General features: G+C 42.7%; 1 protein-coding gene across 2 annotated transcripts; it reads left to right on the plus strand.

The window, feature by feature from the left end:
• Positions 1 to 849: 849 nt before the first annotated feature.
• stk17a (serine/threonine kinase 17a) lies at positions 850 to 47,309 on the plus strand. 2 transcript variants are annotated; one of them, XR_007448268.1, is made up of 8 exons: positions 850 to 1,298; positions 22,581 to 22,793; positions 38,191 to 38,338; positions 39,665 to 39,791; positions 39,885 to 39,933; positions 40,035 to 40,214; positions 42,502 to 42,937; positions 43,263 to 47,309. XR_007448268.1 is itself a non-coding variant. In XM_049565594.1 (7 exons), the coding sequence occupies exons 1-7, from the start codon at positions 1,117 to 1,119 to the stop codon at positions 42,884 to 42,886; spliced, it is 1,284 nt and encodes a 427-aa protein (XP_049421551.1). In that variant the 5' UTR covers positions 850 to 1,116; the 3' UTR covers positions 42,887 to 47,309. The 2 variants fall into 2 exon arrangements, 1 of the variants encoding a protein (XP_049421551.1); XM_049565594.1 differs by having other exon boundaries at positions 42,502 to 47,309.
• The last annotated feature ends 10,454 nt before the right edge of the window (positions 47,310 to 57,763 follow it).

Consider the following 57,763-nt stretch of genomic DNA (forward strand, 5'->3'; position numbering starts at 1 on the left):
ACCGTTATCTCCGCCCACAACTTGCGCCTCGACGTGAGCGCTAATTAATACGTGTCGCTGTAGTCAGGAGCAAGATAGCTAGCGAGGGAATGTTAGCTAGCAAGCTAACGTTAGCGCTTGCAAATCATTACAGACCCATCACACATTGCTGACAGCTTCTTTTCGACAACAGTGTTGGTGCTTAGTGCAAAAAAATTTTGTTCAACAAAAGGTTGACAGCACACTGAATTGCCATTCTTTTAGCCTCTCTCTTTAAACCATGAGCGCCATCTAGTGGGCTCAGAAAATGAAGACAATGCTTCATGAGGCTTCATTTGGCCATCACTAGTTGAAAGCACACTGAATTGCCATTCTTTGAGCCTCTCTCTTTAAAAAAATGAAGACAATGCTTCATGAGGCTTCATTTGGCCATCATGAAAGGTCAAGTAAACTCAAAGTGTGCTAATGAGGGCACAGGGTCTCAGGAGGATCAATGCAAAAGGACCCCCCCAACACTTGTACAAAGGAGCAGGACAGACTTTGTGGAGGTTTATCCTTTTTCTGTGTTGTTGTGATGCACCTGTTTGCAACTACAAATCATGTCAGAAATAATTGAATGAATTATTTGTCGTTAAAACAATTAACCCCTGTTTTCATAATTATTATTTTAAATTAATTATTAGTATATTTTAATTAAATTTAATTATTTCATAATTACTTGCTCAGTGTTTAATATTGTGTGGTTGCATCAGTCTGAACAACGCTTCATCCTATTTTCCATATGAATGCAGCAGCTCCATCATCTCGCCTTCTGATTGGTCAGCTCACCTGTCAATCAGCAGCAGCTCAGCGCGCTCGGCTCCGCTTCACTTTGTTCGTCAGTGAGGAGTTGAGGTCCGCTGACAGACGGAGAGCCGGGTCCAGACTCCACAGCACCAAAATGAGCCTCTTTAAAACCATATTAAACTATGCGGATGATTTTAAGTGTTTCACTTCCGGTCAGTGATCTGTGTCTGTCGCGCGGATGTTCGTTTGAAGTTGCGGCTCAGCTGCGGTGTTTGATATCAGTGTGTTTCAGTGTGTGACACTTCTCCTCCGGACGTTTGGTCACTAACAGCTCCGTTAAAAAGCGACGTCATGATACCTGAATGTCCTCGCGCCGGGACCTCGAGGAGCCGGACCCGCTTCCAGCACAGCCCGGCGGCAGAACCGAGCCAGGCGCGCGGCGGCAGCGGCTTGTTGTCCGACATCAAAACCACCATCAGCACCGAGCCGTTCACCGACCACTACACCATCATCCCCGGGAAGGAGCTGGGAAGGTAAGACGGACTGGCTGGCTGCACGGAACTGTGGTTAATATTTAAATTAATCAATAAATGAATTAAAAAATGGAAGAAAGAAAATTAGTTAGTTACAAAAAACAAATGAAAACAAAAAAGAAAATTAGATTTCCGCCGAAGCTGATACAAATTGGTGACTGTAATGTTTATTTATTGTTTTTCATTGTTATAGTTTATATTATTATTTATATATTTTATAAAGTTTAACTGCAAACAGAATGATTTAGGGACTGTTCATTACTTTTGAGGGTGTGGTGCTAAAAAAGAAAAGAGAAATAAAATGTGAATTTCGACTAAATTGATTTGTTAGTTACAAAAATCAAAACAGAATAAATTAATTTTTTTTTTATTATTTATATTTGTTTCTATCTTCTATGTTCTTTATTGAGAGAAAAAGGAACTGCCAGTTATCAAATGCTGCACATTTGTGCCTCACTTTTTGGGGTAAATAATTTTCCTCTCAGCAGGGTTGGTGAATTTATGATCCAAATATTTGTTGTTGTTGTTGATTTAGGGACTGTTTGTTACTTGTGAGGGGGTGGTGCAAAATAAAAATTAAAAAAAAGAAGAAGACAGAAAATGTGAATTTCAACTGAGTTAATATGTTAGTTAAAAAATGAAACCAATAAATAAATAAAATTAATTGGTAATTGGCATTTATATTATTGTATTATTTATTTATAATATTAGTTACGTGTATTTTCATTTTTTATGTTCTTTATGGACCTGCCAGTTAGAAAATGCTGCACATTTGTGCTTTGCTTTTTGGAGTAACTGACCTTTCAGCAACGTTGGTGAATTTATGGTTCAAATATTTGGTTTTGTTGTTGTTGTTGTTGTTGTGTACTTGTCAGGGCTGGCAGTGGAACAATTGGGCTGTCTCCCAGGCCATAGCCAGGCCCGATGAGTGTGATGGAGTCAAGCTGCAGACAGAATGATTTAGGGACTGTTCGTTACTTATGAGGGGTGCAAAACAGGGAGGCATGTCAAATACCTTCTCGAGCGCTGATTAGGGACTGATGATTTAAATTTTTTGTTTTGGCTCAGGGGAGGGGCATACAAATTTAAATGGTTGTATTTTGTGTTTATTTTACCGCAGATTTTTCGCAAGCGGGTTTGGAGGACATGTTTTCTTCAAAAATCACCAAAACGACACTGATGATCACAGCTAGAAACTAAAGACAGTTTTCAAATTCCTGACGGTCCTTGGACACATCATGTGCAACGAATGCTCCTGTCAGAAAGAAAACAAACCATATCACTTAAAAATCAGTCACCAAAATCAATATCTGTGTTGTATTTAAAATATTGGCCAGAAAAAAACCCAGCATGCATCACAAGAGAGAAAATCCGAGGCTTCTTTCAACTCCAGGATTTTGTCTTTGTCTTTTAACTTAAAACTTTAGAATATCAAAGGGAGCTTATAACTAAATTTACAGTGGAGGGACGGTCGTGCATTTTCCGCCAGTCACTGAGGGAGACTCAAGAAAAAATATTTGTAGCTTTGGGGAGGATCAAAAAAAAAAAATCACACCCCATCTACCACCCTCCTCTGATAAATAAAGAACAGTCCCTTAGGCCAGTGGTTCCCAACTGGTGGGTCACGGTCCAAATGTGGGCCGCAGGTCCTCTCTTGATGGATCAAGTGACTGTGTGTGTGTATCAACTCTGTAAAAAAACACACTTTATTTTTAAGGACAGATCATTTCCAGCACAGAGCTTTTATTTTGAAGTGCTGTTTCCTGCTTCAGAGCCTTATGCATCAGAAGCTGTTGTCATCAAATCAAAAAACATATTCGATGGTTTATCTTTGACACTTGGAAAGTCAGATCCAGTCCATTTCAGATCTGGTTCCCCTTTTGACCAGCTAGTGTTTCACAGGATTTCTTCAGGGTTAATTAGTAGAGGAAATGCCCTCCATCCTGTCGGCTACACTGATCTGGGGTCTGTCCCCGACCAGAGTCACAAGGCCAATCCCTTTTTGATTGGAATATGCTTTTACCATGACTAATGACCCACAGAGGGACTGGAGTCACATTGAACTGCTTCACTGTCAGCTCTGTGACAAAGATAACAGTGTTGTGGCTATGTGTGTGTGTGTGTGTGTGTGTGTGTGTGTTGACCTAGGTACAGCTCCAGAGATAAGAGTTGACGTTAGACTGAATTAGAGTCATTTCAGCAGCTACAGCTCCTGTTGTACAGATATGTATGTTTGAGTCTTAGAGGGCCACAACAAAGGAAAGGGTGTGTGTGTGTGTGTGTGTGTGTGTGTGTGTGTGTGTGTGTGTGTGGCTTTACAATGCATGACCTGACATTGTGACTGAGATTAGCTGCCACAGAACAACATGAAAGGTTATATTAATCTGCAGTGCCACTCTGATCTGCAGCATTATAGTCAGCAGATCAGCTGACATCAGTTCATGTGTTCAAGTTCATGAACACCACAAGTTACGTGAGATCAAACGGGTGTTCTCATTGTATTTAGAGCTGAGGACATTCATAGTGGACCAACAGTCCTCATCAGGGTCCATCAGTGGACCAACAGTCCTCATCAGGGTCCATCAGTGGACCAACAGTCCTCATCAGGGTCCATCAGTGGACTAGTCTCCTGCATGTTTCTGATATGAATGTAATGATTAAATGATATATTTTGGTGGTTTGAGTTGAAGGTGTGAGAAAGAATAGTATCAGTAACATTGTTAACACTGTGCTACATTACAGAGAAATACAAACCGTACTAATGAACCTTCATTAATATAGGCCTATATTTTATCTCCAAGTGCACGTCACACACTGAGCGAGCCGCCTGTTAATGATGCTGTGGGCTAATGGGCATGTAGCTACTTCCATGTTTCACATGATACGTCATGTTTGTAGTCGACCAATGAAGATGAGTTTACATATCACCTTGGGTTCGTCCTTCACCTTCTCAAAATGATCCCACACTTTGGATTTCCTGCCCGACATGTTATTAACTAGCCTGTGGAATAACCGCAGGTACCAGCCCTGGAGATTAACCTGACTCCTGTCTGACTGCTGAGCGTGGACACTTCCTGTGTCTGTCCTTTCAAAGTAAAGTCACACATGGTCCAGTCATATAGGTTTGGATTTATGTTGACAAGGAGCAGCTCCTGATAGAGTTTCACGTTTGTTTGTTGTTGTTTTTCCTGCAATGAAGCGACTGATGAAATCTTGCCGACTAATGACCTTTCTGGTCGACCGTCAGAGGGAAGCTCTAGTTGTACCTGTGGAGATAAGATCTGTTTCTTTCTCCCTCCTTTATATAACATTTTTATACAGGCTAATATGAATCAAGTCTGTCCTCTGTCGGATAATGTCCCGCTGTAGTTTGGAGAACGTGAGACAGCGGTCTCCAGGTTCACATGTTTTTAGTGTGTAAGAAAAGCCTTGGTTTTCAACAGTGCTGTATGGACGCAGATCTTTGCACAGGAAGTAGGTGATGGACTGTGTTATTATCTTCACTCTCACAGTTGATGGTAGCTGTGTCGAGCTAAGTGTTTCCAGTGTTGGTTATTTTTGCAGCGGAGCAGGTTTAACGTTAGCTTGGCCGTCAGCGGCTAACCCTATCTCTGGAGAGAGTGAGGTGAGCCCTCATGTCTGTAGCATTCACACAGTACTTTATTTTCGTGTGTCATATCCAAGTCCTTCTTTCCTTCTGTGGTAAAGAATCCAAAATAAGTCGAGACGTTTGATTTAAACGCCGACAGCACATTTCTGATTTCTTCCTCCGGTGCCTCCATCTTTGTTTCTTTCGTTCACTGATCGCATGGTCAGCGGTTTGATCCTCGGCTCCTCCAGTGTCCTCCCTCCAGCTTTCTCAGAAACAAAGCTGAAATAATTAAAAGCTGTTGCAATAATAAAAACCTATTGGGACATACTTAGGAGATAATTAAAAGGAAAAATTGAAATGGGAATACAGACATGAAAGCTGCAGCATCATCATGGTCTTGTAGGAGCAGTAACAGAATAGACTGGAATCACATCAGTTTAGGATCTTGTCCAGCTCTGATGGTTGTTCTCTTTGGTCGGCGTGTTGCTGAGGCTGTTGTTTTCAGCGGGGACATTCCTCTGGCTGTTAATCGGTGTAATAACAGATGAAGGGGCTGCCGTACAACTTGTGTTTATTCCCTGGCTGACTCTTGGCCAGCTCCCTGGTTGAGCCCTCTGAACTCGGCGGTGGAATTCCATTCATGAGGCCTTTCCAGATTAAACCCTCGGACATAAACGGGGGTTTGTCTGGCCCTGTGCTGGTTTGTTGTTTTTTACCTGGAGTATAAACATCTCATCAAGTGGAGTGTCTGCTGGAATGTAGACTTCTCTTATTCATTATTAAATGAATTCAGTATTTATTGACAGAAAACTCTGCTGTATTTCTTTATTGAGCTGAAACTGAATCTGCTCCGTCTGTATAGAAGCTTCTGTCACATTACACACATACAGCAGCGCCTGACACTGAAGCAGGATCATCAAACGATCACGCAGAACATTCGGCCTGTAGCGCAGCCTTCCAGCAGCGTGTGTGTTTATAAAGTGTGAAGTGTGATGTGTGTAGCGAGCAGTTCCTCGACTGAGATATGGATAGATGCCGCCCCGCTCACACCTCTCCTCGCAGTTGATCGGTCGTGTGTTGGCTGATTCCACCGAGTGTCTCTCTGGGTCTACACAGAGCCATGTTCAAGCTCCAGACAAGACGTCACGTCCTCTGATCGGCAAAGATCAGAGGACGTGACGTCTTGAAAGCAAAGATCATCAGTCACGACAGCATCATGATGGCCGGTATTGTTTTCACCCTGTAAATCTGTGTGTGTGTGTGTGTGTCATCATATGATCCTGGTGACTAGGGCTGTAGTCAACCAAAGAAAATCTCAGTCGACTGAAGTCGCACATAATCTTCAACTAATCGATTAGTTGTGGGGAAAAAAAAAATCTGTACGTTATTTTTACTTCTTCGTTGGTGTGTCTGTGTCACTCTGCAGTTACGCTAGTCGGCAGCGGAGGACTGTGTGAAGTGCTGTAAAGTTTAGTTGATTCAAAACGCACATTAAACACACGTTAAACACACGTTAAACAAACACACGTTAAACACACGATAAACACACATTAAACACATTAAACACACATTAAACATGGCTTAATAGAGACACTTTCAAACACAAGTACACAAATCAGCTTCACTATAACTCGCAGCATTCACAGACAAACACTTGTCTTTATCTGGACACATTATCCCCACAAATACAACATGCTAACGTTATTAGCACAAGCCTATGGCATTTTACATTGTATATATTAGCCTAGTGGCTAGCAGAGATTTCCTCTACTTGTGTGTAGCCAGGAACAACAGCAACATTTACCAAAGATGATGTGACAGAAGTCGGCTCCATTACAGCTCACAAGGTTCACTGACAAAACAACTGTCTTATACTAAACACGTTTTCCAAACAAATACAACATGCTAACGTTATTAGCACAAGTCTATGGCATTTTACACTGTATAAATTAGCCTAGCAGCTGGCGATCTTCCTCTTGTCTCATATAAAACCAGGGAGAACAGCACCATTCAACAAAGGTAATGTTACAAAATTTGGCTCCATTACAACTCACAACATTCACTGACAAAACAACTGTCTTATACTAAACACGTTTTCTAAACAACAAATACAACATGTTAATGTTATTAGCACAAGCCTATGGCATTTTACATTGTATAAATTAGCCTAGCAACGAGCAGAGATTTCCTCTTCTCATATGAAGCCAGGATAAATCCTGAAGTATAAATCCCTGAAGGATAAATCACACACACGACTTAAAATACTATTTTAGTGAAGGCTTTATTGTCTTCACAATTTATTGTTTCTTATCTGTGAAATACAAGTAAATACAAGCTTCGTTTCCACTGAGGGAAATGGTTTCAGCTTACAGAGACAGACAGGAGGTCTGCGTCACCGCGACACTGAGCGTGAGGGTGGGCGAGTTCAACTTTCTGTCAACAACGGGGCGTTTTAAAAACACCCCCATTTTCACAGGTAACTTAGCCTGTCCCCGCGCTGCAGGAAATAATGGATTAATACTGGAAAGCTATTGATGGAGCACTTTTCTCCTTATGAAAACAACACGGCGATTATTCGACCAATGAGAATTTGGTCGGACGAGAGCAGAGCGACCAAATAATCAACTAGTCGACCAGGAGACTACAGCCCTACTGGTGACACCTACTGCAGCTGGGGCCACTACAGAAGCTGTTTTAAGCACTTTGCCTGGTGTTTATCAGTCTGTCTGATTTCATCAGTGTAATAGTGTCACAACCACGCAAGATGCAGTTACAAGACTTTTAGGGCTATCACATTCTGGATGGTTGGTCAATGTCCTCTTGTCCGACCAAATTCTCATTGGTCAGACAATCAGTGGTGTTACTCTCAGAAGGCTGTGTGTCCATCAAGGTGTGTGGTGGTTGTTCAGCACTTGTAGATGTCCTATGCGACAGGTTGGTCTTTGTGGTATTTGTCCCGCCACTTCTCCACTGTGATTGGACGGCAGGTGACAGTGACAAGCATGGTGTCTCACCCAAAGTTAAACATTGTTCAACTCTAAACTCTTGGAAAATGGATAAATAATCACAGACATGCAGTGTTGGATTTATTTTACTATGTGAAAGATGCTCAAGCCTGGATCACAAAGCTTCTGAAATGGATACGATCACAACAGAGCCCTTGTTGGAGTGGCGAGATGGCTAACGTTAGCTACTGGGCTAAAAACAGTAAGTCAGTTTCGTATGTGCTGTGCTGATTGTATAGATCTTCTGTGTGTGAAGCATCCATGTTTTCACTGACATGGATGGAGACTGTCAGAGACACTGGACTGGTGCGTTGAGGCAAGCAACCGCGGGGCGGTAATTCCAGTTCCAAGTATTCCACTTACCTGAACACAGAGTTAACTCACCCTGGGCAAGTGTTACTGTCGAGCTCTGTGACAGGAACAAAAACACTTTGGTGGACACACAACCCTACCAGACTCAGTGCACTGTGGTCCATTTAGTTAATCTAGAGATAACGTGCAGAATATTTTTTCCCCATCGACCAAGAGGAGTAGGTAGAATTTCAGTCGACCAAGATTTTCTGTAGTGTAGTCGAGAACAAAATGAAGGCCAAATTCGACGATGGGTTTGGTTCGAGCAAAGGGGCCGGAAGTAGAGAAGCGGCCATCTGGTTTAAGTCAGGGAACACCGCATGACGCATTGGGGTGATCTAATCTACCATCTTTCTGACATGTTGTGGCAAATATTGGTGACCTCACCTTCACAGTCTCACAGGAGGACTCTGATCTGGGGCAGGAAACGTCCTGCAAAGGCTCAAGAAGGACAGTAACGGACAACTGACCAACCCCCCTCTTTTCTACCCTCTCAAGAGAGCAGACACATCACAGACCACTGACTTGTATTGACTGGCGTAATTTGCTGTACATATTAATATTCACATGCATATATAAACACAGTATTGTGAACAGGATGAACTGGTGTATTAGAATGGTTGCTGTTTGACCACCACCAGGAGTGAGGGTGGGCTGAGGATCGGGGAGTTTAAGGTAATACCCTCCAATACCCCTCTGCAGTGGGAGTCCCAGATGGCCCACAGCCAAGCTCCTTTAGTGACTACGACAATGGTGAAGCAGTCAGTGAATTCCATATGGTTAAGATCCAAAGCTTTTTCCATGATGGGTCTTAGTGACAGAAAAGGCCACTCTCTTATTAGCCCATATGGTCCCAGGCAGAGCCCTTTAGTGATTGCACAGAGCCACCCTGGTCAGGATTTCACTCCAGGAGTCCGGCTGAGGATACAGTTACTTTCTAGGGGGGTAAATTTGTGAAACACCTACATTTTCATTCTGTGAAATTTTGATTCTATTTCAGTCTTATATGTTTTGTAGGGAGGTAAACCTTAAACCAACCCTTGACTCTGACACCAGAGTCTCTTCAATCAAAGATGATACTGATAAGTTTTAAAATACATGGCAAATGTCTTGTAGGGTTGCAGCGATATACCAGTTTCAAGGTACTATACCGTGATATAAAAGTTGACGGTTATCATACTGAGTACATCTGCTTATCTACCATATCAAAAATGCTTTGGCACCTACGCTGTATAATGGCAGGGAAACCCCCGGCTTCATGGTTATTAACTGTAAAGTCTTTGTATACTGTAGAAATGTAGCCTAACTTTAAAACCTACAGTTTCAGAGCTGCGTCCCAGTTAGCTTCGTCCTGCCTGTGTTTGTGGCTCTGACACCAGTGACTAATACAATGACAGGAGGATGCACAGCATCAGCCAGCTCTGGTGTGCACATAGGGAAATCTGTTGATGCCAGTGGCGGTGTTTGGCTCCGAGCCAGTGAAAATCTTTATTTCATTAAATGCATCCAGGGCCGCCTGGCAGCCTGACACAGAGCCCAGCTATGAGACTGCAAACAGCCTCCACACAGAGCCAGGATTCACTGACGTGGTTTAAAGTGGCATTTATACTTCTGTGCTGAACTGATGTCGTACCTACAGCAAAGCCTACGCTGAAGCCTGATGTGTACCTGTCCAGAAATGTAACTACACGTCACAGGACGCAGACCTCCTGTCTGTCTCTGTGAGCTGAAACCATTTCCCTCAGTGGAAACAAAACTTTTATTTAATTTAATTTCACAGATAAGAAACAATAAATTGTGAAGACAATAAAGCCTCCACTAAAACAGCATTTTAAATCTTGTGTGTGATTTATCCTGGCTTCATATGAGCAGAGGAAATCTCTGCTAGCTGCTAGGCTAAGTTATACAATGTAAAATGCCATAGGCTTGTGCTAATAACGTTAGCATGTTGTATGGAAAATGTGTTTAGTATAAGACAGTTGTTTTGTCAGTGAACCTTGTGAGCTGTAATGGAGCCGAAGTTTGTAACATTACCTTTGTTAAATGTTGCTGTTGTCCCTGGCTTCATATGAGTAGAGGAAAAGTCAGCTAGCTGCTAGGCTAATTTATACAATGTAAAATGCCATAGGCTTGTGCTAATAACATTAGCATGTTGTATTTGTGGGGAAAATGTGTCCAGATAAAGACAAGTGTTTGTCTGTGAATGCTGCGAGTTATAGTGAAGCTGATTTGTGTACTTGTGTTTGAAGTTGTCTCTATTAAGCCATGTTTAATGTGTGTTTAATGTGTGTTTTGAATCAATTCACAGAAACCTCACCGCCAACTAGTGTTTTGGAGGTGTAACTGCAGAGTGTAGGCTAGGGGAAGGCAACCTGTAGCCTCACGTGGCTCTTTTTGTTTTTGTTTCTTTACAAAAAAGTATAGAAAAAAACGAATAATAAAAAAAAGAGTAATTTTTTGACATTTTATTTTTTTATTTATCGTTGTTGTACGTCTAAAGTGATTCTTCCATTCTCCAGTTGTAAAAACATGTAGCCTATACAAATATTTAAAGAAAAAAGTTTTAATATTTTGTCACCTAAAGTGTGCGTCATATGTCTACAGCCTGGCGCCTTTTCTTCTACATTTAGCTGAACCTCAGTAGAATTTAAAAGTACATGGACACATCTATTGGCTTCCATTGCCAACGCTGCAGAGTTAAAGTACCAAATAATCATTAACAGCCCACTGCAGAGTAAAACTAATATAATGTGTGCTCATGTAGATGTATTAGTTATGTTAATAGGCAATTTAGACTTAAAAAGCTGTGTTACCTTTGTTGTAAGTAGATTTAGATTGTCCATCAAAGATGAAGATCAGGAAGTGCTTCCTTTAGCTACAGTATGATATCAAATGAAACCGACTACATCGTAATCATCAGTCAGTGACTGCAGCATAAATCCAGCTTTGTTAAAAGCTGTAACTGAATAAAAGACACAGAGGACACAGCAAATCATGTGACTCTCAGCAAAGAGGCATCATAAAAACCTTCAGTGTCATGGAGCTTGTAAGGAGTCATTGTAGTGTCTGAAAAGCTTCAGGACACTTTATCAGGGTAGATTAAAAACCCTGAAAGTTATTAAAGATATCTAAGCATGATGAATCGCTCCAGCAAAATGAACTGGACGATAACTATTTAACTGCAGTTTGAATATTAACGGTTAGAGTTCAGCTCTGTATAAACTAGTTTGTGTGGTGCAACACGTTTTAAATCAGTGATGCATAAACCTTCAGCAGTTAAACACTGACACTATAAATAGACCAACAGCTGGTGAAACCTGCTGCAGCTCTCTGTGAGATATGAGTGTATTAATGCACACAGAGCACTGGAGGCTCTCTGCAGCCACGGCGTCCATTAGACTGGTTCTTTATGGCAGCTGTAACTGTGCCATCACCTCTGGCTTGGTCTGTATACACACACACACACACACACACACACACACACAAAAGCCATCTTTTTCAGGGTGTAGTCTGTGAATGAGGCTGCTGGCTTTGGAAATGTGCTGACGCTGCTTTAGAAAAGGCTGTGGTGGCCCAGTATGGTTTCTAAAGAGCGGGCCCAGACTCCCAAACCAAACGGCCTCTATCTGATGTTCCCAGACGCAACGCCACACCCACGCCAATACACTCTGCTGTCAGGGGTCTTTGAACCACGGTCACTTGGAGAGAGGATGCTAAGATATGACAAGTGAAAAATAAAAATCAGAGCTTGATTGTGTCTTGAGCTGTGGTGCCAGCCTCAAACACATTAAAGGGACAGTTTGGAGTTTATGAAGTGGGGTTGTATAGGGTACTTATGTTAAGTCAGTGTATAACACACAGTAGATGTCTGTCAGCACGCCCCCAGTTTGGAGGAGCAGGCTGGATTCTGACATGGGAACTTAGCAATGTGGATGGGGACCAGCAGTGAAATGTATTTTAGCCACCTAACAAACGTCCCACCTAAAACAATCAATGACAAAAACTAAGTCTATTCTAAGTTCCCCATTCATGCTCTTATCAAAGCCAGACTCCACTGAGAACAACAGTAATTTTATCTCGCTGAACACAGGAGCTGCTGGTCGACCGCTGCTTTGGTATTTTAATTAGTTTGTGTTATTGTGTGACTTTGAATCTGAACTAACATTTATAAACTACAAACTTGCACAATAACACAAACAGACTAACTGATCGAGGCAGCGGTAGATCAGCAGCTGCTAAATTCAGCAATGTCAAATCACGAGTGTGCCGACTGACATCTACTGTATGTTAGATACTGTCTGTGGATAAGAATCCTATACAACCCCACTTAAAAAATCTGAACTGTCCCTTTAAGCCAACTCAAAACAAAGGAAACCTTAAAAAAGACCACTTAATCTGCCACTGCACAGTGAGTCAACCGAGCCTCAACCACAGAACTACATGCTCTGTATGCTGTCCCGGGACACTGGAGACAAATTGATTTGCAGGAAAATGTTAATGGAAAAATCAATTTTTAATTTATGAATGCATCAACAGTATTGCATGTATCTTACAGTACAGACATCGCTCTGTATGCATGGATCAGATACACGCCTGCAGCGATATGTCTCTCTCTCTGTCCATCCCTCTTTGTCCTTCTCTTTTCTCACTATGATCATCAGCCTGTCTGTGTTCTGTGAAAGGTCCTCTCCACTTCTGTCACGTCACATCTCATATCATGAAATTTAAAAAGATATATTTAAGGAAAGACGAAGTCAAGGACTTTGATCTGTTGTCTGACACAGTCTCATCTTTGTTTAATCAAGCTGCAGAGAAACTAAAGTGTTCCCAACTTTTAACCTAAAGAATTCTGTTGCTAAGACATCAACATAAACCTTCTCTGCACCTGGTTGGACTGACATGGCAGTTTCTGGGCTGTAAGCGATGTTTACTTCTAGTTTTTATACCCCAAAAACATGGACACTTTTCTATAAAACATTCCCAAAGTATTGACTATATTTACTTTTTGAATACCTTTGAATATATTTACTTAATGTGTATTTGCAACATTCACAAGCATGTTAGTCCGAGTGAAATCATACTAAATCAAATTTCTCAAAGTCATACTAACACACCCAGATAATGCAATTGGGAGTCGCATGCATAAAGTCAATCAGACCCAAACTGGCTGAGGCGCTCTGAGCATGCTCTGCAGTTTCTGCCCCGGGCTTTGACCCGCAAGTCCAATAGCATTAAATGCGTAACAGAAGAAGAAGCTGGAACAACATGGAGAAATCTACATCCAGAGCTGTGACTTTTTGGACGGATGAAATGTACAGAGCTGTAAAGTTGTCCATCATGGTACCAGTTAGCTGCTAGCTAACCGTAGCTAACGTGTTTGTTGATTGTTTGGTCTGTGACGTAATAGGTCAACAGGGAAAAGGTCCAATACTAACAAGGTAAAAAGGGGCATATCGCTAACACGCGTTATGAAGAGGTGTAGCCCTACAATGGATCCCTGGGGGACACCATATTTGATGATTTTACTTTGAGAGTTACTGATGCTAGCATTCTGGGACTTCTTGTTAAACATCAGTAATTAAAAAAGTCTCTGTCATTGGTGCTAACAGCCCGGTTTGATATCTTAATATCAGTATGAACACGTGATGTTATATCAAGATAATAGGCATAAAGTATTTACATTTCCACTTTCATCTTACATGTTATCAGCCTCATTTTGTACAATATTTTCCAGTGAGTGTGAACTAGAAGCAAAGTAAATGAAACTTTCCACTGAAACTCCCCATGTGCTTCATATTGATAACACAAATGCAGCAATATTTGCTCCGTAAGTCAGTTAACGTCGACATATTGCTGTGTGCACAATAGCTTTTAGGCTGCACACGGTTATACATATCTACATGTTAAATTGTGCACACACACACACACACATACACACACACTGAGCTGTATACCTGCTGGTTTTGGAGTGTCCATATGTGTGTAAAAGGTGACGTGAGAGGTAATTACACAGCTAATGGGATTGGAGGGAATGGGTGGAGGTCACATGTGTCGGTGCTGTCTGGAGTGTCACTGTCACAGAGTGGGATGTTGTGAGTCTCTTGATTCTTTTAGCAGATGTTAAATGTGGGGAGCTTGGGAACGTGGGCTGCATTCAAATCAGTTTGAATGAATTCCATGTTACGAGTCGTTTGTACTTAATGTTTTTGGAGAAGTGGCATCCCTATTCAGGACATAGGTATTTGTACCTTAGCCAGCACCTGGGCATCTACTACTAAGGATGTGTGTCCTTTTGAATTTTTTTCTACTTGTTGGTCACAGTGACCTTTGACCACCAAATTCTAATCAGTTCATTCTTGACTTAAAGTAGACATTTGTGCCAAATTTTAAAAAATGTCCTCAAGGCGTTCTTGAGATACTGCGTTCCTAAGAATGCAATAGATGCAAGGTCACAGTGACCTTGACCTTTGCCCACCAAATTATAATCAGTTTATTCTTGAGTCCAAGTTGATGTTTGTACCAAATTTGAGGAAACTCCCACAAGGCCTTCTTGAGATATTGCGTTCATGAGCATGAGACAGATGTAAGGTCACAGTGACATTGATCTTTGACCACTGAATTCTCATCAGTTCATTCTTGACTCAGAGTGAACATTTTGCCAAATATGGCACCCTCACAGTTAGAAGGTTTCTGGTTCGAACCCAGGGTGGAGGAGCCCTTCTGTGTGGAGTTTGCATGTTCTCCCTGTGTCAGCGTGGGTTTCCTCCAGGTGCTCCAGCTTCCTCCCACAGTCCAAAGACATGCAGGTTAATCGGTGACTCTAAATTGTCCGTAGGTGTGAATGTGAGTGTGAATGGTTGTCTGTCTCTATGTGTCAGCCCTGTGATAGTCTGGTGACCTGTCCAGGGTGAACCCTGCCTCTCACCCAGTGTCAGCTGGGATAGGCTCCAGCGCCCTGCGACCCTGAACAGGATAAGTGGTTATGGAAAATGAATGAAATGAATGTACTGTAATACAGTTGTTCAAATTAATTTTGAAGATGAAGAAACCAGTGGCACCATCTCTGCTGGGATCTGACTATCAGAAAACCTGTGTAACTGTTGGAGCCTGTAGCTCCCAGCTTCATCAGCCCCATGACTCTCACATGAGGCCAGCTGAGGATGAAGTAGCCCAGTCTGGTGCTTCAGGCCCAGAGCTGTTTGTCATGCTCTGTACCCTGATACGAGTCCTTAATAGCTAGCACACAGTCTGACTCATTGTGTTTTAATCTCACGCCTTCTGTTCTTGCTCCTAGCTGTGGTTTAATAAAGATGGATGTGAGATGATTCTCATCTTAGATATGTCTTTTGCTCTTGGTATGCTGACCAGCTGGTCCTAACTATAACTGATGCTTTATCTGTCCCTGTAGCACAGAGTGTTCGTCAGTCTTCTTTGTGATGGTCCTGAAAACCTTCAGGTGTTTGTTGGTTTATTTAAAAAGCCCATTTATAATGAAGTCCTGCCAGATATTAAGCACTGTGTTCCCTCAGTAACAGAAAACAAACTGAGGACATATTCTAAATTTACTTCTGTTCATCTGTGTTCACATCTCTTCATCCATTTTGTGTTTATACTGCGTCTGGATACTGCTCTGATGTTATTTTACTGGTTAACTTTTGACTGAGTTGCCGTCACGTCACATTCATACCACACGGCACAAAGTGTCTTGTACTTCAGCTGCATTTAAAATCCAACATGGTTGTTGAAGATTGTGATTAAAGGCTTCAAAGGGCTCTTAATGCACACAATATTTTTGGGGACAATGTATCAAATACTTTACAATAAATTGGGCTAAATTTTGACGGTTTTCTGAGTGTTTTCACTTTTTTAGACTCGTCCACCGGTCTGTCATTAAGTCACCAGGAACATCCCTAGTCTTGACATAAAATCTGGAGACAAAGCTACAGACAAAGCGAAACAGTTGAATATTTACTTGGATGCGGAATTGATGACACTAATCTTGGGTGTCCACCTTGGTCAGATGTTTTGTGCTGCTGGGTTGAAGATGTGTGTGAAACATCCATGTTTTAGATTTGTAGCTTCTTTGAAGCCACATCCATATTTGAAGTATCGTCTCCTGTCATGGCTACATATGGGTCTGGACAGACATGGATCTAAACTGGAATTTGACTGATTGGCTGAGGCGGGAACATTTACCTTTACCATGGACATGAAGAAATAAAAAAGCATTTTTCTATTGAGCTGTTTGAGGATTTTGTCCTTTGCCACGCTGACAGAACCGTGTTGCTGCCCCCTACTGTGCATCTGATCGTTCTCAATCCCACCAGATTAGCTGAATCAGGTTTGTTCAGCCAATCAATAGTGATGGCCAAATGAAGCCTCATGAAGCACTTACTTAATTTTCTGAGCACACTAGATGGCGCTTTTTGTTCAACAAAAGGTTGAAAGCACACTGAATCGCCATTCTTTGAGCCTCTCTCTTTAAACCATGAGCGCCATCTAGTGGGCTCAGAAAATTAAGAAAATGCTTCATGAGGCTTCATTTGGCCATCACTACCAATCAAGAGCTGGTGAAAATTAGGTGTAGGTGCGGAGCTTGAGGTTCACCTACAACATCCAGTTTGTGGTGTATGAAAAAGTGTTGCAGATCTTTAGATATCTCCTTAAAGTTCAAGCTACTACTTTTAATAACGCCTCCTGTTCCTGTTTTAGGCCTCTGTATGGTGTCGCTTTGGCACTTAAACCAAAGGATAAGTAAAACCTCACAATCACTGTGCGTCTCTGCTGACAGCTGATCCACAGAAAGTACACAGCATGTGCTGAGTCACAATGTCAGTCTGCTGCCATTCCCGTCCCCATAGCATGGAATACTATCTCACTGTGCTAAATTACCAAAGGCTGATGGAAGTTGATACGTCAGCCATTTAGGAAATGTAGATTTCAGTTATCAGTTTCCCTTGTTCTGCAAGGATGATGTCTCTTCTTTGTCTGATCTGCGTCCTCCCACTTGTTTTTTGGCTGATTTTCACAGCATCACTACAGTTTTAACTACTTGTATCACCTAAAGTCTCCATGTGGGAAAAGATACCAGATTATACTGAATGTAAAAGGGTCTGAAAATGACCACAGGGAACTCAAAATCAAATGTAAACACATCCATAAGGTTGCTCTGCTGCTTTGTATTGCCTCTGGTACAATGATCATTTCAATCATTTTGAAACAGATTGTTAGTGATGGCCAAATGAAGCCTCATGAAGCATTTTCTTTATTTTCTGAGCCCACTAGATGGCGCTTTTTGTTCAACAAAAGGTTGAAAGCACACTGAATTGCCATTCTTTGAGCCTCTCTCTTTAAACCATGAGCGCCATCTAGTGGGCTCAGAAAATAAAGAAAATGCTTCATGAGGCTTCATTTGGCCATCACTATCAAAGCCCCCGTCAGTCTGATTTACTTCGTGTTTAACTGTCTCAAACAGAGAGGGTGTGTCTAATTGTTGGATGAAATGTTAATCCATAACCATAGCAACCAGATTGCAGCCACAATAGTTTGGAAAACAGCAACATGGCACTTACTTTGATGATTTTAATTGAGCATAGCATTAGTTCGGGCAGGACACGATGTCAAGCTCAGCCCACATCCCAGCTATATCAGCTGATAGATCACATGATTCCTTCTATGCAACCAATTGGTGAATCTCATTCAGGGCGCCCTATTTAAACTGCTCTGGCCTGTCTACTGTTGCTGCTTCCTCTGCAAGCTGCTTTGCAACCTGCCTCCACCCCAGCTCCTCCTTTTGCTGTCTGGCTTATCAGTGTCATTTCTGTTTGTCATTGATGCTGCTCTGTTCTGTTCCCAGGAGTCTTTGCTGCTGCTCTCCCTGCCTTGGGCTTTCCATGTAGACGCATGGAAGGGCAGGGAGGTTTGTTCTCTCTGCCTCAGGCTTTCCTCATTTGCACGTGGAAGGGCAGGGAGGTCTGCACTCTCTGCCTCAGGCTTTCCTCATTTGCACGTGGAAGGGCAGGGAGGTCTACTTTCTCTGCCTCAGGCTTTCCTCATTTGCACGTGGAAGGGCAGGGAGGTCTGCTTTCTCTCCCTTAGGGGCTGTACACATGCTGCATTTTTTGCGCCCTCAAATTCATTTTTATCAACGTAGACACACGGCAGGCGCACTCAAACGCCAGAGCGATGCCCATGTCATGTGACCAGGACCAACCAATCACAGATGACAGATATCTTTCCCTTCATCCGTAAATATCAGTCTGTGGTAAATGTGAAGAAAAGTTGATCACGTTAGTGCAGAGCTGTCAGAGCTTTACATCTGTCCCACAGACGACAGGCTGACACACTTATAAACAGCTCCTGGAAGAAGATCGGCTCTGCACTCAGGATTTCAGGTAAATAGGCTATGACACAGTGCTTTTTGAGGATGCTTAGCAACCTCAGATGCAACTTGCTGCCACGCTCTTGAAAGCTGGCACAGAAAAGGCACAAGAGTAGCGCCCAGTGTCTGACCTTGTGTTTTCCAGGTGGTTAAAGACGCAGCATGTATACGGCCTCTAAGCTTTCTGCATAGGCCCGAGGAAAGGCAGAGAGGGCCCAGAACAGATCCTTACTACCAAATATAATAATGCAAATAGAAATAAAGTGTTCCAGACTTAACTGTTTATTAGAGACAACAATTTGCACAACACGGAGACTCTCTCTGTCTCCCACTTGCTCTCTCTAATTCTCCGTCTCCTTCCTGCTGCAGCTGTCAGTTGTTGTAGTGACAACTTTTGTGTTGACAACTTTTTGAGAGCTGTGCACTTCCCAGTGTTGTTAGAGGCCGATGCTGGTGAACGGTGTGAACTTTCAACATGTCCTGAAACTGCATTTCAGACGATTGACCTTCCTGTGATGCGCTGTGAGAGTGTCAGTCAGTGTGTTGTTATTTCTGCCAGTGGGATTTGGTGCAGTTCACTTTGTTGGTTGCAGCTGTTCACTGCACAGGCTACAAATGCTATAATGAAAATAAACAGCACACTCGACTAAGGTGGGGAGCAACTACACCGAGATATACCTAATGCTATGATGCTACAATTATGGTAAAATATAAGTTGACTGACTAGCTCACAGTAATAAATAATAAGTAACAAAATAGAAGAATATGCCAGCTAGAAAAACAGATTAATAAAAATGAATAAATAGATAAATACACAATAGTAATAAATCCAAAAATTATATAAAGTTAGAGACTAACAAGACTAACTATGTTGAAACTAAACTTCTCTTTGGAGGCTCAAGGACCAAGAAAATCATTCAGCACTAAAAGTCTTCTCTCTGTCGTACATCAAGGTACAGTGGGACATTTGTGTTTCTGACCATTTCTGACGTGTCAATTTATAGTTATAGTATAGTGTTTCTATTTGCTATGATCTTTGTATCCCAGTTACAGCTATGTCAAGTCACTAAAAAGATGAGTCTCAGCTTCAGTTGAAAGAAGAAGTGAGAGCAGTTTCGGTGTGTCAGTGTGTCTTGGCCGAGGATCGGTCAGGATTCAGCCAGGCTGCTGCTGCTGCTGATTATTGAAGCATTGACTGCCAACAGTAGCCGCAGGGAAGGCACAATGTGGGCTTGTCATCTCCATCTCCATCACCAGCTGCATTTCAGAGGCTTTCCCCCAGGCAATAAGCACATGTGTGCACACACAGAGCTGCGGTCATCACATGAGAACACCTTCAAGCCTGGAATCAAACTGGGTCAGGCCAGATGGTTGTGGTTGAAAGAGAAAGGGAAACACTGCCAACGAGATCCACAAAATGTTTTTAACTTGTGTTTTTATAAGCAGCATTGACACCAAATATCCATCTGTGTGTTTCCAACTGAACTTCTGATGCCAGAGCCCTTCTTAACAATCTCTATAGTCAGTGTCTGTCCTCTGATACAGGTTGGTTGGTTCACCATTTTGTTTCGGAAATATCTCGACAACTTCTGTATGAAGTGTCAAAATCCTCTTGCTGGCAACTTTGCTACAGACTACAACTAAATAACTCTTTTTTGTTTGTTATGGCTCAGTGCCGGCGTTAAGTTTTCGAGTTCTTGGTCCGTCTGTCCCATCCCTGTGAAGACGATATATCTTAAGAATGCCATGAGGGGATTTCCTCAAATTTGGTGCAAATGTCCACTTGGACTCGAGGAAGAACTGATTAGATTTTGGTGGTCAAAGGTCAAGGTTACTATGACCTTGCATCCGTCTCATTCTTGTGAACACAATATTTTAAGAAAATCTTAAGGGAATTTCTTTAAATTTGGCACAAGCGTCCACTTGGACTGAAGAGGTCCAGATACTGAATTGGTAACTCTAATCTTGAAACTGTGCTGATTGTATAGATCTTCTGTGCTGTCGGGGGGAATAATGTGTGTAAAGCAGCCATGTTTTCACAGACATGGATGTAAACTGTCAGAGAAACTTGACTGATGTGCAGGGTACAGCCGTGGGGCAGTAATTCTACTTTGTGTGCAGTTCTGTGGCCCTCCCAAGAGTTTAAAATCTCAAAGAGCTGTCTAAAAAATGAGTACAATCTGTAGTGATGGCCAAATGAAGCCTCATGAAGCATTTTCTTCATTTTCTGAGCCCACTAGATGGCGCAATTCAGTGTGCTTTCAACATTTTGTTGAACAAAAAGCACCATCTATTGGGCTCATAGAATAAAGAAAATGCTTCATGAGGCTTCATTTGGCCATCACTAACAATCTGTTTCAAAATGATTGAAATGATCATTGTACCAGAGGCAACACTTAGCAGCAGAGCAACCTTATGGATGTTTTTACATTTGATATTAAATAAATCAAAAATCACCAATCAACCCTTGTTTTTAAAACGATATCCAGTTAATTTAATCAGTACCATTTAATTTAACCCACACTTCTGAAGTCTGCATGATGAACGGCATTATCGCTTGGCAAAACTCAAAATGGACACAGTGAAGCTAGCAGCAACCACACGCTACAAAGACGGACAGTGTGTCTCAAATCGCATACTTCCATTGGTACCCTTCAATGTAGTACACTGTGTACTTCTTACATCACCAACATTTGACCGTTATCTCCGCCCACAACTTGCGCCTCGACGTGAGCGCTAATTAATACGTGTCGCTGTAGTCAGGAGCAAGATAGCTAGCGAGGGAATGTTAGCTAGCAAGCTAACGTTAGCGCTTGCAAATCATTACAGACCCATCACACATTGCTGACAGCTTCTTTTCGACAACAGTGTTGGTGCTTAGTGCAAAAAAATGTGTATAACTTCCATCTGTATAACACAACGGTGTTCACTGTAGCCAGCTCAGGCTCCTTGTTGTCCCCAGCCACCATGTCAAAAGTTGAGAGGTTTCTACTATTCATCATTGTCATTGTTAGCATGTTAGCATGGTAAAATTAGCGTTCAGTTTAAAGCATCAACGTGTAATCTCACAGAGCCATTTGCATGGCTGTAGACTCTTGCTGTGTCTCAAATCGCGTACTTCTGTACTTACACTCAATATTTTGAGAGCATAAGTGCGTTCACACTGAGAAGTATGGATAAATGCAGTGCACTATGAGTACCCGGATGGTGCATTCAAAACGGTCAGGAAGTTGAGTGTGGAACTATGGACACTTCACGTCCTCAATGGTCGCCGTCTTGGCTACGTAGCAGAAGGGGAGGGACCACTTTTCAAACTGGAAATGGCGGCCGAGGACTGTGCGACCATGAACGTCGCTGCATTGTACAAATACATGTGTTTTTTGCACTAAGCACCACTATACTGTTGTCGGGTATAAGCCAGCAGTGTGTTTATTGGGTTAATTTAGCAGTCAAACGATAACGCAAATGCTAATGCTAGTTTGCTAACTAGCTTATTTGCGGTCGTCATTTCCGGTGAGTGCACAACGGCCGTGTTTGGTCTGTCGAAATTTGTGCACTACGCCAATGAGTACATAGTGCACATAGTGTACTACATGGAAGCGTACTGAGGGAAGTATGTGATTTGAGACACACCATCTGACACTGTGTTCAGAATCACTTCCTCATTCACTCAGTCACCACTTCCTATAACAGACACCACATAGTAAGTGCTCAATAGTGAACAGTTATTGAGTGGGATTGATAAGTTAGTGTATGAACCACTAGTTAAAGGAAACTTACCACTGACTCACGATATGTCTTGATGGATGATTTCTGTATTACCTAATATCTTTTTCACTTTCCATATTACTGTTTGAGTCCAGATGAAGCTGTAAATTCGTAACTAAATTCATAATACGTTAACTAAACATGGCCGTTGTGTATACAGCACTGATGGTCTCCTTCTCTTCCAGGGGCAAGTTCGCTGTGGTCAGAAAGTGTGTGGAGAAACGCACAGGCAACGAGTACGCTGCAAAGTTCATGAGGAAGAGACGGAAAGGCCAAGACTGCCGGATGGAGATCATCCATGAGATCGCAGTGCTGGAGCTGGCCACATCCAGCCCCCGCGTCATCAACCTCCACCAGGTGTACGAGATGGCTTCTGAGATGGTGCTGGTCCTGGAGTTGTGAGTATCTGACCTGTGCAGGACAACGAAACACTCACAACCTAGAAATATGAACATCTGTTGAATATTTGGAAACTTAAAATGTTCTTTAAACTGCTCAGACATTCAAAATGTATGTTTGTTTTTTGGTATTGGTTTGGAGTTTTCTGTTTTGTCGCCGAGACACTTAAATTCTCTATTTTAAGTGTCCAGAGGTGATCATCAGGATATGTGCCACAAACGGTGGTGTCAGAGTGTGACTGGTGACTACAGTGAGGTTTGGTTTGCTCGTGACTAAACATAGAAAACCCAGAGGAAGTAAACAGTGTGATGTTCTCACAGCAGTAAGTGTGAGAGAGGAGCAGGCAATAAAGCCGGAGCTTTTTTAGTCCCGCGGAGCTTCAGGCCAAACTTTAATGCTCCAGCAAACAGTAGCTATTCCAACAATGTGCCTCGCCTCTGTCCTTTTGTACACACACACACACACACACACACACACACACACACACACACACACATACAGATTGTGTTGTTGGATATGGATGGATTGGGTTTCCAGTGTCCCGGGCTTATGGCTGCGAGGTGAAGGGGACGGACAGACCAACAGCAGTTTGATGTGTTAAACCCATCAGTGACACTGAATAATAACCAACTGGAGCACCGCTCAGTTTGACCCAGAATGTGGGAGTCACACACACACACACACACACACACACACACACGCACGTGATATTGTATGGTGTTGAGTACAGTAGCCGCACCAGTTGTCGATGATCTCATCTCACTGGTCATGCCTAGGCCATGCTTGACCTGGTTCCCATAGTGTGTGTGTGCATGTGTGTGAGAGAGAGAGTGATTGAGTGTGTGTGTGTGTGTGTGTGTGTGTGTGTGTGAGTGAGTGAATGAGTGAATGAATCACTTCATGGCACGCGAGGCCAACCAAGAAGGTCTCTCTCATTTCCTGTCTTTCTCTCTTTCTGTCCTCGTCTCTCCCTCCACATGCCATATTGGATTTTGCCTGCATCCCGCTCACCATAGTGACACCCAGAACCCCCCCAAAGCACACACACACACACACACACACACGCAGATGACAGTCTGTGTTCAAACAGTCGAGGGCAAACCAGTAGATTAGATGGTATTGACACATTCTGGATCAGCTGTCATGTGTCATTTATGACCTCTACACACACACACACTGACAGTGGAGCGTTTTACTGCTCAGACATTCACTTGACTGTACTGAGCAATACAACATGTTAGAGGTTGAGGTGGGGATGGGCACCAAACCTGGTATTAAACAGGCTCTAGTTGGATAAGCTCCGATGTTAACGGTTCTATTGGTGTTGGAGAAATTCAGAGGGTTTATTTCATGTTCATTAAGGCTGCATAAACGTTAACTTGCACAGTTTTTATCTCCCCAACTCTGTTTCTAATCTGCAATAAGATTAAGACATGATGCATTTTTGCTTTTCAGTCCAGAGGAGAGCTCTCTGAGTGCGAGGGGCGGGGCAAGTTCTCCTACAGCCACATAAAACTGAAAATGAACAAGACTTCTTACTTCCCTTGCTGCCTGCTTGTTTTACTACCACAGTCCGCCTCTCTGATGTCCCTCTGTGTTTGTACGGAGTGGGACATGAATAGAGCGCAGAGGCTGCCAGGGCTGGGCGGATTGTGGTGTTTTACAGGATTAGGTGCTGTCAGCAGCACATGCCACACAATGCAATCTGTCCTGTTAAGGAGATCCAATAAATGCCCCTTTAGATGCTCCAGTCGTCCCAATCCTCCCCCACCTCGGCCCATAATCCCAATCCCAGCCATTGTTCATAAAAAGGATAATCCCAGAATTAACTGCTGCCCTAAATGAGGATAGTGGTCCTTGTCACGGACACACACACACACACACACACACACTAAACCATACCAGCACAGAAAGACGCTACAGCTGGCCGGTGTTGTAAATCCATTATTAATTCGCTTAAAATTTGAAACAGTTAATTAGGAATAGGCATAAGTGATGTGAGGAATATCTCAGTCTAATTATGCAGGTGTAGCAGACGACATACTGCGTGTTTGTCTCATAACTCAGGGCAGCGCTGGTTACATGTTATTAACTAACAGACCCTTTATGATCAGAGGTCTTTCTAGATTTTAGGTCCCTTAAAAACATGCGATCACATCTCCAGTAGACTTCACTTATCAGGTATATTTTCATTCATTAACTAGAACAGCAAAAAAAGATGGCATCATTAAAGGAGTCCAGTATCCGGATACAGTAAGCAGTTAGCGTGCAGCATCCTCCGTCCTTGAAAGGCTCAGCCATTAGGAGCGGCTGTGGCTCAGGAGGTAGAGTGGGTCCAGTCCGCATGCCAAAGCACCCTTGGGCAAGATACTGAACCCCAAATTGATGGGTGAATGTCCAAAAACAGAGTAGGAGGTGGCACCTTGTTAGTAGTGAGGGCCAAATGAAGCCTCATGAAGCATTTTCTTTATATTCTGAGTCCACTAGATGGCGCTTTTTGTTCAACAAAAGGCTGAAAGCACACTTAACTGCCATTCTTTGAGTCTCTCTTTAAACCATGAGCGCCATCTAGTGGGCTCAGAAAATAAAGAAAATGCTTCATGAGACTTCATTTGGCCATCACGAAGTAAACTCAAATTGTGATGTCTTAATATGAGGACACAGAGTCTCAGGAGGATAGATGCAAAAGGACCCGCCGACTCTCGTACAAAGGAGCAGGACAGACTTTGTGGAGGTTTAGCCTCTTTCTGTGTTGTTGTGATGCACCTGTTTGCAACTAGCAGTGCTAGCTAGCGTAACAAAGTCAGTATGCCTTCTCTTACATTCCTTTCTTTCTTTTCCTTTTTGGATCCCCAGTTTTCTTTTTTGGGGGAAGACATGACAGTGTGTGTTAGTGCTCCAGCAGCCAAAGAAACCACTCACTCAGCTCTAACTGCGTCTGGAGACACATGCTAAACCATTTCATGCCTTTAAATGGTGAGAGGGACCTCAGAGAGCTTCCACCATTCTTTTGAGTAAAAAGTTTCGTCTTTATACTAAATTATTCAGCCAACTTTAATTTAGTTATGGCACTTATTACGAATAAAAACCTGCGAACACAACCAAACTATTCATTCCACTGTATGTCTCAGTCAAAGTCAACCACTTTTCATGGCACCCTCATGGTGGAAACACAGTGACAGGTTGCTAAAAAACAACCAGTTTTGTTGCTGCAGATTGGCAGGAATCTCGTCTAGGTATCACACCAACCGGCATCCTGTCCACCTCTAAATGACAAAGTCAACTCCTGTACTGTGTCCCCTTAGAAATGTTGATGTGATACATAAACATACAACTGCAACATATCCGTCTTTTACAAAAATGCCAACAATTATTTGGTGGATACCACCTGACACGCTCCACCCAACTGAACACCAATGGGGACCAGGCATCCCCCATTATGGCAGCGGCACTCCCCAGTAGCAGTGGCCCCCCAGCAGGACAATGCACCGTTCCACACCACAGAAACTGCTCAGTCATGACCTGAGGAACATGACAGACCTGGCCTCCAAATACTCCAGATCTAACATTTGAGAGACGTGCTGATACCCCAGAAGTACCCCCTGATCCACGATGGGTCCTCCTTGGACCGGACTTGGCTCTGACCTGTGAAGGCATGGACACAGGACCTCTGGAGGGTGTCCCTTGGTGTCTGGCTCCAGGGCGTTAGCTTCAGATCTTTTGAGTCCAGAGGGTTGTGAGGTGGGGTACCAGCATGTCCCACAGATGTTTGATCAGATTGGGATCTGGGGAATTTGGAGGCCAGGTCGACACCTTGAGGTCTTTGTCAAGTTCCTCGGACCATTCTTGAGCAGTTTTTGTGGTGTGGCATGGGGCATTGTGCTGCTGGGGGGCCACTACTACTGGGGAGTGCCATTGCCATGAGAGGGGGTGCCTGGTCTGCACTGGTGTTTAGGTGGGTGGAGTGTGTCAAGGAGCATCCACATGAATGTCAAAACCCAAAGTTTCCCAGCAGAACATTGCACTGTAACAAGATGATGTTGTGTTGTTTACTTCACCTGTCAGTGGTTTAAATGTTTTGGCTGAGCGGTGTATGTCAGTAACAGCTGAACTTCAAGATATAAAAGGAATTTAATTTGGATCGGACGTTGACACAAATATACTGAAAAAAGTTGACATGGTAATGTAAAAAACAAAATGGAGGTAAAATTCCTCAAATAAATATATAGCCTCGTATACAGTCATCAAACAGAGCCATGTCTTTTGTTTGTGATGGAGAAGATGTTTAGTGTTTGAATAAAAAACTCCCACCACTGTCAGCTCCGTTAATCTGTAAATTCTTATATTGATTTAACTAATAAACAACCAAAGGAGAGAAAATCAGTTCAAGTCTGTGGTATTAAAATATGAATCATATGAATGACGGGCTGAGTGTCAGCTGGACGTGATCCCTGTGTGACTGCCAGCACATGTGTCAGCACCATTCAACCCGTCTGACCACACATCCTTCTCTTTTTTTATTTTCATCTTTCCTCTGTGCTGTTTTTTATACGGGAGGGAAATGGAGCAGAATGGTTTCTTTCTTTCTTTGAAGGGATGTTTACAACATACCCTTGTCCTTTTTTTTTTCTCCCCATCTTTTATTTGGCCGACAGCTGACGGATATTTCGGGCAGTGGGGCAAATGGTGATGACGGAGGATTGAGGAATAGATGGAGGGGTGGATGGAGGGAGGAGGGTGCAGATATTCTACGAATGAGGGTCAGCTTGACATAGAAAACTATTCATGCCGTGATGGGAAGGGGGTGAGGGATTGGTGGGGAAAACAGGCAAAGGGGCCTGAGCGTTTTTTCAGGATGGAAGGCAGAGAAAGAAAGACAGAGAGAGATGAGGGGATAGTGTAAATAAGAGGGTGATGGACAGAGCAGTTAAACAGAAAGACGAAGGCATCCAGAGAGAATGAATGAGAGCGATACAGAGCTCCATGGCCTCGTTCCTGGCTGAGCTCCAGCTGGGAGTTCATTATGTCAGTTGAGCCGCACGAGCGCACGTGACCAGCCAAAGCACGGCCGCTCGCCCAGAAAGAGCAGCAGTCATAGAGCGGAAAAAACAGAGTACTGACCCGACACACCCACAAACTGGTTTGTATCTGTATGAATTCTATTATTGCAGTTTCCCATAGATGGTCCTGGTCTAGGAATGAGTGGGGGTATCTGGTTCTGCTTTAAACTGGTTCTCCTCATATTAATCCAACAGATCATTCTTTGTCTCAATCAGTAACTCATTTTCTACCTCAGCTCCCATCTCCTGTGGTGTACCCCAAGGCTCCATACTTGGTCCAATCGTCTTCTCCATTTATTCACTTCCACTAGGCCACATTATTCAGAAACATTATATATGTTTTCACTGTTATGCCGATGACACACAGATCTACCTCCCCTTAGAGCCAAACATCACCAGCAAACTAACTGACCTCAACAACTGTCTTTATTACATCAGATCCTGGATGGCTGCAAACCCTTTGGCCATTGGCCCCCTATGTGGAAATCCGATGTTAAAAATATCAGAGTCAAATTTGAATCTGAATTGAAGTTTCATAGACAAATCAATCATGTAGTAAAATTAAGTTTCATGCGGTTGCACACAAAACTCAGATCAGTTCTCTTTCTGATCAGCAGAGTCATCCATGCCTTCATATCCTCCCGCCTTGACCAGTGCAATCCGTTATATTTTTTTATTACTCAGTCCTGTTTAGCCCGTCTTCAGCTAGTCCAAAATGCAGCAGCAAGAGTTTTAACAGGATCAAAAAAGATGTTACCTGACTTGGACTATAACACCAATGGCTCGTGACTTGACTTGGACTGTATGTTATCATAAAGTGCGCCATGAGTCAGTTTATTTCCCTTCATTTCCTGCATCAACTAATATTAGTATTATTCGTTTCCAGCAAGTTGACACTCCCCAGATCCACTTTGTTTAAACCAACTGGACAGCATCTAAACAAACTGCCTCCTAAAGAACGTTATGTTACTCCACACCTGTCAAAGAAAAAATTAAACCAAAGGTAACTTTCATGTACATTCACGTACAAAAACTATGTAGTGGTCAACAAAAACTGAACTGCAGTATGCAAAACGTGCAGGTTGAAAAGTACAGTCAAAGACGCAGCAATGTCCAACTTCATTTCATTAGTTAATTAGTTAGTAGCAGTTGATTTCACACATGTAAGTAGCAAAAAAACAAAAAATACTCATGTAGTAGTTGACAGACATTAAAAAACAGGTTACTAAAGGAAGCATGAAAACTGTAAACAACATATAATGATTTGATTTACATGTCCAAAAAAGAGCAGGAGGAAATATACAGTACTTATTTATTCCCACCCCTTCTCTATAATTTAATAATAGTCAGCGATGTAGCTCCTCATCAGTATAAAGCCATACAATAATTAATTCTCCTAGACCTATTCTGATATATTAAATTAATTACCAGTTATATTTGTCTTACGGCAAGATATAAAATAATTACGAAAGAGAAAATAAAAGTGTGTATATATATATATATATATATATATATATATATGTATATATGTACTTTATTAAAAAAAAAAATCTTTATATCTTTATCCCGTCATGACTGATTTGACATTTGAAGCGATACAGAGAACAATAATTCAAGGCCAACATTAACATAGTTAAAGAGCTGAGTACCTTGCAAAACAATGACTCATGGTGTGTCTCAAATCACACACTTTCATGAGTACACTTCCATGTAGTACACTATGTGCACTATGTACTCATTGGCGTAGTGCTCAAATTTCGACAGGGTAGTGTTGTCTCAAACCAAACACAGCCGTTGTGCACTCACCGGATGTGACGACTGCAAATTAGCTAGTTAGCAAACTAGCATTAGCATTTGCGTTATCATTTGCGGTACCAAATCATTACAGACTGCTAAATGGACCCAACAAACATACTACTGGCTTATACCTGACAACAGTATAGTGGTGCTTAGTGCGGCTGCCATTTCCAGTTTGAAAAGTGGTCCCTCCCCTTCGCTACGTAGCCAAGATGGCGACTATTGAGTGCGAGAAGTAGTGATGGCCAAATGAAGCCTCATGAAGCATTTTCTTTATTTTCTGAGCCCACTAGATGGCGCTTTTTGTTCATCAAAAGGTTGAAAGCACACTGAATTGTCATTCTTTGAGCCTCTCTCTTTAAACCATGAGCGCCATCTAGTGGGCTCAGAAAATAAAGAAAATGCTTCATGAGGCTTCATTTGGCCATCACTAGCGAGAAGTGTCCATAGTTCCACACTCCACTTCTTGACCGTTTTGAATGCACCATCCGGGTACTCATAGTGCACTGCATTTTTCCATACTTCTCAGTGTGAACGCATTTATGCCCTCAAAATATTAAGTGTAAGTACAGAAGCACGCGATTTGAGACACAGCATTGGTCCCACCTCTGATAAAGCACAATAAAAACTACAGTTTACAAAAGGAAAGTTTTATATAATGCTCACATTAGGGATGCACCACACTGGATTATTTGGCAATATCCGATATGCCGATAAATAACAATTTATTTGGCTGATAACAGTATTGATATTATCTACCTTTTCCCCACCTAATTTTAACTGATGGCCCACCAGCAGATGGAGACATGAAATACAATACTTTACAATGTTTATAATATTCATTCATGCATGTTGGCTGATTCTGATTTTAAAGCTGATATTGATACAGATGACATGCCAATATTATCATACATCCCCAGCTCACATGGTGCATATTCATAAATACATTTGTATTTAACCAGAGAGCCACAGATTTGGGGCGAAGCATAGAAACACTGGTTGGTTCATGGGGCTCTGGGTAAACTGTGTTCAGGGATCATATGCACGTTTGGCTCAATGGGGGGCCCACAGCTTATTTTTGCCCATTGGCCCAATCGCAGGTTAATTCAGCCCTAATTGTAACTGATGGTGATGTCAGGTTTCAGGTATTTAAACGAATGGAGCTTCATGACCAGACTGTAGGTTGCTATTTTTCTGCAGTAAATGGAGCCATTAGCATGTGGGAAAGACATGAATACAGTATGAGTGCAGAATGAATGGCCGCCCCGACGCATTCACTTGACCTCACTGTGACTTTATCATTCCCCCTCTCTCTGTCACGCACATTTGTCTCTTTGTCTCTGCTCTCCTTTGTGGACATGGTTTCCTCTTCGCCGCTCATCCATCTCTGTTGGTGCTTCGTTTCTACTTTAATTGTGTTCAAACAGTCGTGACTGATAAATCCCATTTCTCCACTCGTCCTCCGTAAAGGACTATCCAGTGCTTTATATTTGCCCTGTCCTTTCAGATGAGTACGGACCCTCCCTGTTCCCCCGATGTTTACAGTGTGTGTTTGCGTTTGTGATCTGACTGAAGGAGGTCAGATATGAAGCGAGTATTTAGGTCAGCTGACGTTCATGTTTTTATTTTTCAACAAGCCATGTGAGGTTGAGCGTAATGGGTGGCTGATCAAAGCTGAAGTGATCCATTCCCACAGCACGGCACCGACACTGATTTCATTAATTACATTAGCAACTCGCTAATCACATGTCCGGCATGGAGCTGACCTCTCACTGGACTTCAAAGCCACGGTCAGGCTTCAGGGCAACACACAGCAGCAGACCGTCTGCTTTTGTTTCAGATCATATCTGTGTGTGTGTGTGTGTGTGTGTGTGTGTGTGTGTGTGTGTGTCTGTGCGGATGACCCATTTAGTGAGGCTCCTTGGTCACTGGGATCTTCATTCCAAATCTTTAGTTAAAGACGTTTCATTATTGATTCATTCAGAAAGTTGATTATTCCAGGCGGTCTGTTGGAACTGGACGTGCTCCGTTTCCTTTTGTTTGTCTTCCACATATTTGCTTATTTGTGGCAGCCCACTGCAATACCACGTATCGCCACAATCGCCACATATTAATTCTTGTCCCTCTATGCTTGCGGTAGCCGTGGCCTTCAGCATTATGTTTTCGGCTTGTCCTTCCATACATGCGTCCCTATGTACTGTATGTCTGTCCCATGCTTATGAACATGATATCTGAAGAACGCCTCAAGAGAATCTCTTCAAATTTGGCACAAATGTCCACTTGGAATTGAGGATGAGCTAATTAGATTTTGGTGGTCATAGGTGAAAGGTCAAGGTCACTGTGACTTTGTCTGTGTCATTCTTGTAAACACAATATCTCAAGAACACCACAAGGCAATTTCTTCAAATTTGGCACAAATGTTTACTTCGATTCAACGATGAACTGATCAGATTTTGGTGGTCAAAGGTCAGTGTGACCTTGCATCTGCCTCATTCTCGTGAACACGATGTCTCAAGAACACATTAAGGACGCGAATGTCCACTGAGACTGACAAATAAACTGATTAGAATTTTCTGGTTGAAGGTCACAGTCAGTGTGAATTAATTAATTTCATTTAATTAATCACAGAAAAATTTCCTGTTAAAAATATTCATTTTGATTAATTGTGCTCCAAGGTGCCCTTTGACTAGTGATGGCCAAATGAAGCCTCATGAATCATTTTCTTTATTTTCTAAGCCCACTAGATGGCGCTCATGGTTTAAAGAGAGAGGCTCAAAGAATGGCAATTCAGTGTGCTTTCAACCTTTTGTTGAACAAAAAGTGCCATCTAGTGGGCTCATATAATAAAGAAAATGCTTCATGAGGCTTCATTTGGCCATCACTACCTGTGACCCAGTGCATCATTGAAGGCCACAGTGGCTTTGTTGGCAGTTTCTGCAGTAAGGAATTCTACTTCAGGCCTGAAATATCATCTCTATGCAAAGCATTTACCAGTGAACACAGAGGTCTGAGCTAGCACAACCTCTGATGCATCGTCAGGCCACATTCGACCAGGCGTTCAAACGCAAGCTGAGTAAGTCAACCTGTGACGGACTGACTAACTCCCATGCAAAATGGACTTCAGGTCAGTTTGATTATAGAGGACGGGGGCGACAGTGGTGTGTCCAGCATCTTTATGACACATCTGTCAAAATTCATTTGAACTTAATACTTTCACAGTAAAAGTTGATGTATGGAGCAGGTGATTAATTAGATGCATTTTCTTTAATCACTTGACAGCCCTACTTAAAGGATAAAATAATGAAGCGATGACATTTTATATCCAAAAGGTCAAAGGTCAGCTTGACTGTGACATCATCATTTTTTAACGTCATATCTCAGGAACAGAAGGGGAGACATTTGGTCAGATACTGAATTGGTGACTCTAATCTTGAAACTGTGCTGATTGTATAGATCTTCTGTGTGTGAAGCGTCCATGTTTTCATTGACATGGATGAAGACTGTTAGAGACACTGGACCAGTGTGCAGAGGTGGCAATTCTAGTTTATTTTTGGAGCTGGACTGTTCATTAGGAGCGCTAAAGGAATATGTACATACTGTTCTGTAATTCATTGCGCAACACTCTTAGTGCGCAGAGCGACTCTGGGGACAGACGGAGCAGCAGAACGACAGGTGCAGTGAAAGTGAAACTTAACCGTGCTGATGATCCGAGGCTTTCAGAGTTAGTAAAAACTTTTAAACATTTAAAGTAACCTTACTGAATGTTTTTTGGAGCATGACTCTCTCCTCGTCAGTTAGATTGTTTAGTCCTACCAGACGTTAAACTAATCCATCTGAAAACACATCCTGACAGATTCTCGCACAGCTCATATATTTGCAGTCGTTAAGTAAAGCTCGTGTGTCTCGGACCTTCGAGAGCAGAGCAGGTACTTTAGGAAATGTTTCTTTGTTTTCTGTTTGTCAGACCAGCTTCATTTCTATCTGATCCTCTGAGGTATTAACATTCATTCCAACAGTTTAATGCACGTGCAGGCAGCAGCCATGAGTGTGTGTATGTGTGTGTAAGTGTGTGTGCAATGGTGACACAAATTAGAAGCTAATATCTTCGTGCACACACTCCCTCAGCTGACCTAATTATAATCATAGTTTTCCTCTTACTGGGCGCTCTGGTTTTTAGCACAGCCTCTGTTCACACACTGCGTCTACACACAGCAAAGCCTATGTAGCTAGAGTGTGTGTGTGTGTGTGTGTGTGTGTGTGTGTGAGGTCTGCTTGAACCTGGTGTTTAACTACGCTTACTGAAGTTTCCAGGCTATTCTGTTTAATAAAGCAGGTTCAAATTAGTCTCTGCAGACCAGCCCTGTCCCGGTCAGACTAACTTCAGGCTGAGCTTCACCTCGCTTTATTGTTGAGCTTTCAGTAATCAAACCAGTGAACATGATGAACGTGATGATGTTTGGCAGAGTGAATTAGCGATACGAACACTACGAATCACCACAGCCATGTGTATTTCCACCTGCTCACTGATGCGACACAGCCAACATGGCGTTTTTACATCAACTCATGGTAAACTGTGGGTGGAGATTTATAACAGAGAATCAGGCGTATGCACAGCTTTATAAATCTGAGGAAAAGAAGACATATATATATCTCTGTCATTCTGCGTTGTTTATTTCTTGAGGTTTCACTGCTGCTCTGTTGCTAGGGACGCCATAGCAACAGCCTTAGACTGAGGAGCATCAAAATCAGTTAACGTTAGTCCACACAGGCCAAATAGGATAGGTGGAAACGGAAACGTACCTACTGAATGTATTCACCTTATTTTTAAACACGGAAGTAAATGGTGATCAACTTCCGTGTTTTTGTGCGTGACTTCCGGTCAGCCACTTTCCCTTACCGGAGCTAACGGTGCAAGCTAATTTTTTTCAATTTTCAATTGTTTGTGTTAGTTAGTCTGTGTATTTTATATAGATAACTGTGCCCACGTTTCCGGTAATTGCCGGTAAAAATAATTCCCTCTAAACGCGAATAAATTGCACGTCAATCAAAAACTATGAACCAAAAAAACACAATCTATCCTGAGTGAGACAAACTGCTTGATCCCCGTCTCCAGTGTACCAGCAGAGAACCTGCAGAACCGAATCAGTGAAAACACACACCGGTCTACACAGCCTCTCTACCTGAGCAGCTGAAGCACCCTCGACACACAGACGGTGCTTCTGCATGCCAGCCAAACGTGTGCGCAACTGTGAGAAAAAAATATGTGAGGTGTACGCTGCTTTTCTATCTTTTTTTATTTTTCTTTCTTTCTTTCTTTCTTTCTGTCAGCGACATACACTCCTAACACAGGACGGGTTGTTTTTATTGACTGAGTTGATTATTAAGCCATAGTGATGCGCGGATCGGCTCTGATAGCACCCGAATCAGCTAACGCTAGCAGCAAAGCTAACATCAGGATGTCATCTGTTAAAAGCTTCCCATTGTCGGATATGGCACGAAACTACTCCAGTTAGCTCAATCATGTTGTAACTAAGACATCCGCTGCAAAAAAAAAAAAAAAAAATTCACAGATCGTTTATTGATTGAGTTACTACAGACACTGCTAACGGCTAACAGCTAACGGTTAGTCCAGCTAATCTACGATAACCATGTTATTAATTACAAAACGTGCACACAGAAATAGTAACGTTTGTTCAGTCATTGTGTTTATAGACTTTACAAACATCAGATTAGTCTAAACAGTGATACAGTGACGTGAAAAATGTGAGATATATAGCTAAACTCAACAACGTAAACAACAAGGCGATTCCCATTTACACAGTAGTCAAGAGTGCTGGACCGGAGGTGTTAGCGAAGGGTGAATTCAATATTAATTACCATTAGGCTGCTGTTGCCATGGATACAGAGTACAGACACATTTCTTTTTGGGAATTTTTAACGTGCTGTAATCATTATTTTGTGTCACATCACTGAATGTTTTAGTAGTTAGCCATGTTCTAAGCAGGATAATGTATAGTGAGCTGCTGACAGTTGAAAAATAAGTCCCTTGAGGGGAATGGAACCCCGACGCGCACCTAGCCGCGCAGTATTACTGTTGCCACAGTCTTTGTCTGAATTCTGTGGCTGTGAATCAATCAAATGTTTAAAGAAAACAAAACAGTAACCACAGAGATTAAAGGATAATTCCTGTTTATGACAGCCTGAGTATAATTTGTGTTTTTTGATAAGCACGCAGAACATGTTCTCACGTCCATCTCTTCCATCTACCGACGCTAGACCAGTCGTCCTTATCAGATACCAACACACTGCGGCAGCCTTTAGCCTCTTTACGAGACACACTGGGCCACATCTGTTTTGGATGCTCTAAGCAACGGCGATTGTATAAAGCCCAAAGAAGTCCCTATAGGATGGGAAGAAGGTGAGGTGGATGGGTCAAAAAAACACAGCACTTTCACCCAGGAAACGGCTGTTCATGTCTCGTGTGAAACCAAAAAAAATCAAAGAAGTTATTTTAAGAACGTAGCATTGCAGGGCTTGAAATTGCGACCGTGAGCTTTACCTTTAATACTGATTTTAGATTGGTTATTAGCCTCAAATCACTCCGCGACCATGGCAGTTCTGTCACTCAGAACTAGAAGCCGAAGTTAATTCATGCCGGAGAGAAGAGAAAATAAAGAGAACGCTGAAAGGCTTTTTTAGGAAAAATACCACTGAACTAGCCTGGTGAAACCATCCTAATCTCGCGAGCTCATATTCTATTTCGCTCCGCAGATCAGTCTGGCCACGCAATCATACAGGCGCTTCTTTAAAAGCAGAACAAACGGCTGCACTGAAAGCTTTTATTGAAAAAAAGGATGTGTTTGCCGTTTGCAGTTTAATTTACCAACTGGCTCCGTTGATCGGGAAAAAGATCAGTGAAAATCCAGTGGCTATTGTTGTTTCTCCGCTAGTTGCTCTCATGGAGGAGCAGGTCAGGGAAGCGACCAAGCTGGGAATCACAGCCATGCAACTCAGAGTCCACAGTGAGGAGGAAATCCACAAAGACGCCAACACTCTTTCCCAGACATCATCACAGCTCATCTCCGCTGCAGCTTGCTGGTCTGTTTACAGTGGCGTTGTGCTAGCCTACGTCACACGTTTCATTTACTCTGATTGGTTTTCTGTCTTTCCAATTGCGTGAAGGGGCACTTTGAGTGACAGCCGTTGATACCGCCCCTCGGGAATAGAGGAAATGTACACTCCGTTAAGAGAAACCTTAGACGATGATAATACTGATGATGATGACAGTCATCTAACTTTTTGAAGTTAGGAGCACCAGTGCTACCATTTAAAAAAGTTAATTTCAATTCCTGCATTGTCCGTTACGAAGGGTTGCAGCGGTATACTGATTACCAAATGCCAATCGATATAAGGAGGGCCTCTGGTTTATTTTAATGTCATGCAGTGTGGCACTGACATTGGTCTGGTCTTGGTCTTGACTTCGTCTCAGTTAAGGTGGTCTTGACTACAACACTGGCCGCCATCCCAGAGTGTTCAACAGTTGTGCTAGAGAGGTTGTCATGACGTGTCGGGCCACTGACCACGCTGCTGTATTTGACGAGCAGAGAGTGAGAACGTGTTGGTAAAGCATGGAGGTTCTGTGGGGAACTATTTGACTTTCATTACATGCATCAGGTCTGTTTCGCCAGTGTTTTTAGTCAGGTTAAAGGCCTTCTCTTCTCACCTTGAATTACCAAAACACTCACTCCCCTCTCCTCCTCTTCCTCCCCCCTCTCCACCCTCCTCTGAGATAAAGCCTAATTCAGCAGCACCCTTGAGGGGACGCCTTGTCTATTCCTGACTGCCCTCTCTCTTTTCCTGTTCAATCACACACCCAGTCTAATTGAGTTTATCCATCAGAGTTTATCTCAGGTCAGAGGAAATTAAAGGGACCTGAAGGAAGGCAGTGATTTAAGTGTTTCTGATCGGCTCAGACAGTTTTCATTGTGTTGTTTGTTTTACAATCACCACCCTGTTTTCTCCTGTCAGAGGTGAAGTGAGAGTGATCAGTCAACAGCGCTGGCCTCGTTCAGCCGAAGCTCATAATTAGTTTTCTCTGCTATTTCTGTCGCTGCCTGCAGCAAGTCATAACACACTCACACACATTCACACATTGGGGCTAGATAGGGATTTATTTCCACCGTGTCTTGTGGGATTCACCATAAAAAGTCTGACACAGGACAAGTTACATAATGGTTTTGGTTAAGTTGTGGATGAAAGAGGGAACACAGGCTGTAGTTTGGGGTTCCTGCGGGTGCTCCAGTTTCCTCCCGCAGTCCAAACACAAACTAAATTACAGATGAATGTGTTTGTCTATATGCGTGCGCCTCTCGCCTACTGCATGCTGGGACTTACCCTACTTCACGCTGATGATCGTGCACAGGTTGAGCAGAGGGAATGGAGAGATTATGGAAAACCTGGATGAGTTACAATGCTTCTACACTTCACTGAGACGCTTGCACTGTAATCTGATGCACTGTGTGTGTGTGTGTGTGTGCAGTGCGGCTGGAGGTGAGATCTTCAACCAGTGTGTGTCGGATCAGGAAGATGAGGCCTTCAGCGAGGAGGACGTGAAGAGGCTCATGAGGCAGATCCTGGAGGGAGTCTCCTTCCTCCACCAGAACAATGTAGTCCACCTCGACCTGAAGGTCAGCGGACACACACACACACACACACACACACACACACACACACACACACCTGATTGCCCCTTAATGCCCGTATTTTGCATTTCTTGCATCCCACTTTAGAGCAGGTGTGTCCAAACTTTTCATACCAGGAGCCACATGGACGAAAAATAGTCATAAACCTGGGCCACAAGCATTTTAGTTTAGTTTTTAGTTTTGTTAAGTGTGTTTTAAAGGGGCAGTTCAACCCAAAATCAAAAATACATATTCCTCCTCTGACCTGTAGTACTGTTTATCAGTTGAGATAGATTTGGTGTGAGTTGCTGAGTGTAAAAGATATGGACCGTAGAGACGTCGGCCCTCTCTCCAGTATAATGAAACTAGATGACACTCGGCGTGTAATACTCAAAGCACCAAAACATTTGAAAAACTCAGCAGCAATGTCTCTTTCCAGAAATCATGACCAGGTTACTCAAGATAATCCACAGACCTTGTGCAGTTTTATGCAGGAAATATTTTCTTTTTACCAAACTACACCACCGACCGTATCTAGTGATGGCCAGATGAAGCCTCATGAAGCATTTTCTTTATTTTCTGAGCCCACTAGATGGCGCTTTTTGTTCAACAAAAGGTTGAAAGCACACTGAATCGCCATTCTTTGAGCCTCTCTCTTTAAACCACGAGCGCCATCTAGTGGGCTCAGAAAATAAAGAAAATGTTTCATGAGGCTTCATTTGGCCATCACCACATATCACTATGCAGAAGGAAGCGTGTTGGCACACCCCAACCACATGCACCAGGTTCAGTCCCTGTTTAGGGAAATACACCCCAGAACTAGTGATGGCTGATGAAGCACTGTCTTTATTTTCTGAGTCCACTAGATGGTGCTCATGGTTCAAAGAGAGAGGCTCAAAGAATGGCAATTCAGTGTGCTTTCAACCTTTTGTTGAACAAAAAGCGCCATCTAGTGGGCTCAGAAAATTAAGTAAGTGCTTCATGAGGCTTCATTTGGCCATCACTCCCCAGAAGCAGCGTTATATTAAAAACCAGAAATCTTTATTTGATACAAAAACATTTCAAGAGGCGTTTACAGACTTCACCTTGCGTGATATAGATTGCCGGAGTGGGCAAAACCAAGTGAAAAGCAACAAAAGGAAACACCGCGGCAGCAGCTCCCTCCCTGCAAACGAAACAAAACAAAAGCATAACGTAACCAATCTCAGCACGAGCTCACTATTAGACACTGGGTGGTGCAGACATGTGTCGCTATATCTAGGCACTTCAGTTATCACACGGACTACATGTGTTTCCTGCCTAACACTAACGTGTGCTGTGATGTGCCGTCAGCCTCAGAACATCCTGCTGACCAGCAGCTCTCCTCTGGGTGACATCAAGATCGTGGACTTCGGTCTGTCCAGGATGGTCAACAGCCACCAGGAGCTCAGGGAGATCATGGGAACTCCGGAGTACGTCGGTGAGTTGGTGCTCAACGATCACTTCAACCACATTGCTGTCGTTCTCACACTGATGTCATTGTGAATAATAACACGTGTGTTTGTGTTTTCAGCTCCCGAGATTCTAAACTATGAGCCCATCAGCACAGCAACAGATATGTGGTAAGAAAACTCTTAAGCTGTGCAGTATGGATTTTCTATGTGCGCCCATATCAGCCCGCCCTGACCCCCCATCTGTACTCTGCTCCACGTTGTGTGTTCAGGAGCACTGGTGTGTTGGCCTACGTGATGCTGACAGGGATCTCTCCGTTCCTGGGCGAGAACAAGCAGGAGACATTTCTCAACATCTCCCAGCTCAACGTGAGCTACACTGAGGAGGAGCTGCAGCAGCTGGACCAGGCCGCCCTGTCCTTCATCCAGACGCTGCTCTGCAAACAGCCACAGTCAGTCCACCCCTCACTTATCCTAACCTATAGTAATAATAGTCTTAATATATAAAGCTTTTCAAAACAGAGTTACAAAGTGCTTTACATGTCGATAGTTAAAACAAACAAGACATGAAACAACAACTTTTAAAAGAACTGATAAAAACACTTTGGTGCATAAAAACTGAGGAAATAAAAGGGAGTTTAAATGAACTTAAAACTCGAGTAAAATCGGGAAAGACTCTTCGATAAATGTATCTTTTAATGGTAGCTGCTGTGCTGTGAGATCGATGATACTGACATTTAAAATGACAGAGAAAAATAAGAAGCAACAAAATGTCATCTAAAACCACATCAAATAATCTGCAATCATACATAACAAAATATTTATGCTTGTAAAACACAAATATGTGTGGGCGGTAGCTCTACACTTCATTATAAGGATCAGACTCAGCTTCTGAAACGTGTCCAGCGAACACTGGCTCAGTCGCTCCTGCTGTGGTTTCAGAGAGCAGCCAGATGCTGCATACATTCAGCTCTCAATATGGCTTGTGGTCAAGTCTACACCATAGTCTCATGAGGGATGGCTGCTTTTACCTCTGCTAATTAAAGTCATATATATATACAGGGTTCCCACGGTCATGGGAAAACTGGAAAAGTTTTCACAGTCACATTTAACAGGCCTGGACAAGTCATGGAATCAGTAAAAACTAGTGATGGTGAAATGAAGCTTCATGAAGCATTTTCCTCACAATATCTCAATAACACCACAAGGCAATTTCTTCAAATTTGGCACAAAGGTTAACTTGGATTCAACGATGAACTGATCAGATTTTGGTGGTCAGAGGTCAGTGTGACCTTGCATCTGCGTCATTCTTGTGAACACGAAGAACACATTAAGGATAATGTTCACTTAGAGTGACAAATAAACTGATTGGAATTGTTTGGTTGAAGGTCACACTCAGTGTGAATTAATTAATTTCATTTAATTAATCACAGAAAATGTTCCTGTTAAAAATATTCATTTTGATTAATCGTGTGCTCCAAGGTGCCCTTTAGTGATGGCCAAATGAAGCCTCGTGAAGCATTTTCTCTATTTTCTGAGCCCACTAGATGGCGCTCATGGTTTAAAGAGAGAGGCTCAAAGAATGGCAATTCAGTGTGCTTTCAACCTTTTGTTGAGCAAAAAGCGCCATCTAGTGGGCTCATAAAATAAAGAAAATGCTTCATGAGGCTTCATTTGGCCATCACTAGTAAAAACCATTGACATTTTTGGATAAGTCATGGAATTTTGTTGTGTATAGTGGTCTTGTTACAGTTATCTTACATGGATAACTTTCCACATAATGTAACATAATGGCAGATATATTTTCTGTAGTTGTTGTGATGTGTGACAACACGTAGGTTTCTTCATCTTCTCCTCATGTTTCATCCCTCCTTTCATGCACGGCTGCTAGCTGAAATTATGTTTAAATAAAGTTTGAATCTGATACACAGGAAGGCGATCCAGGCACTTAGAAAATATAGAAAATGAGAAAGGAGGTATTAAAAAGCTGCTGCAGGTCTTCACCAGGACTAAAAAACATACAACAAAGGTATTGCCCGAGTTTGAACTCAAGGTTGAGTGAACCGAACCAAACAGGACAGGTGTGTGAAAGCACACTAAGACACTTGCTGCTCAGAGTCATCTCAGTCAGCAGCTCCTCAGGCAGCAGCTCAGCGCCTCTCCCTCTCCCTCTCCTCCCAAGCCATGTGCATACAGGCAGGAGTTACTTTGGTTAGCTTGCAACGTTCTCAAGGACAGTTTTTCCAAACTACTTCACACTTGTCACTGCGCTTCCTTTGGTCCAGGAACAAAAGCGTTCATTACAGTTACATAGCTGATGCTCTCTGTCTCCATCTGTTGTGAGGACAGTCTTCACTCCAAAGTCCTGTACCGGGTCGGGTACCCTCAAAAAACTGTGTTACGAGTAGAATTTGGCACATCCTCGGGTTGCCAGCAATTCAGTTGGCAAGTGTGAAGTAGATTGGATGAACGGTTCTCGAGATATGGGAAGGAAACACGTACATACAGTCAGAGATTCTTTACTTTATTGTTAGATTAGATGAATTACATACTGAGACATAAACTTGAAAGATTTTTTTACCTGCACTAAAACTAGAAAACATCTAAAAACTCGTCTCTCTCCAGTTTAAGTGAGACATTGACCTGCTAATCTGAAACCATGTATTCAACACAGAGCAGAAGCAGTGAGATTAATGTCTATGTGTGTGTGTGTGTGTGTGTGTGTGTGTCTATCTTCAGGGATCGGGCCACAGCCGAGCAGTGTCTCAAACACCCCTGGCTTCAGTCCCCAGAGCCACAAATCCCTCCAACGGTGGAGGAGATCCTCCCGGCGGAGGACCAGGAGGTGTCATCCAGCTCCACCAGCAGCTCCACCAGTAGTCCCGAACCTCCCAGCAGCGCCACCACAGCCGAGGAGGAGGAAGAGGACGAGGAGGGTGAAGGCCCGGTGACGGAGGAGCTGATAGTCATGGCTGCCTACACCCTGGGTCAGTGCCGCCAGTCCTCCACCTCCACCTCAGAGAAGGAGGCCCTGGCTGCCGAGCAGAAGGCCATCTCCAAACGCTTCAAGTTTGAGGAGCCTTTCAGCGCCCTGCAGGAGGTGCCCGGAGAGTTCATCTACTGACCCCACCCACCACATGACAGTACTGTCTGAGGAAACGTTAGTGTTGTCACGGTAACAAAGATAAGCCTTGTGATTATACGAATTCCCCTCCATATATACTGTATGTGTACGATCAGATGCTGTTGCACAGTCACTCTGATTTTATTTAAGCAGTTGGATTTAAGTGCATTTTTTTAAGTACCTGCTCATGTGTTTCTCCCATAATGCTTCACCCTGCTTGACACCCACCCACTCCACCTTCTCAAACAGCCACACTAGGGTCATGTCTCTTGATTTGGTTTGCTGTTGTATTTTTCTGACCAAATGAAGACACTGAGATATTTCCACACGCTGCTGTAGAGTTTGTAAACTTCAACTTTTGAGGTCTTCTTTCCAGAGCTGTCATCTTAGTCTGACTCTCAGCTGTCAGTCGCACAGGGAGACATCGCCAAGAGACAGAGAGACAGAGGCTGAATCCAGATATCCACCTCCTAGACGGGGCCTTTACACCTGCAGGGCTGCACGCTAAACGCACATGTGACCTCTCACAGTGTTTCTCTGAGCAGAAATCACAGTCTGGAGCTTCTGATCGTGTCACTTGAGCTTCCTCAGGAGTTTGACCAGTTTCCATGGACAGATCAGGGAGTGTGAGAAAACAGTACTTTGAAAGTTTAAACTACAGCATGACAACATGTCAAACGATATCTCCTGAGGGAGATTGTTGACTACGACTGAAAGCTTCGGACTAGCTACTAAATGGACCTTGTGGTAAATTTGTCAGATAGCAATGGATATTTTCGCTTTTATCTAAATTGTGTCTAACTTTTTTGACACATTGATATTATTTAGTATTATTACAAGTCTCAGGACTTATCGTTACTCAGAGGTGAAGAGTCTGCACATGCAGGATAGTGTGGACATTTAGATTCAACAAGAGAAAAACCCAGAGGGACAGGACAAAGTCCAGAGCACAAGACAGACTGATCAGTGCTAATTTCATTGACGAAAACTATGACGACCTTTTTTCTATGATGAAAACGAGACAATGACGAGCTAAAAATAGATCTTGATAATAAAAACTAAGATGAAATTTGTGTTTAAGTGCTGGACTGTGCTTGCAGTTATCTTCAGATGGTAAACTCCAGTAAATAGTCTGCACCAGGATGTTTGGGTTGGTGCGAGTTGTGAGCTGTAACAGCGGTGGTTGTTAGCAGCTAGCTCTGCTCGCAGACTTCACAGCTTCACCCCACAGGACTCCACTCAGTCCGGACTGGAGAAGGTTTGTGGGTTGATGGTGTTTGACAGGCAGGTAGGAGGCTCAGTTATCTGTGAGTGTAGCTGTGCTGTAAGTAAACAGTCTGAACTCAGATCAGTTTTCTCTGACAGAGATGAAAGTTTAGTTTGAATCACCAACTCTGTGAGAGGACACCAGTTTAAACCTCCAGACTAACATGTTGCACATGAAGAAACAAGTTATGTTTCTGCTTCTTAACAGTCACATGGATAAGTCAGAGTTTACAATGAACCTGGGGACAAATCTTAGTTGGCTCACATTAGTTATTTGTTGAGAGCATAAATAGAGAGATGTTGAGCTTTTCAAATGATCATCAGTAAGTGTGTGCTTGTAAATCAGCCCTTAAACCTGTCACACACTGCTGGATACTATGACTGGTGACTAAAACTAATTTTTGGTTTGATGACTGAGACTAAATCTAAAATGAAAATTAACACTGAGACTGATTAACGTATTGGTCCACTTTCAGTGTTTCATCCTAAGAAACTCAAACACAGTGAGTGCTTGAGGGTATTTATTTGAGGGTCCTCACACACTCTGTCTATGAGAGGGATGCTCTGTCCTATTAAGAGCCTGACTGATACTGAATCTCTTCGGCCAATACTGAACTAGATTTCGTAAAGTTTAATGAAATTATACAGAGTAAAAATTGATCTTTCAGGGTGGGCTTCTCCATGTAGAAAGGCAGCGTCGGCCGTGGGCTCAGTTCCAGCCTGCGTCTAAACTGCATCAAACTGTCCTGTCAGTAAAGGCACAACAGCTCTGAGAAATAATCTTTAAAAAAATAACCTCTCAGTGCTCTGTTGGACATATGATGTCATGGAGACACGAAATGACTTGAACATTTTTGTGCTGTCTGTCTTGTCACTTACTGAATGACATACAGCACATAAGGGATCATTTCCAACAGTAGCTGCCATGTGTGTGTGTGTGTGTGTGTGTTGCTCTTAGTGATGGCCAAACGAAGCCTCATGAAGCATTTTCTTTATTTTCTGAGCCCACTAGATGGCGCTCCTGGTTTAAAGAGAGAGGCTCAAAGAATGGCAATTCAGTGTGCTTTCAACCTTTTGTTGAACAAAAAGCGCCATCTAGTGGGCTCATAAAATAAAGAAAATGCTTCATGAGGCTTCATTTGGCCATCACTAGTTGCTCTGTGCATTGGGATTCTTAGCCTCTGTGGCAGCCATTACATTTGTGAAATGTACAACTTGAAGTGATCATATCATGGTCACGTAGCAACAAAATGAATCCAGTTTAAATATAGATTCCTCATATACTTGTATAACTACTATAACGTCAACTTTTGATCCTGCTCTTCTGTTTTAAGTTAAAAAAAAGTTTTGTCATTCCTGTATTTGCATTGCTAGGCAATATCTATCTGAACAGATATGAGTACATTTCACAATGCTGGGCTCAAAATGTTGTTAAATACAAAGTACTAATATATTGATTATGCAAATTATCGTAGCCCCCAGCTCTATAGCTACCTTCACTGTATGTGGAGTTTAAAACTCCTGAAAACTTGGTTCCAGGTCTTGTTTATCTTCCTACGACATTCACGACTTAATAAGCAGCAAAGTAAAAGTTCAGAAATAAGCTGTAGTAGTTATTATTTATTACCAGTGTGAAAATGTGGTGAGCTGAGCTACTGGTTATTCTACATCAAAATAATGTTTCACCACATTGAGGCTATCCCCAGAGAAATGTAGCGCGCTAAGCTACTAGAAAATGGCTAAAGTAGTCGGTGAGTTTCAAAGCTACTTTTATTTTTTGACTTTATGTCAAATCAGCGTTTTCTCAGTGATCAGAAAAACTGTCAGCCAAACAGATACAGGCAAAAAATGTTCAGTTGAGCTGTTTATGATCAAGTAACAGACTTAAATTAAAACTTTCTTAACAAACTCAGACAGAAAACATCTTCATGTAAGACGCCATCAGTCCTAATAAATAGTTTTCAGGACCTTAAACACTGGCGTCATAAGCGTGTGGTTGTACTGTCCGGTTGAATGAAGGATTCTTAGTGGTCATGGTATAAGATACTGGAAATTAGTGATGGCCAAAAGAAGCCTCATGAAGCATTTGCTTTAAATGGTTCTCATGGTTTAGAGAGAGAGGCTCAAAGATTGGCAATTCGGTGTGCTTTCAACCTTTTGTTGGACAAAAAGCGCCATCTAGTGGGTTCATAAAATAAAGAAAATGCTTCATGAGGCTTCATTTGGCCATCACTACTTAAAAGATTGCTAAACTCTCACAGTCTGTAGGAGGCTTAATACAGCATGTTGAGCTCTGTTACATAGGTGATTCTGTGAGGTTTCAGTACGTAGGATGACCAAACCATCGTGTTTTGATCAAGGGCCAAAAGGCATTCTGGGAAACACTATGTCACTGACTAATGTAGAAACAGACAAGTTTGGTTGAGGTAAACTAACTCCTGCCACAGACACCAGATGATATGAGCTGACACTGAGACTCTCTCACAGTGTGTAAAGATGGTGTAAATAGCACACACACAGTTCCAGGTATCATATTTGTGTACTGACGAGTGACGGAGTTGATTTGCAGTTGGGACTGTTGATCGCACTTATTACAAAACAACAGGAAGTGACTCACGTTTCTTTCTTTTCATGATGTTTGAATTCAGAAGCCAAATGTTTGGTGACACCTGCCCGTTGTTTCCTCGTCCGTGCTGCTTTACGAACACGACCAGCTCCTCCTGATTTGTTTGTACTTTGTCTCATTTTGTATTTGGTGCCATGCTTGGAAAAAATATTTGATGATTTTTAGCTTTTATTTTATTTTTCATTGCAGGTGTTTCTGTGTACTATTGCAGATATTACTGAGACAGAATCTTTGAGTTTTCTAATCCTGTGTACATGATGCAAATTATTTTTGGTTTTTATGAGGTACATATATTCGACAGTACTGTTCAAAGAGCCATTTCACATATTCCTCTGACACGATGGCCTTCCCATGGTTCAGCTCTCTCTGAAGCAATAAAGACGGATCATTGTAAACTGTACATGTAGACGTGGAGCTCTGTAGACTTCCAGAGGGTCTGTACTGTAAATGTTTGTAGTTTATGTAGTTATAAGCTCCGATAATGTGGGAACCGATTTGTACATGAATGTCCCGTACTGTAAATAAACATTTCAGAAGCAGACATCCATCCTGCATCACTGCTTTTTGGTTTTGCACCTTCAGCACTCAGCAGCACACCTGATACACACCCATGCGTGGCTTTCATAACTGACTTTGCTGACCTACACACACCGTTGTTTATTTGTTTATCCTTTGAGATAAACCATCTTGTTTTCAAGGGGATATGACACAAAACATACAGTAAGTATGCACAGTAAGTAAAGACTACTCACTTTCTAAAAAAAACAAATTCAAGAGGAAAACAAAGTAGAAGAAGCCAAAGGCAGTGAATGGGGATGCACAGCGTTCATCTTCAACAATACATGGTCACTCCACCAGGGGGCAGCAGTGTTAAGTCGTGCTCATGGAAAACAGCTGAACAAATCAGAGAATGCTGCTGCGTGTGCATTAACCAACAGCTAGAGAGTACAACATGCCTTTTGCCCAATAATAAATTAATGTAAAAAATAAGTAGAAGTGATAAATCAAAGACAGCTACAACATGTAACTACAAAGTCAATCTTTTTTGTGGACTCCCTCCTTTTCACATTCACTGAGCCAGTTTGAGACAATCACAGTTAAAGGACACTCTCAAATGTGCAGTTTGATCAAACAACACAATGTAATGATGATCCAAGTTGTAAGGGAGCGTCCTATTGGCATGCTGACTGCAGGAATGTCCACCAGAGCTGTCGCCAGTGAGCTTAATGTTCATTTCACAACCATAAGTTTACTCCAATACTGTTTCTATGAATTTGGCAGTACATCCAAGCGGCGTCATAACCACAGGTCATGTGTAACCACACCAGCTCAGGACCTCCACATCCAGCAATTTCACCTGCAAGATCGCCTGAGACCAGCCGCCTGAACAGCTGATGCAACAGTTGGTTTGTGCAATGGAAGAATTTCTACACAAAGCGTGAGAAACCTCAGGGAAGCTCATCTTCGTGCTCATCATCCTCACCTGGGTCTTGACCTGACAGCGGTAACCAAATCGTGCAGGTGAGTTGGATGCATATTTGAGCAGCGGCTCTTCACTCTCCAGTTTGGTGCCTTTTTGTGTGTAGGTACGCAGTGGGAGTTATGTGAGAATGCTCTTTGTGGATCACCGCTCAACCAACCGACGAGAAGAAGTAGCTGTTGAACAGTTCTGATTGTATAGATAAATTCTTGATAATTCTATTTAGTTTACTGTCACTATTGATGGTTTATAACTAACACTGACATTGGTGAAGACTCTGAAGCTGTTAAAAATATAGTTATAAATGTATTTTAATAAAAATCCAGACCAAAAAAAAGGATACCGAGGTGTGGAGGCATTCAAGGGAGGATTTTGTTTTCCATACTCAGTCAAGCTAAAGTCAACCAGCAGCTTGACTTCTAGGGAGTTTTTGGATACCACCATATTTGAAAGTTCAATTTCCATGAAAGCCACAGGCTGGAGATTAAAGTGTTTTTCAAGGAGACAGATACCCACACTGTACTCTTCAAAACAAGTTCCACCTGAAGCATACTGCTGCTGGGCTGGCCAAATCACAGCTCAAAGAATTTGTATTCAGGAGATTTCAAACAGGCCATTAAAGTGTTGTTTTCAGTTTTGGCCACTAGATGGTACTGTAGTTCTTTTCTTAGAAATTGCTTTAAAACATTTCAGCAGACCAGACCTCTGTTAGTGTCTTCCATGTTGCCATTTACTACTACAAGACTGCAAGATTACTACAGCTCGAAGAAAGAATGGAAATCTACATGATTACCTGACAAAGCAGTCAAACCTCTGTCAACCCAAAACCCAGAGGTCATGGAGACACAATATTTTTTGGAAGAGTAAAACACACACTCTTAGGTTCAACAGTTTCTGGAACGTTGTGGGAATTCTGTTTGAACCAGAGTAATACAGAGTAACACAAGATGGAGCGTGGCTCAAAGACAGACAGCTGAAAGAATTTGAATGAATGAGTGCATCGCAGAGTGGAAGCATTATAGACAGTGTCGATTCTCGTAAAAATAAAATAATTTGATTCCCTAAAAAATTGAGAATGTTAAATTCCAAATACAGAATGTTAATTCTCGGGTACACCACAGAGTAGTGTCAGGGATTACACACTCAAGAATCAGGGTTAGCTTTAGGGTTAGGGTTAGGAGGAGGTTACCCATCCCAGTAACGCTTTGTTACTTTGAAATTTGGATTTCAGTTTGTTCAGTTTCTCAGTTTAATGTCTGTTTGGTCTGTTTTGTCAGTGGACACACTGTTCTGGGACGTCTGTACAAAAAGATTACAAACTACTGAAACTAAAACTTCAACTTAAATATCTAAAATTGTAACCCTACAATATTTTTAAGTAACTACTCTAGAATGTAGAATCTAAAGCTACGGCTCTTACAAGTGTTGAATGTAAAGCTTGAGAATGTTGAGTTACAGATGTGTAATGGTAGGTACAAAATTCCACAGTGTTAAGTTATTGTTACAGCTGGAGGCCCAGATGTTTATTCATTGCTAACTTGGTGCACACAGTTCTTGAACTGCTGGATCTACCAAACAAGCTTCTTCAGAGAGAGAACCGCAAATATGGATGAGTATGTCGTCGTGGGAACCACAGGACACAGGGAATTTGATGACAAAACAGAACTGAAGAGAGAATGTACTACAGCACTGTTGATTCAGTACTTGGAGAAATGGACCACAGGTTCAGCAAACCCAACTCGGAGCTGGCCCGTGCACTTGTTGTACTGGACCTAGAAAGTGACAAACTTCTGGATGTGAGGCTGTGAAACACATTATGGACTTGTCACGGTCGCCTGTTGTTGAGGCAGAGTACGAGGTCGCTAAACAGTTTTCAGCTTGCAAAAACAATCGCAGCCATTCGAGGGGGACTGGACTGTCCAGCACATCATCTCCAAGTACCACACGCATGTCACCACAGTGCCCAGTGTACTGACTGCTTTCAAACATGCCTTAACATTTGGAGCCTCCACAGCCATGTGTGAGAACTCATTCTCCACCCTGAGAAACATATTTTCGGACCACAGATGTGTAGTGCTTCACAAAAGAAAGGCCCAGTTGGCTCAGCTGGCGTTTGAAAGGGACTTAACCAGAAAGTGAACAACTGAGTGGACGGACACTGTTCTGAGGAGGTTCAGCATCAGCAGTCGCCACCTGCAACTCTCCTAAAGGTAAGACATGCCTTTCATTCACTTCATGGCGCCACCCTTGGTTTTTGTTATAAAGCAAAATGTGGAATGTTTGGGTTTGTCTAAGGTCCTGTTTATACGACAACGATTTCAACCAACAGCGATAAACTTAAGTTGCGTTTTGGGTGCTTGAAAACGGGCTCCAGAGTGCAAATTTTCAGAAACAGCACCGTCCCCATCGTCATGTAAACTTGTGATATGCAGCTCCTCTGAAAACGAAGACCTTTCAACATACCCATTACTGTTCTAGTCACTAGGCACGTGCGAGAAAGTCGACCATCACAACAACAGTGGCGGACTCCTGAGCTCTGTTTGTGCTGCTCACACTGTTGAATTTATCAGCGCTTCTCCAGCAAAGTGTAGATTTACTGTAGCAACTCCACCTCGTCGTCCGTCCAGACAAGCGTTCGCGCAGTTGCCATTTTGGTTGTTTATACATCACCGCTCCGTAGAAGGCAGTCACACTGCCAACTACTGGCCTGGCATGTATACTACAGTGTTTTTGGTCATTTTTGCGGATCTGAAAAAAAATGAGAAACAATTCCGTTCTCAGCGGATTGTTTTCGTGTAAACATGGCCTCAATCCAGTCAGCGAGATTCATTGTTTTTATTTGTTGTCATGATGCGTGTAGTGGACTGTGTGTGTGTTGTATGAGAGAGAGATGGAGAGACGTGGCTTGCACATCGACCTTTTTTTTGTTGCAGTTTGGGTGTGCAGTACACTGTGTCTGCATGCGTATTACAAGAGCGACTCTGCAGAATGTTTTGTATTTGGAGCTGTGTTGGTTGTTGATGGCAAACTTACACCATATAATGAGTTCATGAACAGCATTTCCTGCAGTGACCACTAGATGGAAGCAACAGTATTTATATTAGAGGCCATGTACAGGATGTGATTATAATGCTGAGATTTTGAATGGGTTTTCTTTTAGGGCACAAATGAATTTTTAAAAATCAAAAAGTGTGACATTTTGAGCATTTTAACATCTGGAGAGGAGAATATGTTTAAGATCCCTCATAAAATAATTATGGCGGCAGAAATCGAGGTATAGTTAATATGTCAAATGTCATTTCCAGTTAATCAAGGGCATCGTCGTCTGTAAAAACAGAGACCTTACAATGAAAATATATGTATGATATTGTGTAAATATGCTACCTGCAGCTACTGTTTTCTTTATTTGTGATTTTGTGAAACATTGATTCAACAATGTGACCGAGTGTGTTCAACACATTTGTGTTCACAAAAATCTATTTTTGTCTTCTCGGTCACCGCAGGAAGTCTGCTCCACTTTATCATCAGGTGCCTTTTTTAAAACTGGATGATGGAAACTCAGCAGAGCTCTGTATTTATACTGGCAGCAGCTGCTCTGTACAACTGTAGCCTTCTATTGTTAGCTGCTGAGTGGTCTTGCTCAGCGACACTTCAGTAGTAGCTGCTTGTAGAGAGAAGATGTCACTCACAAGCTTACCCTGAGAATGTTTTCTAAGCTGGTCTTTGCATTCAACCTGGTGAACATGTGCAAGAGTGTGTACCTTCTCTGAGGCTTAATGTACAATGTGTACCCATGTATCAGCAGGAGTGGTGTTGCCAGGCAGCCGTGAAGATTCATTCAGTGTCCTCATACATCTCAGAGTAGAGAGAGAGACACTGGCTGTTAATGTGTATGAACGTTGTCTTAAAGAGGAACGACGCCCATTTTCGAAATCTATACGTTATTCCTCTGGTCTAAGACAATCCAAAACTAATCATTAACATTAATATCTCTTTCCCAAACCCGAAAACGAGAGGGCTAAAACTCAAACTTTGATGTCATCAAGTATAAAATCTAGAGCTGCTCCACAGACAGTGAATTAGGAAAGATGTTCTTGATCAGTGGTTCCCACAACTGATGGGTCGCGGTCCAAAAGTGGGTCGCGGGTCCATTCTGGATGGACCACAAGTGACTCCAGAATGTTTTAAGTTTATAAAGAACACACTTTATTTTGAAGTACAGTGAATTTCTGGTGCAGAGCTTTCATTTTGAAGTGCTGTGTCCTGCTGGTCCAGATTTTTTACTCAGTCATTAGTTCAAGGTCCATGCAGTGTGAGACATTTAGCGTCATACTTGGTTTGGTCATGTCGTCAAGCTAGTTTCCTGTCTCTGTTCAGTAACTGTCCAGTATTCACTCACTCTACAGTAGTGATGGCCAAATGAAGCCTCATGAAGCATTTTCTTTATTTTCTGAGCCCACTAGATGGCGCTCATAGTTTAAAGAGAGAGGCTCAAAGAATGGCAATTCGGTGTGTTTTCAACCTTTTGTTGAACAAAAAGCGCCATCTAGTGGGCTCAGAAAATAAAGAAAATGCTTCATGAGGCTTCTTTTGGCCATCACTACTGTAGAGTGAGTGAATACCAGACAGTTACTGAACAGAGACAGCAAACTAGCTTGACGACATGACCAAACCAAGTATGACGCTGAATGTTTTACACTGCGTGGACCTTGAACTAATGACTAAGGAAAAATCTGGACCCTGCAGCTCGACCAGTTGGGAACCACTGATCTAGATGACACTGACAGCACCCAAGAAAAAAAAGAATGGTAAGGGCATTGAACTGTTGGCTGTGGTCCTTTTACTAGTACAAAATAAATGGCGATTGTTGTTGATTGTCATGGTGACACGTCGTAACGTGTGTCACATGAACTCATTTGAGAACTCCATTTTGACCTATTCTTAAGGCTCATTTATACTCAAACTAACAAACATCAGTGCTTTCATACTTTCATGTGTCCTTTATGATGGCATCGATACAGATGATAAATAGCACCAGAGGGCGGAGTCAAAACTTCATTCAACACAACTGAGGCGATGATGGAGGTTGCAATACTACCATTAAATGGAAACAGCAATGTAGACGGCAGTGGTCTGTGAGGTCATTAAACACATTGCGACATGGTTGGAGAATTCTTTTTTACTATGTTACTGATTCAATCTGTTCCGCCTTTTTTAAATAGTCTTGATTGTCTCTTATGGTCATAACTCCGCCATCTATTGGCTGTATTTATACCACCATGAAGGACGCATGGAAAATATGATGGCAGTGACGTTTACAGTGTTTGAAATGGACATATCTATTTTCATACGTAAAGGGACTATAAATGAGCCATAAGAGTCTGCAGCCAAGCTAGCAGCTCTGTGAGGCTGTACTGATGCAGCGGTGCTTTGAATGCTACCATCAGCACAAAATGCTCACAGTGACGATGCTAACAGTCTGATGTTTGGCAGCAATGATGTTTACCGTCTTCTTTTAGCATATTAGCATTTTAAGAGTGTAGTGTAGGTGACCTAACATAACTGACCAGATTTGGGTATGTGAGGAGAAGCAAATGTTCTCAGAATTGGTTAACTAAATGAGTTATGAGTATGAGTATGGGTGTAGCATATTTGGAAGCTGAAACTGCTTGTTTGTCGGACACTATGAATTGTCATGATGTACCACGTCTTTTGCCTTTTTCTTGAGATTAAAATACCCTCAAGTGTGCAACTCTATATCTGAGCCTCTGGGGACTGATGTTTCACGAGCCTCTTCTTTTAGTTGTGGTTTTAAACATACATGTCCTTGTTAATTTTACAAAGCCTGCCTGATATGTAGCATCACATTTCCTAGCAACAGATCTGTTCTGCAACCGTCTTTCATGGTTAAGACTGACACAACAATTGCATTTTTACAGTACATGCAAACCTGGCCAGTGTTCAGTTTTATTGTTTCTAGGGAGGCCAGATTTTACCGGCAGCAGCACACAGAAATACAGATGCTACAACACAGCATCCACAGGGAGCAGCAGGCAGCCGCAGAGAGAGAGAACGTCAGAACAGGAACAATAATACCAAACTGAGATTGAATCAGCTTGACAACAGGACAAAGTGAAAACACAGTCAAACTACAGATGAGCCTGAAGGCCACAAATAATCCAACAACATGAGGAATGGCAGGGGGGAATCCGAGAGATGTGGAGCTGCTGGGGAGAAAACAAATCTCTATCCAGATGGAAACACAGCAGTGACAGCATGTGTTCAGATATATTTACCAGCTGCGACAACGTGGCGACGGCTGGTATTGTTTTCACCTCGCAAATCGGTGTGTCTGTGTCATCACGGTGAAATGTGGTGGGTCTTATTATTAGCATTTATGAATGAGTTTGAAATTATCAAAACTTAACATGTTTATTTTCTGAAGAACATAATGATGTGTGTGTGTGTGTGTGTTTCCTGTCAAAAATTCGTATTGCTCAATTGTATATCATCATCAGAGGCTTAGTTATTGTAGATGCTGCTTGTGACCAAGAGGTTGTTTGTAGTGATGGCCAAATGAAGCCTCATGAAGCATTTTGTTTATTTTATGAGCCCACTAGATGGCGCTTTTTGTTCAACAAAAGGTTGAAAGCACACTGAATTGTCATTCTTTGAGCCTCTCTCTTTAAACCATGAGCGCCATCTAGTGGGCTCAGAAAATAAAGAAAATGCTTCATGAGGCTTCATTTGGCCGTCACTACTGGAGAGATTCATCATAAGATGGTCTCTAGTTTCTCCGGCCTTGCTTACATGTAATTGACGGCTGGTGCGGGAACATTTCTGGACGCATTCTGCCGGTGCCCCCGAGGGGTGTGATGTTTTCATTGTAATATTTAGGACAATTAGGATGACCTCATAGTACTTTATTAATTCAAATTTAACTCCACTCAACCTCTGGCCTGTCTCGTCATCCAGTCCTCAGTACATAGACACATATACATAAACACAAGCCACTGTCATGTCTCCTGGATTTTGATCATATTCAGGATATGGTATGGACTATAACCTGGTTATTAATATCTGTATGATTCTAACACATTCAGGTTTCTGATCATCTGTACAAGAGTGTCCTCCACATCTCAGACAGACTGTGCTTTCTGTGCTGAGATGCAGTCATCATCAGTTTCTGACTTTCATCTATGGCTGGCCTGAACACATCTGTGTTCACAGGAAATGTACAGTTTGCATACAGTCTCTGTAAAAATAAACTCACTATGTCTCTACAACACTGCAATTTGACATTTATTTTCCTTCAACAACAAACACACATGGTTGGGTTTAGAAAAAAAAGGGGTGAAAGTCAGTGGTTGTTGGGTCCATCCACCCTACTTGGACTTTCACACCTTTGACTTTTGTTGCTGTTCCTCCACATTTCCCTCTGATGCTGCCGGGTTCCATTAAACAACTCTGCCCACCAGCCGCGTATCATGCTAATGTGAAGGGACGGCGTTTTTCATTGGTGTCGTCGGACGTCACTCACCAAGTGCTGGTATTCGACGACTTCAGAGTGAGACTGGTTGGTCAAAACGCCGCATTCCATTCCACATTCACGTACTATTCTGTCGGCTATTCTGTTAAATGCAGACATAGTTTCGAGGCTGTTACTACCTTCCGTAGTGGCTTAAAGGTGAGACCACTCTGTCCCCCCATTCTGCGATCAATACAGAACGATGAGGCGGCATAATGGCGCGGTAAAAATGCCTCAGAAGTAACAAGGGTGTAACTACCACTGCATATATATCTAACTCACACTAAATATAGCTTGTTTCGATTTTACTTGCTTCAGAACATGAAAGAACAATTTATTTTAACTGCACAGTTTGCTTTCATAAAACTCTACTAACATGTTGTGATTCATGCCTTACCTTTTATCTCGTTATGTTTGCATTTATTTCCTGGGATGAAAGGAGGCCGTGCACAGAGCTGAAAATGATAAACTTGCATCTTCAGGAGCTATATTTGGTGAACAGGGAGACGTTTCACACCGAAACACAATTGTGTGACATGTATGGTGGGTAAATTCTCACCTAGTGTCACAAAGAAGTTGTTGGAAGCTGGTGCTTGAACAGTGATTCTTGGCATCAGACAAGGAAAAAGACTGTCCTTTCATGTGGGCATGATACATGGGTGTCGGGGGAAACACGGTGGGGCAACAATGTAAGTTAAGGTGGCAGAAGTCCAAGTATAGTGGTGGTGTAAGGAGGTAGGGTGCACAGTCCTGAGAAAGCTTATGTACAAATTACAGAAAATAAATATGGTGCTATATACAGTGTTGTGTTCACATTAAGGAGTGGGAGAAGTATTGCACAGAGAGAGTCCGGGGGTTGTGGGGGAGGTAGACTATAAGGTCAGTGCATGTGAGAGTTCAGGGTGGTTATGGCTTTAGGAAAGAAACTGTTTTTGAGTCTGTTAGTTTTTGTCCTGATGCACCTGTAGCGCCTCCCTGAGGGCAACAGGTCAAACAGTTCAAAGCCAGGGTGGGAGCTGTCTTTGGTGATGCTCTTGGCTCTGCTGAGGCAGCGGGAGGTGTAAGTGTCCATCAGGGAGGGGAGAGGGCAGCCGATGATCTTCTGTGCTGCCTTTACTACTCTCTGGAGCCTCTCCCTGTCTGCAGCAGTGCAGCTGCCGTACCATACCGTGATACAGTACGTCAGCAGGCTCTCGATGGATGAGCGGTAGAAGGTCAGCAGCAGGTTGGAGTCCAGGTTGTGCTTCTTGAGGACCCTCAGGAAGTGCTGAGCCTTCTTGATGACTGCTGTGATGTTGTCTGTCCATGAGATGTTGGCGGAGATGAGGACGCCGAGAAACCAGAAGGTGTGGACCCTCTCCACACACTCGCCGTTGATGTGAAGGGGGGCTAGGTCGGTGCTGTGCTTCCTGAAGTCGACGATGATCTCCTTGGTTTTCTTGGTGTTCAGAGCGAGGTTATTCTCTGAACACCAGACTGCCAGCTTCAGGACCTCCTCTCTGTAGGCTACCTCGTCTCCCTTCGAGATGAGTCCGACCACCGTGGTGTCATCAGCAAACGTGACGATGAGGTTGCTGCTGTGGGTCGAACTGCAGTCATGGGTGTAGAGGAAGTACAGGAGGGGGCTCAGCACACAGCCCTGCGGGGAGCCGGTGCTCAGCGTGTGGGTGGAGGAGAGGTGGGGGCCAAGTCTCACAGTCTGGGGCCGGTTGGTGAGGAAGTCCTTATCCAGGCACATGTGAGAGGGGGGAGGCCGAGAGTGTCCAGTTTTGTGATGAGGATGTCCGGGATTATTGTGTTAAAGGCTGAACTATAATCCACAAAGAGCATCCAGACATAGCTCTGGTGCCGCTCCAGGTGGTTCAGCGCAGAGTGGAGAACTACAGAGATGGCGTCTTCTGTGGATCTGTTCGCCTGATACGCAAACTGGTGGGGGTCGAAGTCTGGGGGGAGATAGTCCTTGATGTGCTTAAGAAC

This window comes from Epinephelus fuscoguttatus, linkage group LG21 (assembly GCF_011397635.1).
Source record: "Epinephelus fuscoguttatus linkage group LG21, E.fuscoguttatus.final_Chr_v1".
Lineage (NCBI taxonomy): Eukaryota > Metazoa > Chordata > Actinopteri > Perciformes > Serranidae > Epinephelus > Epinephelus fuscoguttatus.

Bases quoted from the DNA above. Each gene is read 5' to 3' on its own strand.
- stk17a (XM_049565594.1), top strand. From the start codon at position 1,117: ATGATACCTGAATGTCCTCGCGCCGGGACCTCGAGGAGCCGGACCCGC. The intron at 38,339-39,664 runs GTCAGCGGACAC...ATGTGCCGTCAG, and splicing joins TAGTCCACCTCGACCTGAAG to CCTCAGAACATCCTGCTGAC. The intron at 39,934-40,034 runs GTAAGAAAACTC...TTGTGTGTTCAG, and splicing joins AGCACAGCAACAGATATGTG to GAGCACTGGTGTGTTGGCCT.